The sequence below is a fragment of the Hordeum vulgare genome, chromosome 7H (assembly GCF_904849725.1).
Source record: "Hordeum vulgare subsp. vulgare chromosome 7H, MorexV3_pseudomolecules_assembly, whole genome shotgun sequence".
Taxonomy (NCBI): domain Eukaryota; kingdom Viridiplantae; phylum Streptophyta; class Magnoliopsida; order Poales; family Poaceae; genus Hordeum; species Hordeum vulgare.
In genome coordinates, this window is record NC_058524.1 from 150506805 (window position 1) to 150578183 (window position 71379).

Genomic DNA, 71379 nt, shown 5'->3' on the forward strand with positions numbered 1-71379 from the left:
GTCGTTCCTGTCCCAGTGTTCGGGCGAGCCACTCATCCTGTATATAGTGGCGGAAGGAAGTGGGTGATTTGGTCTCCGAACAATCAAAAATCTATTTTTTCTTCATGCGGAATCTGTTCCAGAATTGTCGGGAGGACTCCTCGAGCTTCTGGATTATGTGGCTTAAGTCATAGGACCCAGGTGGCCAAATGTAAATGCCTTGAAAGTTGTCTCGAAAGGCATCTTCAAGGTCCTCCCAGCTCACGACAGAGTTTTCGTGGAGGCTGTTCAGCCAGTGCCTTGCTGGGACTTTGAGTTTAAGAGGTAAGTACTTGATGGCGTGGAGATCATCTCCACGGGCCATATGGATATTTAGGAGGAAATCCTCGATCCAGACAGCCGGATCTGTCGTACCATCATAATGTTCTATGTTAACGGGTTTAAACCCTTCGGGGAACTGATGTCGCATTACCTCGTCCGTGAAGCACATTGGGTGAGCGGCTTCCCTTATCTGAGTTGTATCATGCTGGATATTGGTTGAGGTCCTACCGCGCTGAACGTCTCGAATACCATCGTTCTAGTTGGGACGAGCTTGCTATCTGTTTGGTCTTGCGGGAGTGCGACTTCCGGATCCATAAATAGATCTGGTTTGATCTACTTTAGAATTAATTTTCTACCACGGGTCATACCGGTCCTTGGTCTCGACTGACTCTTTTTGCTTATCCCGTCCTTCAGGAGGACGGTCTGGTTGATCATCTTGTGCAAACGGGGTGGTGCAGGCTCCAAGGCATTGTCCTCAAATTTCGGTAGCAGGCGCCAACATGGGTAGCTCTTGGTTGGACCATGTTGCTCCTGGCCGTACCCTTCTTCCGCAACCAAGACTTTGGTCCACCTTTCATTAATGGAGTCTTGTTCGGCTTTGAGCTTTCTCTCCTTTAGCTTAAGGCTCCGAGCAGTGGCGATGAGCTGTTGCCTGAACACTTCTTGATCCAGCGGGTCTTCGGGGACAATAAAGTCTTCGGCTCCGAGGCTTTCGTCCTCGTCGATCGGAGGAATGTAGTTGCTGTCTTTGGAGTCGTTAGGATCCTTAGGCTAGTTTGTACCCATGTAGCCTGGTAAATAAGGATTATATGCAGGTTTTGTGGATTCGGCGAGATTTTCCGTCCTTGTGTGTGTATTGATTTCCTTGCCCTTACGAGCTTTAGGTTTTTTGCTCTGGCGACAGTGTTTAACAGGCTCATCGCCTTTGTTTTTGGCTGGGGTGTCATCATCGCTTTTTCCCGTATCACCTTCGTCCCTGGGAGTGTCCACCATGTAGACATCGTAAGTGGAGGTGGCAGTCCGTCGTCCAGTGACGGGAGGGTCTGGTGATTGAATAGTCATGTCCATATCTTCGGCTTCTTTCAAACAGAAGTCTAACAGATCAGTCAGGTCTTCAATGGTGGCAAAAAACTGGGTGGTGGGCGAGGAATAAAGTTCCCTACACCTAGTTCTAGGACCGGAAAGGTTGTGAGTTGGAGACCTCTCGTTCGAATAGTTACCAGTTCGTGCTTGGGTCTTAGTCTCATTTGACCATGAGAGATCGGTCGGACGGGCGATCGTAGCCCTGATAGGACTGTGTTCCGAAGCTCCGACGTATGAAGTGTATTCGGGCGAGATGACTTTCCTGCCTTTGACTTCCGTAGACGGATCTTGGCTCGAGGCCGAATTGAGGTTAAAACCAATTCCATACTCGAAGTCTAGAGTAAGGTTTGAAGTTAAAGCTGTGGAGTCCCCGGGGTTTTCGAGCGTAGTCGGTCCCTTGGAAAAGGTCAGATCGCCCCTGGTGTTGGCGACGAATTCCAACTTACCGAACTTAAATTTCTGCCCCGGAGTTATCCCATTGATCCGATGATGAGTCGCCTTGATGTGCGAGGTGCTACATCAAGCATAGGTTTGGTCGGAGACAAAGATATCTTCCAACTCAATGCCATCGTTTGTGACCAAACAAGCCATCGATCCTTCTCGTGATCCTGCAGCGGAGCTCTCAATGAAAGCACCAATGTCAATGTCAAAACCGGACGATCTTGAGTAGGGGGTCCGAACTGTGGATCAAGAGTTGACGGGTAACAAGAGACGATGGGGACAATGTTTTATCCAGTTTGGGCCCTCTTGATGGAGGTAAAACCCTACGTACTGCTCTTGCTCTTATTGATGAGATAGTACAAAGTACAAGGTTGATCTACTGCGAGATCGATGTTGTGGTCTAAACCCTAATCGTAATGAGCTTGATCTCTCCTGCGAGCTATGACCCCGAGGCTTATATAGACGCCAGAGGCGTCAAGATTTACACAAGGCCAGTTACAACAGAAAAGGAATATGTCAATGCCTATATATTCTTGGATTGCACGCCAAGTATTCGGGAGATTCCATCTAGAATACAACACTCTTGTCAAGGGTCGAGCTACTGAGAAAAGCCCGGCCGATACGGATAGGTAAGCGTCCCAAGGACCCCCTAGTCCCAGACTCCCTTAGTCGTGTTGTCCACGATCTCATCTAAATCTCCTCTCTCACTTGCTAGATCAAGATGGAGGATACGTCACTGAGTTGTACATGTAGTAAACTCGGAGGTGCCGCTCATGTGGTGCTTGGATAAGATTGGATTGCGACACGAGTACGACTACGCCAACCACGGTCTCTAGATTGTTAACGCCTTCGATCTACAAGGGTATGTAGACACTTCCCTCTCTTGTTGCTAGCATCGCCATAGAATAGAGCTTGGGTGTTCGTAGATTTTTTTTGTTTTCCATGCAACGGTCCCCAACACTTTGCAGGTCACCAGTTACATAGCTCATCAATAACCAGGTCAACGAGGATATGAACACGAGGTTGTGTGCGGACTTCTCGAACAAAGAAATATTTGATGCTCTGCTTCAAATTGGGCCATTGAAAATGCTAGGTCCTGATGGCTTTGCTGCAATGATATTCCAAAGAAACTAGTCTATTATTAAAGAACAAGTTATAAATGTAGTGAAGTAATTTTTTCACACCGGTATCATGCTTGAGGGAGTCAATAACACCTCGATTGTGTTAATTCTGAAGGTGGATAACCCATTGAAGCTTGTGGATTTCCGCCATATCATCCTATGTAATGTTATATATGAAGTGGTTGCCAAATGTTTAGCCAATCGCCTCCGGCCCATATTGGATGAAATTATCTCCCCTGCACAGAGTGCCTTTTCCCCTGGGCGGCTCATCGCAAATAATGCATTGCTAGCCTTTGAATGTATACATCATACCCAATGCATACACATTGGATCTCTCCAAGGATTATGACCGGTTTAACAAGACCTTCTTGAAGGAAATGATGCAAAAGATGGTTTTTGCTCAGCGATGGGTGGACTCAACTATGACTTGTGTCACATCAGTGAGATACTTAGTGAAATTTAATGGAACCCACTTGGGTTCATTTGCACTATTGCGTGGTCTTCAGCAAGGTGATCCCTTCTCCCCATTTTTGTTCTTGTTTATTGTTGACGGTCTACCGGCTTATTTAAGGATGGTGAAGACAAACAGAGCTTCACTACGGTTAAAGTATGCCATTGCGCTCCTCGGTTGTCACACATGTCATTCGCGGATGACACGCTTCTCTTCTTCAAGGCGGATAACACCCATGCTAATCATGTGGGTGATATTATAGATACATATGACACAGCCACATACCATTTCATTAACCCAACAAAGTGTAGTATCATGTTTGGGAAGTCATGCCCAGAGGAAGTCCAGGAAGATACCCGTACAACCCTTCAGGTTCAAACTTCACGCTTTGAGGCAAAATATGTCGTGCTTCCAACGTCAAAGTTGAGGATGACTAAGGGGAAATTCGAGAACCTGCATGCTACAATTACACAATGGATCATGTTATGGGGTTACATTCTCTCGGGAAAGAGAATATGGTCAAAGCGATGTTGCAAGCAATAACAACATATGTAATGGGGTCTTTAAGCTCCCCCTCGGTGTGTGCTGATCTGAACAAGCTTGTGCAGAATTTTTGGTGGGGAGCAGCTCAAGGAAGACGGAAGAAGCACTGGCAGACATGACCTCAAATTCTGAAAAGAAAGTCACATGGCGGCATGAGATTGCGAGACTTCCATCTCTTCAACCAGGCCCTCCTCACATGATAAATGTGGAGCTTATTAACTAATCCAGACAGTTTGTGTACGCAAATCTTGAAAGCTCGCTATTACCCGAATGACCGTCTCAAGGACACAATCTTCATAGGTAATGTCTCTTCTACCTGGCAAGCTATCCAACATGGACTTGACCTCCTAAAGAAGAGCCTCATATGCCACGTTGGCAATGGTGAATAGATTTGTATATGGTGTGATTGATGGCTGCCCCAAATGCACTCAGGGATGTTGATCTCACGTCAAGGCACACGCGGGCTTAGGAGGGTGTCCGAGTTGCTCGATGATCAAGGCTCGTGGCGCATGGATCTCCTCTAGGAGTACTTCCACCCGACTGATGTGGAGTCTATTGCTAGCATTTGTGTCTTCCCCAGAGCCCCGGAGGACATCCTAGCGTGGGCTCATGAAAAATACAGGAACTTCACGGTGAAATCAGCCTACCAGCTTGCCATGGACGAGAGCAAGCGTCCATCGACACCATCCACGAGCAAGGCACCAGATGGTCATCGCGCCATCTGGAAGACCATATGGGGGTGCCCTTCTCCCCCGAAGGTATGGGTTTTTGCCTGGAAGCTGGCCTCAAACTCTTTGGCGACTTGGGATAATGAATTCTATTGGCATCTTGAACCCAATAATGTTTGCCATGTTTGTTGTATGGAATGGAAGCACACCTTCTATACATTTTGTAGGTGCCCCCATGCAAAGGAACTATGGTGTGCAATGGCTGAAGACTAGCCATTGGGGGATATTGATTCTGTTCACCACATTGGGCCCAAGTGGCTGCTGGATTTGCTACACCCACTACCCCAACAAAACTAGGATGGTTCTGCTCATGACACTTTGGAGGTCGTGGCATGTCCGTAACGAAATAATCCATGAAAAAAGGCTCCCCAATAGCGGCATCTCGTCGTTTCCTCCATAGCTACATCTCATCGCTATTGTGTATCGAGCATTATCCACATGGAGATATGGAGAAGGGGAAGATGATCATATCATTGCCGTAGATCCCGTTAGGCCAACCTCGCGTTATTTGACACTCACTTCAGAAGTGGTTGCTCCAAGGTGGTCTCCACCACCGAGTGGTTGGAAAAAATGAATACCGATGGGTCTTATGTGAAGGCGGATGAAAGTGCAGGGGAAGGAATGATCCTACATGATGAGTTTGGTACCATCATTTTCTCGGCCTGTCCGGAGTTGCGCACATGTGATAACGCCTTTCAAGCAGAACCAGAAGATTGCAGAGGTGCTCTTTTGGCGGTCCAATGAGTCGGCAAGCCGATCATTGTTGAGCTAGATTGTGTAGAGGCTGTTAAAATGATAGAGGAGAAGTCTTGTGACCGGTCTAGATATATATGTCGCTGATTGGGGAGATAAAGTCTTCGATAGCTGACGAGAGGGAGATTGTGATTTTTCTAATTAGACCTACACACAACATAACTAGCCATGAATTTGCACATTATGTTCGTGCTACGCCCCATAGTGTTGTTTGGTTGGACGCCAGTATGAAGACTGTTGTGAGTCTGTGTATGAACTATGTAACACCTACATGAGTAATATAAGATTCCCCTTTCCTGCAAAAATATATATTGACGGGGTTGGGGTAGGATTTGCATGCACGTGTTTACTTTTTTTGCCTCAGGCCGCCAACAACGTGATTGGGTGCTTTAAACGGGACAAATAACCCAATTTCGTTGGACCCAACACGGGTGACAAGTTCTAACTAAATTGCGGGTTGATTCAACAATTGCTAGGGATTACTTTTTTATAAAAATGCATGACAAATCAGAAATACCTAGTCTTTTAATACTAGGTATAGAAATCGATTGTGGCAAGTCTTAAAAGAAAGGCTATTTAGCCAAAAAAGAACTACCGAGCTACTCCAGCAAATGTGGTATCTTCGAGGTTGCTAAGATGTAGCTTGCATAATGTGCACCTGCTGAATGTTTGTGTTTCCAAAGTCTAAGGACCTCGATAATTTTTGAATGTTTGATTTTTAACCATGAAAAATTAAATGTTTATATGACAATTTTAATGACGCCAAGATGATGAATTTAATTGACAAGTATAATAAACTCATGTTTGACGTATTTTTATTAGAAAATTATAATACTTGTCAACTAAACTGCCTATCTTCGGGTCACTAAGGAGTAGTTTTTTTGAATGACATAAAAAAATAAGATCCATCTTCCCAATTTAAAAAATAAACCGTTCTTAAAATTTGTTGAGGCTTTTAAACTTATAATTTCATAACTAATTTAGAAGTCTTAATGAATAAGCACGACAACTTATGAAAAAAGCTGGAGAAGATGCGGTTTATTATTTAGGCCGAACTGGCACTAAATTACCATGAAACACTTGATTTGTCATGATCAAATATCGAACTTTCGCGATTTAACATTTCCGTAGTCCACAGTTAAAAAAAAAAACATTTCCGAAGTCCAAACGTATACGCGCCGACTGGTTTATTTTCTGGAAACACCGTCGAGTGTATTTAGGTTTGCCTGCACCGTGCAAGCATGGAGCGCGACACAGGCTGAGCTGAGCGGCGGCGGCCGAATGCCAGGCACAAATGCACGACCACCTGGCCGCCCTCCTCCGCGGCGGCCGTCACCCGCGCGCAGTCCACGGCGCCGCCGCAAAGCTCGGCTGCCTCGCCTCCACCTACCTCTGCAACAACCTCCTCCTCTCCTACATCAGCGGCAGCCTCCACGCGGAAGCGCGCCGCCTGTTCGACGAAATGCCCCACCGCAACGTCGTCTCCTGGTCAGTCCTCGTCTCCGGCGCCTCTCGCCTCGGCGCCCTCCGGGAGGCCTTTTTTCTCTTCTCCGACATGCTTCGTAGCGGAGAGCGCGGAGGCTGCGACCGCCCCAACTCGTTCGTGCTGGGCGCGCTGGTTGCCGGGTGCGCCCGTGCCAAAGACACCGTCGCGGGCGCGCAGGCGCATGCTTCCGCCCTCAAGTTTGGCGTGGATGAGGACGAGAGTGTCGCGGGGGCACTGGTGGATATGTACTCCAAGTGCGGGCGCGTGGACTTGTCCTGGCGGGCGTTTGCGCTCTCGCCACAGAGGTGCGTCGCCAGCTGGACGAGCATAATCAGTTGCCTTGTCAACCATGGATGCTCGGAGCACCGTGATGCAGCAATTGCCCTGTTGAAGAGGATGCTGCTCTTGAAGGTTTGGCCAACGAATGCAACGTTTTCTTGCATCCTGAAGGTTTTTGATGCACCTGAGTTGCTCCCTGGTGGGAAACAAATCCACGGCTGCTTATTGAAGATGGGAACTGAGGTTGATCCTGCTTTAGGAACCGCCCTTATAGCGATGTATGGTAGATGCGGTGGAGTGAATGAGATGGCTAGGTTGTCTTGCCGGATAAGGCATGATGCCTTCTCCAGGACCTCACTTCTTGTAGCTTTTGCGCGGAATGGATGCAACATGGAGGCAGTTTGGAACTTTCGTGAGATGGTCATGGAAAATATGGCAATTGATCAGTCAGCTGTAACTAGCCTACTGCAGGTTTGTTCATCATTAGGACAGCTGAGAGTGGCCAAGGAGGTCCACTGCTATGCTCTGAAGGCTTTCTTTAAGCTGGATACATTACTGCTCAATGCGACTATCACTGTTTATGGCAGATGTGGCGATGTCACGAGTTCAGAGATTATATTTGATCGTCTGGAAAACAAAGACATCATATCATGGACGGCATTACTAACTTGCTACGCGCAAAATGATCTTGCTCTGGAGACACTCTTGCTCTTCAGGGAAATGCTTAGGAAAGGCTTAGGATCTCCCGTCTTTTGCATTACCAGCGTGCTAAGGGCCTGTTCTAGCACCACAAATTATGCTGTTGGGTGGCAAATTCATTCGAGGGTGGTGAAGTTAGGAATTGATGATGCCAATTCGGTTGAGAATGCCCTTTTGACTATGTACGCTAAGTGCGGAAGTGTTCATGTTGCACTGAAGATTTTCAATTCAATGAGGAGTAGAGGCATTATCTCGTGGAATGCACTAATCACAAGTTTTTCACAGCATGGAAATGAAGAGGCAGCCATTCAGCTATTTGACCTGATGCAAGAAGAAGCAGTTTGTCCAGATGATTACACTTTTGTCGGGTTGTTATCATCTTGCAGCCGAATGGGCCTAGTTGCAGAGGGTTGTGGATATTTCAAACTGATGAACACCATGTATAATGTGAAGCCTAAGATGGAGCATTACACCTGCATGGTTGATCTTTTTGCCCGTGCTGGAAGATTTTCTGATGCACTTGAGTTTATTGATGCCATGCCTTGTCATCCGGACCAACTCGTGTGGGAAGCTTTGCTAGCTTCATGTAGGACTCATGGTAATGTGGAGTTGGGAAGGCTGGCAGCAAAGAAGATTCTTGAAATAAGACCAGATGATCCTTCACCATACATTACATTATCCAGCATTCACGCTTCAATTGACATGTGGGAAGAGAAGGCTTGGAATCGTACTGTGTTTGACGTCCAGCGAGTAAGAAAAGACGTGGGAAGTAGTTGGGTTGCTGGAGAAGAATTTTCAGATAATACATGTGATGTATTGCAAGTTGGAATAACATAAGATTGGCATGATGCGTTGATGCTTCGTTTTCTACACATCAGGTGGAGTTACACTTGATAGTTGTATTGAGACATAATGGACTCAACCGTGTGAGATTGACTGACTGCTCGCCGTGGTTGTCATGTCCGGGAATTGACCCCAATGTCATTTCTCCACTAGAAAGATGACTTGGTACGAAGGACAAGATTATTATCCTTTATATGCCATAGGACTTGGTTGCAATATGTTTGTTATCTCAAGGTGAGGCAGTCTGTTCTGTTACTAACACTGTTATAAACTGCAAACAGAGTTCTTACTACTATGTACATTCTTGTATATTGTCAGGTGAGTTTTGATGTTATTGGAAATTTAGAGGTGTAATCCCATTATTGGAAGCAAATGCAATGCCAGGCATTGATACCCTTTTTGCATTCAACCTGCAATGGAAGGTCAGTATGAGCATTGCCCAGCTCTTCTTATATATGCTCTCTGATTTGTAAATTAAGTTGTAATATGCTAATGTCAGGTTAACTGCAACATCAACAATCTGTATACCAGGATCTTGTATGTGCTTACTATTCACAATTCAAAACACTGGAGCTTCACTACTCAATATATGTCAGTATGTGATGATTCGTGCGATTTTGTTGAGCCTAGGGATGCAAAGTGGCGTCCCACGTCAGCCTGCTTCCTTCAGTTGATAAAAAGACCAAGTCTGGCCCCTATTTGCTGTAATCAGTGCATTTTATACTGGTAGCTTAGTTTAGTGGGCCTTAGCAGGATGCCACTTTGCATCCCTAGTTGAGCTTGTAATGTAAGTTGATTAGTCACTGCAAATTCTGCTAGTCATATTGATCCTTGGTTGATCTCTTTTGAGGTAATTTATGCATGACTGGACTGCCATTAACTAGATATAATCACATTTCCCAGATACCCAAATTACAAGATGGGTGGAACAGTCAAAAGAAGAACTGTAGAGCAACCATTTGTTGAGTACTTGGATTTCATGAAGTGATCTGACTTCAGTTTACATGATACCAGTACCAATTCTTACATGGAAAACTAGTTGGAACTTATGTGCTCTATGTATATACTGTCATTATTTGCATATCACTTCTCCTCTCCAAACGGTACATTTGAATGCCCTTTATTTGTCACACCAAAAAATGAATTGAATTACAGTAGTGTAGTGCATGCTTTCTAACATTAGTTGGTGTTACATCTGAACTGTTTGGGAGTTCTGCAATCCTAGAGCGTGCTGCAATGATGCCCCATGCTGTTAGTGCTCTTCGACTTCATGAAAAGGAAGTGGAACAACCTTCACAGCTCTGAACTTCCCTGCATTGTTTAGGTGTTCGTTCTCCAGCCTGACATAGAGGTTTTTCATAGTGTTCTTTTAGTGCAAATTCAGGTTTGTATATCCATTACAATGAAAAACATAAAATTCAAGAGTTAGGATTCATTTGCAAAAACTTTACCTGTAGAAGTTCCAGTGGCCTCGTCGAATCACCTCAAGAGCTGCTAAAAAGAATAGAGTTACTCTAGAATCCAGGCTTCCAATGTTAGGGTGGATGACAGTTTGAAGCCAAGCAAGCCTCAAAAGAAGGTTCAAACCCTGAAATGCCAGGCTCTCTGTAAGTACATGCAATTTATCTTTGCTTGCAATTTTTTGATGCAAACCTTAATTGTTGTAGAGAACATACCATGGATATGAAATAGATGTATTTTTGTTTAAGTATCAGATCATTACGAAGCCAAGGGTTCTTGGAGTTGAACTGTAGAAGACCCCAGTCCTTGACAAAGTCCCAGTACAGTTGGTAGATAGTGGCGATACTTGACACGATGACGACAAGTGACAGCCATCCAGCACTGTTATCATTCTCATATGCCACTTTTGTTCCTGCAGCAAGCATTGCTGACACGTACTTCCCAAGGTTGACAATGTGGTTTATGTCCCCTTCGTCAAACCATCTCCTTGCACACTGTCAGGACAAATCGTAAGAATAAGAAAGAGCATTACTACCTATAAGAAGTCTGAAGAACAGACATTGTGATGTGGTAAGTAATGTTCAATCTTGTATACCTGCATGGCTCTCCAGTAGTAGGGCAGGAAGGATACTGCATAAGCCAAATCTCTAAAATGTTTCACTCTTGTGCAGTATCCATAGTCTTGTGTCTTATAGCTGCTGGTTATGTAATAACATGCCAGGTATTCCAGGGTCCGAAGCACGGGTACCTATTTTCCAGCAAATCATTACTTTATTAGCCATTCCAAATTAAACATCGTCATTGCTTCTCTACATGCCACTGTAGTAATATGTACCACTCCCTCTGTCTCAAAATGTAAGATGTTTTTTGACTCTAGTGTCGAAAAATATCATACATTCTGAGACAGAGGGAATAGTAATAGTAACTCAAACAAACATTCATGTTGACAAAAGCAATTTTTGTTGGATGAATTTTTGCTGTAATCAGTTCATGTTGAAAACGGACCCTACTGAGCATTTTTGTTTAAGCTAGCACAACTGAATTTGACAAATATTTAGCTCCTATTATTTGATTACCTGGCTACAAAGCTGATCAGCCATGAAGAAATCAACCATGACAACCTGCATATAAACATGAATTTAGCAATTTGTTTTATTGTATGGAGTTTAATAGGACTCCGTCTACTCAACTGAAAAAAAAATGCTCTTCAGCTAAATACCTTGTAAAAGGGGGTTAGAATGATGTTTCTGATCACACTTAGGAAGTGATAACGACTTGATCGGTAGAGGATTTTGAAAGGGCAGACCAATACTAATAAGAACACCTGAATAAACAAAACATCAGCCTCATATTGGGTATAACAACATTGGACATTGCATTTGTAACGTTGAATATAGCATACCAGAAGAAGGCACCCTGGGATTGCTTGGACTGTACTTGAAGAATACCCTTTGACAATGAGTGTGAGGTGTGCAAACATGACACCAACAACAATCGTCATAGAGGTAGTGCAGATCAAGAACACATCACGATACTTGAGCTCTTTGGTAGGTGCAAATTCGAATATGAATGCGTAGTTTATGCGTGTCTTTCTCCACATGAAGATGTTGCATCCATAGAGGAAGAGGTGCAGAAAGAAGAGGCTGAACATGCTGCAGTTTGGGATCGTTTAATGTCAGTACGGCAGCATTGAGTTTTAACACCTTTTGTTTCTTATTAAGAGTATAGTAGCAATTGAATTGACATGTTGGGTGCTTACCTAAGGACAGGGTAGGATGTTGACATGTAGACCTTGTTTGACTGATGAGTGTACATCCCAGCTATGTGCGCCATGATACAATAACCGATAAATAGTGCAACAAAGCCACCAGTGAATAGTCCTGAAAATTTGACAGTAGTGCATAAGGATTCCGAAATTATCTTGATGGAGTTGGAAGGAACGCAAAGCTTATAAACAACTATTACCTATGAAAAATGTGGTAGCATGTGATTCTTCTTTCTGATTTGGCTTCAGATATTTCATTGCTTTCCTTTTGTCACCGCTTGTGAAATGTCTCACAAACAGCTCCTCGACATCGTCCATTAGCCTGATTGCCTGTTAACAGGAAGTTTTCAGTCAGAGCTCGCAACCTTCGGAGTTTTGGTAGAACGAAATCCTTCAGATCTTCTCAAGAGTGCTGTATGCTTGGAAAATACCTTATCAGAGCTATTAAAGTAGGAGCTCTCCGCTACTTTCAGGTAAATTGTCTGCACTTCCTTCGCTGTAACCTGCAACACGAAAAAATGTTTCGTTCTTTCAGCATTGCTTATATGTGATAACTTTCAGGCAATGCGGTAAGGAGAGAGGCGAACCTTGTCAAATTTCTTCAAAATCTTCACAAAAGCCAACATGTTCAAGCTCCTGCAACAAGAGTGCTTTCCTGTCAGTACCCACTCGGCGCACAAAGCAGAACAACATACCAAGTCATCAGCTACACCTACCGATACGTCTTGAGGTACCCCAAGCCCTTGTACAGCTCAACCAGGGCTCCTCTGATCATCTTCTCTGCCTGGTGCACCTTTTTCTTGTTGATGCTCAATTTCTCACCGCCATCGCCACCATTCCCCCCAGTCTTCCTTGACTGGCTTAGCATGTCATCGAACAGAAGTTCACGGATGGCGAACACCGTCCTCGACGGCGTGGTGACTGGAATGTTTATCCTCACGCTCCTGCCCTGGCAAGTGACCGCCCTCCCCGAGAATGTCCTCAGCTTGTTGGCAGCTTCGTCTCTTGGCTTCTCAGTCCTCCCCGAGTCACCCAGACCTTCGGAGATGGGAACATGGTCCTCCCCTTCATCGGTGTTTTTTGCAGCAGCATCGCCGGCGAGCTTTTCTTGACTTACATGTTCTTGCTCTGTAATGCCCCTGAGGGACTGGTCTCCTGTAATTTTGGTGGCAAGCCACAAATCAATTTCTATGCGACTTCGAAGCCCGAAGAACTCACTCATGGGGTGTATATGTGAATATGTGATGGGGAATGGGTGTCATCCACTCATCCTTTTCTGGGATGATTTGGTATGACAACATTCAATTCATTGCTTGCTCATAGAAAAGTAACAATGAGTAACTAGCTCCTGGCTGATGAAGAAGTACCTCGGCGATGAAACTAAATACGCCTTTCAACTGCACGCCAAACCCAACAACTGCTGGACTAATTTGGACATGCCAACCAGGATTGCCTCTCCCAATTCTCCCTTCCAACTGAATAAGACCACTGGAGTAGTAGTCTTATTATTTATGCATATGTCAAGATCAGCTAGGCAGCAGTAGCTGGCCTAGCTAATCAGCCTTTACCCTCAACTGGCTTAATTAACAAGCATATCTAGGACATATAGTGGCATGCATTTATGTATGTGTGTGTACACTCACCATGCAGGATAGAGCAAGACACGGATGGGTCCTCCGGGTCGGTGCTCCCAGCCGCCGTCGAGCCCCCGCGGCGCCGCGCCTCGACAACGGCGGCCTTGAGCTCGATGAGGATCTGCAGCTGCCGCCTGAGGCACTCGCCGCGCTCCAGGAACTCTCCCTCCTTCCTCTCGTAGAACCGGTTCACCTTGTTCAGCTGCTCGTCCAGCCTCTGGAAGAAGGCCCTGGCCGCCTCCGCTTCCACGCCGTCGAACCCTGCCGCGTCAAGAACCTCCGTCTCGTACACCTCTCCGGCCACCGCGCCGTCGTTGCCGCCGCTTGCCAGCTTCCTGTGCACCTGCATTACACACGTAGCAACGGAACATATATACGAACCTCATCTCAGTCGACCATCTCATATGGAAAATAGTCTGCACGAGGCTGTATATGTGCGCTGCATACCTGTATGGCGCCGTGCTCCTTGTGGTGGCCATGGGGGTTGAGGAACGGGAGCCTCATCACCCAGTGGCTGGCAGCCACGGGCGGCTGGCACTGTGCCGCCGGGGGCGCTGCCTCGGCGGCCTGCACCCTCTTGATGTCCTTCTTGAGCAGACAGTAGTCGACGAAGGCCTCCTTCCATTCCGGCACGAGCTGGCCCTCGAACTGCTTGGAGAACTTTACCATTGGCGGCCTCAGGGTGCAGCAGTGCAGCTCGCCGCAGCTGTGGTGGTGGCACCGGTGCGCGGTGGGTGTCTCAAAGGAAGCCATGGGGTAAGGCGCACTTATATGAGCTCCATGCGAGTGTGCGCCAGCAGCGTCCATTGGAGGAGAATATGGAACTAGAATCTACGAGAGGGAGGGCTGAAGGAGACGGGGGAATTAGCTGCTGCTCATGTGGGGGGTTTATGCTAGCTAGCTCCTGTCGATTTGCTGATCACCAGTTGGGCTTGTGTGTGTGTTTTGGCGCCTTGGGTTGGGTTGGGTTGGATGGATTCTCCGTCTCTGTTAGCTCCCCAGTTGAGAGAGGAGGGAGAGGGATGGTGGGAGGGACCTGTTTTATAGGATGAATGGATAGGTGTGTCACTCACTCCATTGGACCATCGGTGACGATGGTGGAGGCTGTTAGGGTCGTGCATGGCTCTAGTGCAGAGAAATGTGTCCCGCAGAGGATGAAGAAATGGGCCAACGGGAGAAAGAGCTTGCACATGCCACTCAGCTCACTGGCCATTTTGGCGCATCCTTTGTTCCCAGAATTCTGAAAATGTAGGAACATGGAAAATGTAGGACTGCAGCGGTGTGCTCATTTGAATCCTACGTGATTTTGGTTTGTTTGATTGCATCACAGGAAAAACGAAGTATTTTTTTCAAGGGATTTGAGTGGATGCTAAAATTCCTATTGAATGTAGTACAAAGGAATCCTTTGGGGAAAAAAAATCTGTAGGATTCAACACTGTGAATCAAACAACCATCGCAGGAAAAAATTCCTAAGATTTATAGTCTTTCAAAATTCTTATGGAAATCTTTTGAATCTAATTGCATGCAGCCACGAAAATAATCACTGACACTATAATTTGCCAATGTCCCAAGTCCCAACAAATAAGACACCGCTTTGCTACTACTAAGTTGATTAAGATTTTCTTATGCCGAAATCTGTTCCTGGCAAATGCAAACTCAGTTTTGTGAAAAGAGAAACTGAAATTGCATTTTTCAAAACTGACATAGAAATGAAAAAGAATCCTAATCAGCTTCGATGTAGATGTACCTTTCATATGATTCATGCATGTACTTTAGTGGCGATTACGACTGTATTTATCGTCTGTTCAATATTTTTTTGGGGGCGAATAGCTTACCAGGCTTGGCGTCTAGTCTTAGACCGTTCAATCTGTTTACTTCACAATCTATTTACTTCACAATCTAGTTGTCAACGTATATGAGCTACATTTTTTTCTAGATTCCTGTCTGTTTAGAAGGATTTTTATAGGAAATAGTTCAATCACGGTACAAAAGTTTCTTGCCTTCAAACGTGCAGGGGATCCCTTATTTTCAGCTCATGGGATGACTTACGGACCCAGAATGCCATAAGCTGAAAAGAGGCATAGCTTATGCACAACTGTGGAATTAAGACCCTCTATTGACTTTGTCGTCAATGTAGGTAAAAATTTACCCACCAGCATAATGCCAATCTTATCTATATTTGCTAAATATTTATAACTATTAGAAGGTCTATTACGATTTTACTGGACTAGTACACCTCATGTGACTATTCTTACAACATGACGTTGTACAGTTAGGTACCATGCTTCTACATTTCCTGAGAAGTTAGAACTCCATCAAACGCCCCACAATGCACTCCTTGGAAAGAAGTTAGAAGACAGCTATTTCAACGTCCCTCGCGTCGCCTCCTCCATGGATGGAGGTGGAGCTGTCTGGCGTCGTGATGGTGTTGACGGCAAGCCCGACAAGGTCATTTCATTGATGAGCGTAGGAGCGAGGTCAGGGAAAGCAACCCTGATCAGACCACCATTATCATCAAGCTTGTAGGTGGAGCGACTTTTGTCGCCTAGAAGGTGGATTCGGAAGGATCGATGTTGTCTTGTAAGGCATTATTGAATATTATAATAAAAATGTATTATTCTGAACATTGTTCAAGTCCACTCCAAATTATCTATACTACTATTAAACAATCCAACAAGAATTACACTACAGACACCCCATCAAACGCCCCACAAAAAAAACAACCAATCAATACCCCACGATTAATCCCACAGATCTTAATCTAACAGCCCTCGTTAATCCATCGTCTGCTGGGTGTACTTAGCAATTACAATTGGCTGAACATACTTCACCAACGAAACTTTCAATCACGCAAGAAAAAAAAGAGGAGAACATGCCCAGCAACGTCCCCTGTAATCACGGGACCATCCAGCCACAAGGATCACGGGCGACGTTGACATTGGAGATTGGCATGCCCCCTCCCCCTCCTCTTCCCCGCCGCCCCCCTTCCCGTCCTCCGCGCGGAGTCCTGACTCGGGGCGGCGCGATGGCGGCGACGGCCGGGGCGGCCGCGGAGATCGTGCGGGAGATCGCGACCGTGTGCGCCGCCGACCTGGCCGCCGCCGCGGAGCCGCTGCGGGCCGACTACCTCCGCCTCGCGTGCAAGGTGTCCCTGCTCACGCACCTCATCGCCGAGGTCGCCGAGGCGGCGGGGGAGGACGGCGCGGCCGAGCCCGAGGCGACGGCCTGGGTGACCGACCTGCTCCGGGCGCCGCTGCGGGTCGAGATGGGCACCCGCCGCCCCCTTGTCCTCCAGATGGTCCACGACCCCACCGCCCTCGATCCCCGCTGCCGCTTCCAGGTGCGTGACGCGCTTCACCTCTTCTAGGGTTCCCCCCCCCCTTCGTTCCCTCACAGATCGAGTCTGGTGCTCCTGGTAAACGCGTGCGAGCGGCTGATTAGCGTGGGTATCGCGAACATATTACTTGCCCATGCTGGAAGAGGTGGAAGCAGTGGGATGACTGAGGCAGTTGCTGAGATAGCACGCGCGGTTGCACGATCATGGCTTGCTCCTCTTACTGAAACTGCATGTGATCGGCTTGCATTTGTCCTGCAAAGCTTATTTGACCTTGCAATGGAGCGCAGCCACACTGATGATTCAAGATGTAAGACTTGGCATTTTTATTTTGCTGGGGTTCATCTTGCTTCTAGCCTTATTTAGTAGTCCAATTATTATTGTGTAGTACTTTTTCTATCGCAGGCTAGGATGACTTGGCTGCCGCGCGTGCTTGAATCAATTCCCTTTGAATCAATTCTTCTGTTGTTTGTTTATATTCAGAATCAATTGTACAGTATTATTGTTGATACAATTTATTCCGACAACTTTTTGTTAGTAGATGGGATAATAGTTTTATAGACTTCATATGATTTCTTCCATGGTTTGTCCTGAATAATTTGCCAACACGATGCAGGTTTATGTGATTAGCACCTGCTGGCAAAATCAAGTGCCACACAAAGTGCATAACTATTTTCAAATAATTGAGATTTTGGCACCTAGGCTAATCATCAGTATGTGTTCAAGGATAAAGAAAGGCATGAGCCTGAGCTTCTTATATTTCCATATACGTTTGACATTCAAGTTTAACCAGTTAGAAGATTTTTCAAAATCATGTGTAATAGATTTATTTTCTTGTTATATCTGTAGGCAAGATTTTCAAGTTGTTAGCCATGCAAAAGGGCAAGCTAGCTGATTGGTTGTGTGCAGTGGCGAATCTTGACAGAAAATAAAGGGAGGGCTCAATGTTAACCATGTGAAGAAAAAAACATTAACTATCAGTTTTTTAGTTTAGATAATGTTTTTTTATGATTAATACTAGCAATTTTGTTTTCTAATTTTTGGAGGGGCAGCTTAAGCCTGTTGAAGCACCCCCCCTTGGATTCGCCACTGGTTGTGTGCAGTACTCTGGTTTTCAGGTTTCTTCTTACATGGATTCTTTGTTGTATTTTAATAAGGATCCAGATCAATGATTTTGCAATGAACACATGTGTGAGTATGACTTTGACCCAACCTGCATCAGCCTTGGTGTGCCACCAGCATCTCTGTAGCACGTGTCTGATAATGTGATGCTAACTTCGAATATTGTTTTTTTACAGGTGGTGGAAGGGGCCTTGAGATTTCCATGTTGGGGAAGAAGTGGTCTTTTGCTGCAGGGAAGGGAAGGGCACCAGGTGATTCGTTTTTCTCTATCAATTTGTCATTGATTATATATATTTTTTGAGGAGTCGGTCACTTGTATGGAGAACTGGGTACATGCTGATCGGTAGGATGGAAAGAGATTGCACTGAGTATGCTCTATAGTTCATTGGCTGCCATTGAGGAAGTGAGATGAAGTGTTTAAAGTTTTTCTGAACCTTTTCCTAGAGTACAATCCTTTGGTGTCCTCAACAGACACTGCCAATTCACACTTCATCCTAGCTGGCACTGAATGTTTGCACGCAAGAGTTAATCTACCATAGTACTTCAAAATCTATATTATTTGCTACTGGCCAAGCTACCTGTGAGCGAGTTGTGAAAGATAAACATGTTCATCAATCCATTTAATTGCAAATTACAAGTGTCTTCCTTATGATTTTAGGATTTGGTTGTATAAGCACTGAATATTTGTAAGCATAGCCTTGTTTTAGCATAGACATGTGAGGGACAATCAAAATGCTGCTGGAAAAGGAACAAAAGTATACTTGTATATATACTGCAATCTTGAGACACATGCCTATTTTACCTGGACTATCAAAGCAAAAGATTATTTGCGAACCCAATTAATGATACTCTTCTAGGTTTCAGATTACCAACCGTCAGTGCCTTATTTTGAAGAGGATTATACAATCTTCATACTGGAGATGGCCAGTTGCAGTTTCATCTAAACAATGGGGTTTGAAACTTTTGCAGGGCCTAGATTTGAGAATGCTGGAGTGTGTAGACATTCCCAAACCATCATATTGGGGGTCTGTAGTCCGGTCTTATATTTCTTACCCTGAGCATTATGTATTATCTCACATGTTCACTTAAATTGTACCATCTTATTTGTTGTCTGATTTTTGTTTGTTTATAATAATACAGGAAGAGATAAGGAAGTACTAATTTGTTATGGCTTTATTTATGTCGCTCTGGTGGTACACTCGCTTTGCCTATCCACCGAGAGAGGAGGATGGTGGATTCAAAATTTCATAGTTTCTTGCGTATCTGAGTTCTCAATTTTATGTAAATGTTGTATAGTATTTGTGTTGATGCGTTTGTTCTTGTAGATGCATTCTCACACATATGATCCTTTATATTCACATTTATTGACACTTATTTTGATGTGTTATTATTTTCTCTCATTACTTTTGTGTTGCTTCCTAGACTTTCTTGAAGGACAAATATTAAATTCTGAATTCATTTGAGACCTTGCCATCTTTATAATGAATAATCTATAAGAGTGTTCATACCATGTGTCTCTTCACACTTACTTTGTGGGGTTTAGACTGTTTTAGGTCAATGAAGTGGTTATGATATGTTTGAGAACACAATTCAAATCTGAAATTTTGAGAACACAATTCTTAGAACTGTGGCATTACAAAATACGAGTAGTTGTTTCGATTGAGGATTAAAGTAGAGGCATTGCTAAAATTTTAATATAAAAAGCAATTTATAAATTATTCGGTTAGTCGTGCGTTGCACGTGCATGCTAACTAGTATGATAAATGACAAATTTTCCACATCATATGCGTGCATAAAATGTTTGTAAAGTTATCCAAAATAAAATTTGGTTAACCGGTTATCCAACTAAACAATTGGTACTTAATATGCTTAATTTAATCTGTGTTATTTTTCTAAATTTTTTGACCGTTAAGTCTCGATGATGGGGTCTTCGGCGGATGGCTCTGCTCCCACCCTCGCTCCGCTCCCACCCCTCCCTAGCCTAGGTTAGCCCACCCCTTCCACGCCGCCGTCGATTCCCGCCAGCAGCGCTCCTCCAAGCCCCACCCCACCTCCATGGCGTCTCCCAGTGCCTCCCCTTCCCGTTCCGGCCACCGCGTCTCCTGCGGCGAGCGCCGCTAGGCCGAGACCGTTGGGGAGTCCTCCTCGGCGCGCTCGTACTGCGAGGTCGCGCGCACGCCGGCGGCCCCGCTGCGCCTTGCTGCCGCCGAGCCGGAGGCGGCCGGCCCCGCGGCGGCCACGGCGACGGCTGCGGGCAAGCTCCCCGCCAAGGACCGCCTGGGACCCCGCTCCGAGGTGCACCGCGTCGGACGCGAGGTCGCTATGGACGCGGACGGGTTCCAGCACCCCCGGCGCGAACACCACCGCCGGCCTCGACGTACGCCTGCGCCGAGCCCCCACGCCCGCGCAGCCCCTCCCCGGAGGAGGTTGCCGGCCTGTGCTTCTGTTGCCTAGACCGCTGCCACAGGGTGCGGGACTGCACCAATGATGTCAGGTGCCGGCGGTGCCTCATCTCCGGCCACGTTTCCCACGACTGCGAGACCCACCTGCGCGCCAGGCCTGCGCCTCTGCCCGCCGCCGCGCCGCGTGCTGCACCCGCACGCCAAGCTGCAGCCCCACCCCCTCCGGCCCCAACTCCGGCAACACCGATAGCCGCTGGCCCTGTGCCAGCGCGCATCATCATGGCTCGCTCCGTCGAGATGGAGGAGGCGGAGGTGGTGTTGTCCCGCGCCCTGGTGGCCACCATCGCTGGAACCAGGCCGTGCGTGACCCCGGAGGACGTCGCCGGCGAGATGTACCGCTCGTTCCAGCTCGAGGAGGGGGACTTCACGGTCCACTCCCACCACCCCGAGGATTTCCTCATCATCTTCGGCTCCCAGCATTCCATGGACCGACTCCGCGGCGAACACATTGTGGGAGGACTACACTTCACCCTCACGCTTCATTCCTGGAGCAAGCTCGCTCATGCCGGCTGCGGCGCGTTCGAGTACCGCGTTGAGCTCGAGCTCCGCGGTATTCCCGCCCATGCCTCGCACCTCGCAAGGGCGGAGCATATCCTCGGACCTAGCGTGTGGATCGAGCGCCTCCACCCACGCACGCGTTCTCGCGCAGACCTCGTTGTGTTCTGCCTCTCTGGCCGCGCCCACGACCCCAGCCTCATTCGCCGCTCCGGCGAGCTCGAGATCGTTGAGCTCATCCCTTCCGGCTCGACCTCCGTCGCGCCCTCCGTCTGCACGCTCATCTACCCCTTCACGGTCGCGCTCTCTCGCTCCGAGGTGGACAGAGCGGTAGCCCGTAGCGCGGGGGGTAGCGCAGACCCTGGCGACGGCAGCGGAGGGGCTGGAACCGGCAACGACCCGGCCACTGGCCCAGGGCCTGGTCGCGCCCGCCGTCGCGGCCGCAAGCGCCACCGCAACGATGCGCCGCCGGTCGGCCGTGCAGATGGCATGGCAATCGACACCCTCGGCTGGCACACGGCAGGCCGTGCGCTTCGAGCCGACGGGGTGGCCGTCTCTAACTGGCCATCTACTCGCTCGGCAGCGCCGCCGTCCGTACGCTACGCGGGGAACAAGATGGACGGCTGGCCCGGTCAGCGTGGCGGGGCCCAGCACCCTCGTCGCTTTTACAAAAGGGGAAAGCGGGTTTTTGCAGCCAAAGGGGCCACCCCCTGTGGCCGCTCCTGCGAAAGCTGCGGTGCCAACAGCGGCCTGCCCGACAGGATCAGAGGCACCGCCAGCGGGCGAACACCCATTGGGCCAGAACCCACCCACGACTGCGGCCCGGACCAACGACGATTCAAAACGCATGTCGCCTAGCGTGGGGTCGTATGGACCCATTGGACCCAGCAATGCTGCGACCAACCAGGGCGCACCTCGGGATCAGGAGGACCCCCCTCCCTGCAGCGAGGTACCAGACACGCAGCCAGCGGGGCCCATCTGCGCCCCTGGCATTGATCCTTTGTCGGGGAAAAGCGGCGATTCGCCTGGGTCACGCCCTACTCCTGGTTTGGAGTCTTCTGCAGATTGGCCCACACGCAGCCTGGCGCGGGAGGATGAGACTAACGGTGCCTCCACCGCCACACCGGCCGGTATTGACCCCGACGAGGACGGCCCATGCGAAGGCCGAGACGCAGCAACCCCGTGTGCAGGCCCAACTCCGCTGGGGTCCCTTGCACTACTGGGCCAGGAGCCCAGCTTTGTGGCCGAGACGCCATGCGCGCCCCAGCTGATCGACGACGAACCAACACCCGTGTCGGCTACCCCAACGCCTCGCAAGTTCGCTTCGCCTCCTGTCACGATGCGTCGCACAGGAGTGCGGAAGACGAAGCCTCGCGCGCTCACGCTGGGGGAATTCCTCATGGCCGCCACCAAGCACCTCAACGCTGCTCTCCCCGCACCCGAGAGATGCCCACGACATCGCCCATTGAACTTCTCCCCCACCCAGCACCGCGGCAGATCAGCCACCAAAGCTGCACAGTCAGCCGCTCCTCCGACCGCAGAGAGAAGGGCACAGGTCCAAGTGCTGCGCACACTCGGCATCATCGGGCTAAACCAGAAGATCACGCAGCCCGAGATGCGTGCCTATGATGGGGTCTTCGCCACGCCCATCCCCTTGACTGTGCTCGCAGCCATCACTGCTTTGGTGGACCGGGAGATTCCATCTAGCCTTGAGGAAGCGTCGAGTCCCTCCGACCCCATCGTTGCCACTGTCGCGACTTAGCCATGTCGCACCGCAAGGCCCGTCGATCTCGTGTCTATGGATCACGGCCTTCAGATAGTTGTGGCAAATGTGCGAGGCATGAACGCCCGCGCGCGCAGGTCAAGCATTAGGCTGCTCCTTGGCACAACGAATGCATCGGTTGTATGTCTGCAAGAAACAAAGATGGCATTGATTTGCTCGTCGACCGTCCTCGTGGCGTTGGGATCAGAGTTCGATGATTACACGTACTTACCCGCTGATGGGTCGAGAGGAGGCATCCTCCTAGCGTGGAAAAGCAAAGTGGTGTCCATCACAGACCCTTTGTTCACCACAAACGCTGTCTCCGCCAAGCTCTCTACCGTGACAGGGACACCAGGGTGGATCACTATGGTATATGGACCACAGGACGACGCGACAAAAATAGCGTTCATGCAAGAGCTCCATGATGTCGTGCAGACTGCACCGGCCCATGGATGGTGTGTGGGGATTTTAACTTCATATACAAAGACGAGGACAAGAACAATGGGAATCTTGACAGGCGCATGATGGGCCGCTTCCGACGCCTCATAAACGACCTGGCGCTCAAGGAGATCTACCTAAACGGGCGGCGGTATACCTGGTCCAGCGGGCAGTCACCGCCCACCCTGGTCCACTTGGACCGAGTGCTGTGCACATCCGACTGGGAGGACATGCACGGAGAATGCCACCTACGCTGCCTTGCGTCCGTTATATCGGACCACAGCCCGCTGCTCCTGGATTGCTCGCCACTTCCAAAAGGACGCCCACAGTTCCATTTTCAAGATTTCTGGCTACGCCTCGACGGCTTCCAGGAAACGGTGCAAGCTGCATGGCACTTTCTTCACGACGATGACCCATTCCGGCGCCTTGCGCTTCGCCTCCAAGCCACTGCGCGCAGCCTGACTAGCTAGAGTGCGTGCTCCGTCGAGAATGTGAAACACAAGCTTGCGATAGCCAGGGAGCTGTGCCTGCGCTTCGATGGTGCGCAAGAGACCCGGATCCTCACCCCCAGCGAGCAATGGCTGCACAAGCAGCGGAGGCTGGTCCACCTCGGCCTGGCCTCCCTGGAGTGCTCCATCGCATGCCAACGGTCGCGCATCACCATGCTCCAGGACGGAGACGCCAACACCTCGTTCTTCCATCAGCAATGCACCTACCGCAGGCAGAAGAACATGATCCATACCCTAAACATTCATGATCGGATTCTTACGGACCAGAGGGATATGGTGGAGGCGGCGTTCAAGCACTTTGACGCGCTGTTGGGCACGCCGGTGGAGCGTGACTCCGCGCTAGACCTGCAGCAGCTCATCGAGCCTCGCGACCTGCTCGACCTCGACGCGCCCTTTGGGACCGACGAGATCTGGAACACCGTGAAGCGACTGCCGGCCCGGAAGGCGCCTGGCCCGAATGGATTCACCGCTGAGTTCATCCATGCCTGCTGGGATATTGTCCAGCACGACTACGTCGCCGTGTTCCAGCAGCTCTACGAGATGCGAGGGCGAGGGTTTGGCCAGCTCAACCAGGCCCTCCTCACGTTGATTCCGAAGCAACCCGACGCGAGCAGCCTGGGCGACTATCGCCCAATAAGCTTGTCGTGGCAAAAATCTTCGCCAAGGTTCTGTCCTTGCGACTTGCGCCAAAGCTGAATGACCTGGTGAGCCGCAACCAGAACGCGTTCATCCCCGGCCGCAGCCTCCACGACAACTTTGTCCTCGTGTGGCAATCAGCCCGGATGCTGCACCAACTGGGAGCGCCACGAGTGCTGCTCAAACTCGACCTAGCGCGCGCCTTCGACTCCATAGCATGGCCATTCTTGTTCGAGGTGCTGCACCGGTTCGGGTTTGGAGACAGATTCCTTGAGTGGCTAGCAATCTTGCTATCCTCGTCAAGCACTAGGGTGCTCGTCAACGGGGAGCCTAGCCCTCCCATATGGCACCGGCGCGGGCTTCGCCAAGGTGACCCGCTATCGCCGCAGCTGTTCATCCTCGTCGTTGACGTGCTGGGAAGGCTGGTCAAACACGCTGTCGATCTTGGTATCCTAGAACAGCTACATCCACATCGCGCCATCCCAGCGTTGTCCCTCTACGCGGACGACGTAATGCTATTCTGCCACCCCGTGCACAGCGACATTACTGCAGTCAAGGAGATGTTGCTACTGTTTGGGCGAGTGTCAGGACTGCACGTCAACTTTGGTAAGAGCTCTGCAACACTCTTACGCTGCAACCAAGAGGAGGCTGAACCGATCGTTCTTCACCTGGGATTCCCAATCGTGGAACTGCCCATCACATATCTCGGCATACCGCTCACGGTGCGATGACCCACCGCGGCGCAGCTGCAACCGGTCGTGAGCCGGACTGCCGATGCACTGCCGGCATGGAAGGCGCACCTCACAAACCGCGCCGGCCGCTTCGCGTTGGTAAAGTCAGTCCTTGCCGCGATCCCCATCCACCAGCTCCTTGTGCTCGCCCCGCCCAAGCGAGTCATCAAGCAGCTCGAGAAGATACAGAGAGGATTCCTATGGGCTGGAAGAGCCGAAGCTAAGGGAGGGCACTGCCATGTCAATTGGCGACGCGTATGCCGGCCTATCTCCCTTGGAGGCTTAGGCGTACGCGACCTTGAGCGTGCTGGGCTTGCATTAAGGCTGAGATGGTTATGGTTTTCACAAACAGACATAGATCACGCATGGGCTGGGCTCGACCTTCAGCTCTCAGCCACCGAGCGTGCGCTGTTTTTTGCCTCCACGACCATGGAGCTGGAAAACGGGCAGATGGCCCTGGTCTGGGAGGATCGCTGGATCCAGGGGCGATCAATCAGCGAGATCGCGCCGCTGGTATACGCCTGCTGCCCCAAGCGACGGCGGAAGCAGAGGACGGTGGCACAAGGTCAACATGGAAATAGCTGGACCCGCGACATCCAGGGCATGTTTGGCATACACGAGATGGGGCAGTTTCTCCAGCTCTGGCAGATGATCGCGGACACCATCCTCACCGAGGAGCCCGACCGCCTGATATGGAAATGGACTTCCACGGGCACATACTCAGCATGGTCTGCCTACCTCGCCACGTTCCATGGGTCAATAACCTGCCCTGCTTGGAAGATGATATGGAAAGCATGGACGCCGCTAAAGGTTAGGTTCTTCCTCTGGCTTGCGCAGCAGGACAGATGCTGGACTGCAGACCGACTCGCCCGTCGCGGCCTGCAGCACCATCCACTATGCCTTCTATGCGACCAGGCCTTTGAGACTATCCACCACATCATCATCGAATGCCCATTCACCCAACAGATTTGGCACGAGGTCCTCGCGTGGTTTCGATTGCTAGTAGGATGCCCCAACCAGGAGGACTCGCTGCTGGACTAGTGGAACCGCGCGCGACACAACACCCCCCACCCACAGAGAAAAGGGCTGGCATCCATCACCCTGCTCCTAACCTGGATGGTATGGAAGCACCGCAACGATTGCGTGTTTGATAGGGCACAACCCTCCATTGCTGCACTAATGTCAAAAATCAAGGAGGAGGCTACCTTATGGGCACGGCTGGAGCCAAAGGGCTTCGGGTTATCCTACCGCAGACATGGGATGTACACTAAGTAGCATTAGAATGCTTGTATCCTGCCTCCTAGAAGGAATGTAACAAACTCTATCTTTTCAATATAATGAAACGCAAAGGTCCTTTGCGCTTTCTCGAAAAAAAAAGTCTCGATGATGGAAAATTTTATTAATCTTATCACAGCAGTCAAATGCATACGTATTTTGTTCTTGATTTGTGCAGGTTATTCCTAGGCATGGGCCATGTTAATCTTGTTTGTCTCATTCCAGTTTTATTAGATTTTCGAGAAGGGACTCAAATGCACAGCTCAGCTGTCAGGATGTCCTCTCCTAAGATGCACCCTAAGCGAATTATAAAATTAAGCACACACACAACTTTACTTTTAGTTGAAAATGAAGGATCGGAATCGTTTTAACCAAATTATTTATTCATAATGGAATTTTAAAGTGCATCCCAAAAAGAAGATGATAACGCTGCTTTGCAACTTTTAAAATGATATCCTGCTATTTCGACAAAGCCGGCAAGCAGGATGGTCGTCAGAGATTGGACAACAAAGGCAAAATCCTCTGTGTTAATTAAGCAACAACGGCTTCTAATTTCTCCAACAGAAGATTGTGTCTATCTCTCCTGGAATTTCGCTGATATACCTTTTATATCTTTATATATCTTGTTCATGATCAGCCGCCTTTTCCCACCCAGATTCCGGAGGAAATGACAAATTTGGTAAGCAGCCAAATATTAGGCAGGCCATAAATTTTGCCGATCAGGGTATGTTTCAAAGCTGATGCTCGTGTGAAGAACACATGAGCATATAAAATCCGTGTGGTTCATGCTTTACTGATTCAGCTTGTTTACTTACTTGGACTGCAGTTAGGAACAATAATGCTAAGAGTGACTGGTTGGCAATGTAACTGTGTTAGGAAAGAGGGATAAATAAAGGGGTTTGGACAAAGAGCTTCATAAAGGATGTTTGACAAAAGCATTTGGACTGTCATCTTAACCGAGAGCAAATGTGAGTGCCCTATAGGCCTTAGGACTAGGATGGCTTAATCCTGTCAGCATCAAGATGTCAGTAAAAGAAAAACAGTGCAAATCTTAGGGTCCATAGACCACACAGAGAGAGGGAGAGGGTCTTTCAACTTTTCAGCAGGGTGACTTTTCACCTGGGGGAATATGTGATTGGATATTCTCATGCACCAGGAAGGGCTGCCCTCACAACCAATAGAGGTGTTCCTCAATGGTTAGCAACGTGGTCATCATGAAAGCCATCCTGCATTGACAAATATATCCCAACTGCAATTTGTAAAGAGGGTCTAGCTTGGCGTGAATTCGATACGGAGTTTTCCTGCTCGATTTATTTCAAGGAAAAATAACACTGACTTGAGAGCACTTGTCGGGTGTAACAAGGGAATTGCATTTTCTAGCGGTTCTGCTCCACTTCACAACACTTTTCTCGAATAAAGTTTTCTAAGACGATGGAATATGTTCCGCCTTAGAAAACAAACTCTCAGTTATGGCTCAACCAGCCCAAATTGTTCTATTAAACCATTATCTGTGAATCGTAACAAGTGTGTGTACATGTAGATAACATGAATAGGTTTAGAAGGTTTTTTGCTGCTGTGTATACATGTGGATAACATGCGGTGGGTCAGAAATGCTTTCTAATAAAGTACATCATTTATACATAACTATGCTGACTAACATAGTGCGTCTGTGCTCACCAAGATGTGATCTCTTCTTTGTTTCACAACCCTAGTATCCATGTTTCAAATCCTATATATAACTAAATAGGTGATCTCCAGTAACTTATTTCCTTTCTATTATAACATGCAAACACGGATATGATTGTTAGGAAAGCAACTTGTCTATTATTGAAGGCCCAAGGGACATATATATATTACGCATGACTTGAGGTGCAAGGAAAGTAAACAAAGACTAATAAGGACTCGTAGACTAATACTAGTAGACTAATAAGGACTCCTAATACTAATACTTCCTAACACCCCCCCTCAAATGCAAAGTGTCGTGGGTATAAGTCTGACAGTAGATGTGTAGGGTACGAAAGGATGGGCAGAGCCTTAGCTACGGCAAGGTTGTATGAGTTCAGACCCCTCTACGGTGGAGATAAAAACCCTACGTCTCAGTGCTCTTGGGAGCTTAGTGTCGAGTGGAATATAGGATTACAGTAAATGCCAACCCTTGCACCAGTGGGGAAGGGCGGCTTATATAGAGTGCGCTGCCCTTCACAACGGCCCGATGGACAGGGGTGGAATAGTGGCGAATAAATGTCTACGTTACAGGTAACGTATGTCTTAAATGCTAATAATGGTGTATGAAAATGTCTGACCGTTGCCCTCCTGGGAGGTTACGATGTACAGAGTGGAATTCAGTCGGTACGTTAAATACGCTCCGAATGCTCGTCACCGACTCGATGATGGGGGAGTCCTTAGTTCAGTCGGAACTGTCTAAGGGCCTTGTCCTCTATGAAGGGTAGTCCTTGGGTAGGACCTATAGGGCAGGCCTATGACCCTACCCTGGGACTATAACTCCATCACAAAGCGTATGCAATAGCATTGCATTTGAAGAAGTGTAATACTAAAAACAATGATAATCCAAATCCGCGTCTTGAGAGTGTTGTCGTAGCATGAAGAGTCTTCAAAACTTGTCGAGTCGCCGAAGGAGATAACGAAGAGATGGCACATCAGAGGTAGACACCGCATCACATGAAGATACAACAAAAGTATCAGGAGAAAATGGGTTGTCAAAAGAAGATGTCACATCGAGAGGAATAAAGCATTGTGCAGAAATTCATAGTCCACGACAACCGTCGACGAAGGAAGCTCGGCAGATAAGGCACGATGGACGTAGATCGACAATGCAAAAGAAGTCTAGAAAATCCTATAGAAAACAACAATGGCAAATAGGCCACAAAAGTTGCATAGAAAGGATCAGGACCGGAGAAAGGCTCACGGACTAAGTTATGGTGGACTCGCATGGCATGAGAAAACACAAAATATCAACAGATTTGGTGGACGCAGCGGAAAACAAAGAAAACTAGAAAACACACACTAGATTAGAGATGATGGAAGCGGAAGAGAAAAAATGTATCATGGCGGCGAAGGCCAATTCCAACCAGAGTGTGCGTGAGACGGTCCTGACTGTGTAGAAGGTAGTTTCTCAGTGTGGGAAGCCTGAGTCACAATACCAGCAGTATCCGTCGAGGAATAACCTGAAGCAGCGAGCAGTCGCTTAAGTCTCAGAATATCCTGCTCAGTCAAAGCGATGGCTGAAGCAGTCGAGGTAGATGACGAAGTCTCTGTAGATGATGATTGCGCCTGGCGCAAGTGGTTGTTCTTCGTGTAGCAGTGGGACTCAATATGACCATCATTTTTGCAGTAGTCACAATGTGGATGGGGGCGACCTGAGCCTCCAGAGGGAGTGGGCAACAGCGGCGGAGCACTCGAGCGAGAAGTGGTCGGTGCAGCAGGTGGCGTAGAAGTAGTCCGCGCAACGAGCACCGAGGGAACCTCCAGCAAACCAGCACCACGTAAGCGAGTCTCCTCAGCACGAATCTCAGAAAGCGCCTCCATGAGAGAAATGTGGCCACGAGCAAACAACTGAGCACGCCGGGGCTCAAACTCCTTACGGAGCCGAGAAAGGAACTCATAGACGCGATGAAACTCCAAGTTAGCCTGGACAGCCTGGCAACAGGGGCAAGTACGACAGCCAGCAGTGCGAAGAGAATCTAGCTGGCGCGAGATGGCAGAACTATGTGCGTAGAAGTCATCAACAGTAGAGTCACCCTGCTGAGATCATGCTCCTGACGAATCACAGATAGGTATAAGACGTCACCAGAGGGCTTATAGCGCTGACGAAGGCGGGTCCACATCTCAGATGCAGTCGGAAGGCCCGTAAACTCAGAAGCAAACTGAGGCAGAACACTAGCAGTGAGAACGGCTGCAGCACGAGCATCATCATCCAGCCACTGGGTGTAAACAGTCAGAGCAGCACGATACACCTTAAGAGCCTCCTCATAAGCCACGACCTTCACATCATATGCATGCACAGAGGCGTCATCAGCAAGCTTAGCCGCATCCTTCGAAGCCTGAGGAGCATCCGCAGCAAGAGCCGGTGGGGTCGTCGGAGTGGGAGCCACAGGATGAACCGGGCATGGCGGACAACAGACCTCGCCAGAAAGAAAACCCCATAGGCGAAGGCCATGCATGTGAATGCGCATGAATCCAGTGAACTCGGTGTAGTTAGTGCCATCAAAGATAACCGAACAGCGAGGAACAACAATGTAGCCCGATACTGATGATGAAGACATTTTTTTTTACTTTTTTTTAGATCACGAGCAGCCTGCCTGAATCAGCATGAGATTGGAGGAACTGATCCAGAGGGAACCGAGCGGGCCTTGCGATCGGGAGAGGCGTGGCGGTGAGATCGACAGGAGCCTAAGGAGCGGCCTCCAGATCAGCCTGCGGGAGCGGCCTCCTGCAGGTGGGCCGGGAGCTGTGGGCCTGTGTGGCTGAAGATGGAGAAGCGGGGCGGCCAGGAGCAGCGGGCCTGAGGGCGGCGAGATCGACATGATTGGAGAGGTTGGATCGGATCAGGTGCCTCGACTTGGATGGGAGGAAACGTCTTGATCTCGCTGATGGAAGGAATCAGCCACGAGAGGAAACGTCTTGATCTGGCTGATGGAAGGAATCAACCACGGGAGGAAACGTCTTGATCTGCGCGGGAGGAGCTGGGTTCCAGCGGGAGGAGCTGCAGGAGCAATCTGGTCCAGCAGGAGGAGCTGGGTTCCAGCGGGAGGAGCTGCAACAACAATCTGGTCCAGCGGGAGGAGCTGCAGCAGCGATCTGGTCCAGCGGGAGGAGCGGGTCCAGCGGGAGAAGCAGCGGGAGGGATCAGGAGGACGAGTTGCGGCGCCCGAAAGAAAATAACCTAAGCTCTAATACCATGTTAGGAAAGCAACTTGTCTATTATTGAAGGCCCAAGGGGCATATATATTACACATGACTTGAGGTGCAAGGAAAGTAAACATAGACTAATAAGGACTCCTAGACTAATACTAGTAGACTAATAAGGACTCCTAATACTAATACTTCCTAACAATGATAAGATCAAATGGAGGGTGTGGTGGTCCTGCATGAAACGCTGCATGAAATTCACTCGAAGAAACTAGATGGGGTTATCTTCAAGGTGGATTTCGAGAAGGCATATGATAAGGTCAAATGACCATTCCTACAACAGACATTACATATGAAGGGGTTCGACGAAATATGGAGGAATCATGTTGAATCATTCGTACAAAAAGGGAGTGTTGGAATTAAAGTCAATGATGACATTGGACATTTTTTCCAAACTTTCAAAGGTCTCAGGCAGGGAGATCCAATGTCACCAATCCTCTTCAACATAGTTGCAGACATGTTGGCAATTCTAATCGGAAGGGCTAAACAAGGAGGCCAGGTAGGTGGACTGGTGCCGCATCTGGTGGATGGTGGTGTGTCTATCCTGCAATATGCTGATGATAATATCCTGTTTATGGAACATGATTTAGTAAAAGCCAGAAATATGAAGCTTATACTCTGTCTCTTCGAACAATTGTTAGGCTTGAAAATCAATTTTCATAAGAGTGAGCTGTTTTGTTTTGGGAAAGACAAAGACAAAACACTTACAAACAATTGTTCGGCTGTGAATTGGGGAGCCTACCGTTCAGTTATCTAGGCATAACTATTCACCATCGGAAGCTTTCCAATAGTGAGTGGAAAAGCATCGAGGATCGATTTGAGAAAAAGCTAAGCTGCTGGAAGGGCAAGCTGCTCTCATATGGGGGAAGATTAATTCTGATAAACTCGGTACTTACGAGTATGCCGATGTTCCTTCTATCCTTCTTTGAGATACCCGTAGGGGTACGCAAAAGGTTGGATTTTTATCAATCTAGATTCTTTTGGCAGAGTGATGATGAGAGGAAGAAATACAGATTAGCTAAATGGGATATTATTTGTAGGCCCAAAGACCAAGGAGGTCTGGGAATTGAGAATTTAGAGGTAAAGAATAGATGCCTGCTAAGTAAGTGGTTGTCCAGACTTTCGGTAGAGACAGAAGGCATGTGGGTACAAATTTTGCGTAATAAATACCTACATTCTAAGACCTTATCTCAGGTAAAAGTTAGACCCAATGATTCATCATACTGGAAGGGATTGATGAGAGTAAGGTCAACCTTCTTCCATAGAACTAAATTTATTATTGGAAATGGTGAGGGTACGAGATTCTGGCAGGATTCGTGGTTGGGGAAGACGCCTCTGGCCGTTCAATATCCAGCTCTCTATAATATTGTGCAATGCAAGAACGCGTGCGTAGCCAGAATACTTCAGTCAAATCCTTTAAATATCCAATTCAGATGGTCATTGATAGGTCATCATTGGGCGGATTGGCTCCACCTTTTCAGAAGACTAATGGATGTCCAGTTATCAGAGGAACCTGATAGGGTGCATTGGAAGCTTACGAATATCGGAATATTTACGGTCAAATCGATGTATCTGAATCTTATTAATACAACTAATATCCCAAAATCCATTAATATTTGGAGAGTCAAGGTACCCTTAAGGATCAAGGTCTTCATGTGGTTTGTGCACAAGATGGTGATCCTAACTAAGGATAATTCGACTAAACATAATTGGGGGGGGGGGAAGTACTTAATGTAGCTTCTGTGATAATGACGAGAACATTAAACACCTCTTTCTCCAATGTCCACTTGCGAGAGTTCTATGGCAGATAGTTCGTATAGCCTTTAATACTGTACCTCCGGATAGCATCGACACGTTATTTGGAACGTGGCTAGATGGAGTTGATATGATTATTGCTAGACACATACGTATTGGAGTCTGTGCACTTCTTTGGGCTATATGGAACTGTAGGAATGATGTGGTTTTTGACAGGCATACGCATATACATTTTTTGCAGGTACTACACAGAGCTGCGGCATGGATCCGTACATGGTCATTACTCACTCCTGCGAAAACCAGGGAGCCTTTGGTTACTGGGTCTATCCGATGGGAGATGGTAGCGCGGGATATCTTCAACTGGTTTGGATGGTAGTCCAGTAATAGGATAGATGGTTAGGCATCTAGGCCTATTTTGCCGGTTGTGGCACTTTTTGCTTTACTTTTACTTCTATACTGCTGTGTCGGAGACTATGTTGAACCGCGTTTCGTTTGTTTATTTCTTAATAAAGGGGCCGTATGCATCGTGTTGATGCATAGGCCGGAGGTAATCCTCCTTTTCAAAAAAAAAACATGCAAACACGGAAGGGAAAAAATCCTCAGTAGTTTCCATTCTATAATGCTATTATATTCAATAAAAATATAACTATACAATAATCAGATACAATAAATCACATATATATTCTCAGTTGCAGTTATCATGTTATTGATCTAAATATCCATGTTTCATTCAACTAAATCTTATCGAAATATGTTGTAACCAATTCCGATAGCAGCGTGCTGAGTATCATCTAACATTGTTGGTAACAAGATTGTATATCTGAGGCCAAGGTTAGGCAAAGAACTTTAGCAATGACTTCAAAGAGGAGTCAGACACCCACTTTCGGCACCAGGTGGGAGAGGGGGGTAAACCACTATTCGTACCAACCTAGCAGCGATCGGCGCCTCAGGATGTGGTTTATCATGAAAAGTGACTTCTTTTCTAACAGAATGATGTCAAAGCCTTTCCTCCACACCTCAGTAAATTTAATGATAGAAAATTCTGGGGATTTAAGATAGCAATTTTAGCCATGTTCTCTTAGTGTGCGAGAGTCGCAATCATATGCACCATACATATGTCACTTGGTTGTGAACTTGTGATGGAAGGCATATAACGACAACAACAGAGCATTATTACCCTGGAGCTGTTTTATCAAAGGATTCATAACAACCAAAAGGCTTGGGGAAGGAAATTCTACCACATAATATAAAATGGGATGACAATGCATCCCCTGAGACAGATTTGAGTGACATGATCCAATCAGTCTCTTGAGCCATCTAGTACAATGCAATCCTGATTTGTGCTATTGCTGGTCTGAGTCTTATGGCATTTTCTTTTTTCCTCTCCCCACTATCAGTGCAAAAGAACACATCATGGATATGGTTGCTACCTCCTCTTTATACCCTGAAGATACTCTTGTCTACGGCATGTGCAAGTCTACTTTTTGTGCAGCAATTTCTTGTCCCTCTGATGAAGATCGGAGGGCTAGAAAGTATATGTCTCAACTACTACCTTTTTTTAGTTCCAACATGGCATCATGGTGATGATGGTGAAATCTTTTACTTACATGAGAGCCGTCTGATCTCCAGGCTTCTAACACGTTTCACTCTATCTCTCTTGTTGTGTTTATTGAATGTGATAGCCTCTGACATCCTTGTAGTGTTTCAAGTGAGCGAAACCGCTGTTTAAGACGTGCGTATGGGGTTGGAGCGGGTGGCCAGCGAGGTTTTTACTCAACATGCGTGGCAGCATAATCTCCAGATCGATCCACCGCCACCTTCGACATAGGCATAGCCTATATGTCAGGTTCTTTTTAATCTTCTGTCAGATTGTTAGTTTTTGACTTTGTGCATCTTAATTACGCAGAGGCCAGGCTTTGCTCATCATGCTTTGTATCGGTTTGATGCTATATTTTGAGTTAATAAAAGTGCCCTTTATCGAAAAAGTGCGTGAAAACCTCCATGAAACACTGACATTCCAACAAGTAGCCGCTAGACCTACCAAGTTCTTGAGACATTTTGGAGGCAATGTATGACATCACTGACTTGTTGATTTGAAGCCTCTTTTACTTTCCACAAAGCATTCGATTGGCACAGTCCAGCTCAAGAGATGGTAAACGACGCGGCGCATCGTCGCCTTTCTCAACTTTAGATCAGATTTTTTTTTTCTGTTAACTGGGAGATCGATCTTCATGCATGCATGCAGAACTCGTATATCGTTTGAGTGGGCTGACAGAATTTGGCATCTGATGCCAAGGAAATGAAATGAGGATGTACTAGTAGTAAAGAAGTATTCTCAAGAGAAACAAAGCTACCTTACTAATTAAAGACCTGTTTTGAATGACACCCCCTGAGAATACTAATTACAGGACTAATCACCCTTTACCTAATTATTTTGGGAGGGCGAAAAGGCTAAGCTCTGAAGCAAAATAAACAAAATTCAGATGGAAAAAGTAGGCAGCAGATTGGTCCATGCTTTGGCTAGTGTTGTCCCAATAGGCAGCATATCTGAATCTGTTCTTCAGGAAATGCCACTTTACCTAATGCAAATCGACATGCCTGCTTGTGGGTATCAAACTCAGTCCGCAACATGTTCCTCGGCTTCCTTCGCCGATTGACACGCCGAACTCTGTGGCTAATCTAATTATGACCCAACACCACATATATACATGGACAGCATGAATTCATCATCCTGCCTTCAGCAGTATAGGATTCCCAAATCGTTTCAGATTCCTAACATTGGCTGGCACTGACAAGAAACAGCAATAGTACTACTTGTAGAAGCCAGGAAAGTAACTTTCATATTCCTCTCCTTATCTCATCCTAATCTCCATCCCATAGGCTTGTACGATTATTCATAGGCATGGACATGAAGTTAATTAATACTGGAAGGCACATTCTTATGGGGGTACCAATTTCATGCAAGATTTTGTTCCTCCCAAGCAGCAAGATATCGATCATGTCTATGCTTTGCAAGATTATACCTCACCTCACCATTGCACGTCTGCACTGCTGATAGTTGGATACACATCAACTGCATTTCTGGGATGCTGTTAGATGAAGAACCTAGCAGTGGTATCAAGTACTACATCTATTCTTGTGGGAACCGGAGCTTCGTGCCACGAATAACATTTGCTACTGGCAGGCGCTGCAGGCTCGCAGCACTCCACGTTAGCCACACCGGTGGTTCTCCTTGCCGCTTTGGTTCCATACTGAAGATGCTAATAGGTCGATAACAAGGTCAGTTGTAATATATATACCGAGTATAAACGGATTGTTTTGGTTCTCTACGCATTTCAGTTTTGAAGATGGTGAATGGGAACAGATCCTTTTTGACATGACGACATGCCGTACTATTATTGGGATGCTGTTTTTCTCGTGAATTAGGATTGGTGATGAATTCTATTTGAACAAGTTAACGTAATAGTTTGAGTACCACAGTGGCTATAATATGCCAAGGAATACGCCATGTTTTTGCCTTCTCCAACTTTATATCCATATTGTACACTCTGTTGACTATTGAGTGTAAATTCTCTAGTTTCGGTTTTTGAATGTAAGTTTTTTTATTTTATTTTACTTTGAAAAAAGTACCTATAGTTAGATCTTGAAATACTTCACATGAATCTTTGAATTATTTTGAGGACTCGAGCCTTACAACATGACATAAAGGAGATTTGCTTTTGAAGTCCCTAGCATTCCATGCCCACTCTTACAGCAATAACAGATGAAATATGCCGCGAATAGGCCCAAATTTGTTCTTACTGTCAAATCAATAATTGTGAGATTTCTTATCTTTGGATTGTATATAGGTTCCAAGCCATTTCCATCACGCGGACAGAAGACAGCATATATTACCGCATTTCTGAAAGGCATAAATTATCAGCATTTGGATATCTAGTTCTGTAATGCAGCAGAATATATTCCTTTTTTCACTTTTTGCATGGTTCTCATTACCGAATACTGCAATCTGATAAAAACAAGCAGCAACTGAAGGAGATATACCAGGAATAAACCTAAAAATAACTCTGTACTTTCCGTAATTTGATACTCACCGCATTCATGGCCAACCTAAATTATATTCTCATCCCATTTCATGGCTTGTATTTTTCATGAAGTCATTCTGGATGCATTTCACGTGGCCTCTAGACTGTACTGCAGCAAAATTATTTTGTTTGGTCAGCTGCCAACTGAAACCTGGTTCTGCACTTCTGCAGTGCTGATACCTGCAGGCTTCTGCACACGGTTTTATCAATAAGCACCCGAATTTCAACCAAGAAACTATTATCATTGATACAATCTCTCTTTGTCAAGCTCACAATACATGCCGTTTTGGATGCACGATCTTCAAGGTCACTCACCTGAATTACTGTATGTTCCTCTAAATAAAAAAAGAGTATTGCATCATGAAAGTTTATTTTGAATGGAACTATAGGATCATCAATTTTCTGCTGTAGATGGTAGTAAACTTTTCAGAACTGCTGGTGAAACCTTATTTTTTTTTGTTGCGGGGGTATGAAACCTTAAAATTTGAACGACACATATTCTAAAGTGATATATGTAGTGACATGGAGGGTGTAATGATTAAGAGAAAACTTACATCGGACCAACAAATTTTATCTGTGGCCATGGGTGAACATTTGAAGAGTTGAGGATTGCTTGAATACTACATAGTGACATGTTAATCGATCATCACCATGCTTAGTTATTTATACATATATTTTTTGTGACCAACTTTTACACATATATTCGAATATTTTCATCATTCTTTTGTTTCTTAATAGTAGTAGATTCTGTTGGGTTTAGTCCCACATCGGTTGTGGGAGGAGACATAACACGACTTATAAGGATGAAGGTGTCCCCTCCTAACAGGCTAGTCTTTTGGGGGAGAGGGCCCAAGGCCTGTCATAAGTCGGTGTTGCTCTCCGGTTGGGCCCGTTGACGCATGTGGGTCGGAAACGCTGGTGTTAGCGGACCCGGGATTGCGTAACAGATTCCTCCGTGTCATTAGAAATATACCAAAGAATGAACCATTTTTATTATATTCTTGATAACAATGAAGAACCATTTACTAGTATTTAGGAAAAGTAATGATTTTTTCCTCCCACCCAGGAAATTATGGTCTTGCCATGAAAGTGGAAGGAAAGGTAAGAGCAGGCAAGCATGGCATAAATCTGCTCGGATTCTGAAAATACCGAAACGATAAGTTATTCTGGAACAATGTACACCAATTTGCAGTATATGTCACCTTTTTTATTGATCCAGTGAGTTTAAACCCCTTTGTTGTTTGCAGAATCTTGCAAATTGTTTCGGGTTTCAGATATGTTGTTGCAGACATTACCATTTTTCCACCGTGGAGGCATGGACGAACTGTGATACTAGCACCTGACCATGTGGCCCAAAGTCTTTAGAGTTTGACATACTTGCGACATGCTGGCACAAGGCATATCCAATTATGTTCACGTGTGTCTCATCTTAAACCAGGTGGTGGTGTCACACATCTCCAATATACGGATGATACCAAGAATATGGCGGAGGGTTTGCACCCTGATATAAATAAACTCAAGTTCCTCCTTCTATGCTTTGCGGTCATGTCCGGTCTTAAGATCAACTTCGACAAGGGTTAAGTTGTGATTCTAGGGTACTCAGAGGAGGAATAACAGCTGATTGCAGAGACCTTGAATTGCAATCTTTTTTTTTTCCATTACTTACTTAGGGATGTTGTTGTTTGACTCGAAGGGACCCGTGAGTGAGTTTGACTCACTTATGGGCCGGGTCACGTCTAGGGCGGAGCCATGGTGTGGTCAGTTTACATCCAAAAGAAGACCGTCCTTGTTGACTCCTCCTTGCCCGACATTATTGGAAAAAGACTCATAGGTGAACTCATGAGTGGGTGTGCATCTAATTTGCTTGCTCATGAAGACCTCGGGCATTTGTGGAAACTCGTCATCGAAATATACAAGACAAATTTTATAATGAAAAGTTCTCACTAGCATATGAAAGTGACAAAACATGAGACTCTCTATGTGAAAAACATGGTACTATTTTAAAGCACAAGTGTGGGAAAAAAGGTAGTAGCACTGTCCCTTCTCTCTTTTCTCTCATTTAGTTTTTTTTCTTTCTGTTTTCTTTTCTTTCTTTTTTCTCTCTTTTCCTTCTTTTTTCCCATCCGGAGTCTCATCCCGACTTGTGGGGGTGTCATTGTCTCCATCATCCTTTCTTCAATGAGACAGTGCCCTGATAATGAATAACACCACACTTCCATTTACTTACAACTCGATATGAAAAACTGCTATACAATATTGAATGCCTCTAGCAGTGTACCAGGATGTGCAATGATCTAGTGTACACTACTAGGGAAAAGCCTAGTGGTAGCGCGGGTTTAGTGCCTACTAGTAGCACGGGTTACCGCGCTACTAGTAAGGCGCTACATCTATTACTTACCAGCAGCGCGTGTAAGACGCACTACTGCTAAGACATATAGCTGTAGCGCGTATCATACCAGCGCTACTGATAAGACAATTATTAGTAGCGTTCTTGCAAACCCGCGCTACTAGTAATCTGTTTTTCATTATTTTTGATTTTTAGTGTATTTATACGCTGTTATACAAATTTTGATACAGTACCAATTAATAGGTTGTTATATCATTATGTTCATGATGAATTATTATATCATTGTGAGGAAGAAACATGGATTTTATTCATCCAAATGAATCAAAACTGATCAAAAGTTGAATTAGTAGGACACTTTTGATCCATCCACATGAATCTAATCCGTTTTCCTTCCCCCAATGATATAATAACTAATCATGATCATAATAACAAATCATCATGATAATCATGATCAACATCATCATATTAATATAAAAACTCTTGCATCATATCATCACCAATAACACTATAGCTAATAATCATCTTAGTCATTACCACCAACACTATTTAATCATCATTTTCGTCAATGAGACATCACATAACAAGTTGGTCGCTAGTCATAATCACAACTCCTCCTCATCATCATCAACTCGAACACATTGTAGCACATAATAACACATTGTACTTAGGACCTACTTCTCTCTCATAGGACCTACTCTACCCTCTCTTAGGTACAATATCATAAAACAAGATAGGCCCTGACTCTCCATTATGGAGAATGGAGATCATCCTATCTCCAATTCTTGGCCTACGCACAATGTTGCTTCCAAGTAGCTCTCTACGATTGACCATACATTTTTTCCAATCTTTGATTGTCATTTCATCAGTTTTAGAAATCCGGTATGGACATGAGTGATGCGTAGGCTGAACTGGCCGTGCTGACTATAAGCTCATAAGATCAACGTGACCTCTCGGAAACATCAGATAAGGCACACAATCCTTCAGGATTTTCTGTTGAAAAACATAGTAATAACTTTGTAGTTAGCAATGTAGTTTAGTTTTAGAAGAATTTATGCAAAAGATGCACGAATGTCGTAATAGTAGAAAATCTTACCATGCAATCTCCATGGATGTTACTCGAGTTCACTAGGTGCACTAGTGGCACGTATTGACCATAATGTGGAGGAGTTTGGTAATAGCTATTGTAATTCTCAAGATCATTAATAAATGCAATAAGATGATCTTTCTCCTTATAAGTTAATTCTGCTTCATCATTGTAGTAGTAGGTTTTGTCTACCATCTTCCGTACATTTTTTGAAGAATGAAAATAAGCTGTCAAGGGAAATAAGTTGTCAACTATTTTTAAATAAACAATATAAATTACTTAATAAATATGGTTGAGAAACTCACATAATGGTAGAACTGGAGGCGTGTGCACATCGACCCAGATGTCGATATTACCTTCAATTTCATCTTCCAGACGTATATCAAAGGTGATAAGTATATTAGGATCAAATCTATAAGACTTGCATAGTGCTCTCCAACTTTTGCATTCAAAATAGGAGTAGGTGTCTGCATTGTATAATTTTACGACAAAAGTATAACCATGCTCGGTCCTCAAGTGAACTCTCTTTACCTCCATACTCTTTTTAGTATTGAAACCAATCTTATCCAAGACATAAATTATTGCATGGCAGGGGATACGCTAGTAGAATAGTAACAAATTAAAATTATAAGTTGAAGAAAAAGAAGCAGAAGTCATGCTTAATTACGAAAAAAGACTTGTCGTTGTGACTTACTGTATCCACTTTGAAGGTCTCATCCAGCATGATGCTGAAGCGCCTACCATCAATTAGGTAAGGCTTGTTGCACAGGCTGCGCTCGTCTTCGCAGGATTCGCACATAACGAATTTTCTTTTGTCGTCAGACATTTCCTTCCTAAAACTGATCAACACATAGATCACTATTACTCAATATGCAACGGGTTGACTTTAGGTCTGTCGAGTCTTTCCTTCCTAAACACACAGATCACAAGAACACCAAGACATCCTCTATATTCAGAATGCATCATCATCAACATCAATAACATGGCGACTAGCACTAGCATTTTCATCATCGACATTTACAACACATTATCATCTATATCAACAACATGAGGATTTGGCTTTTCTCACCTAGAGGTCTTAGGATGCAAATTAACAAATTTAGTATATGGATGAACACCAACTATTTCTAAATATAGAATGCAAATTACTTAACAAATATGGTTGAGGAACTCACATGGAGGTAAAACAGGAAGCATATCGACAACCACCCAAATGTCGATGTTACCTACCAGAAAATATTCACACTCCCAAATATAGAATGCAAATATTCACACTCCTAATAATCATCATCAAACATTTCGTGTGTTCGTGATTCAAAAATTCGGAAAGATCATTATTCAAATAAGAGAAATTGAGTACGTGAAATTTGCCGAAACGGAAATGAATCAACATACCGGCAAAACATACGCACTAGGAGGTGTTCCGTGCAATAACATACGCACATCAAATAAATGACATATAACTCATCATCATCTTACTCATTTAACAACTCATGAAAGTCATACAAGGAGCAACGACAAACCGAAAGAGAACCGATATTATCACTAATACATCTCGAATATTATCATACAATATCACTAATAAAAATCTAGTTGACGTCTCACGGTACAGGTGGTGGCAACCCAAAGATAAGGAACCATCACCGGATCATAGCTCGGGTGATGTCCGTGGAGAACCTGCCAGGTATTGGAGAACCTGTCATCCAACGCAGCCATGTAGTGACAAACATGCTCGTCCTCCTCCCTGACACAACGACGTACTACCTTCGTGGGGGCCAGCTCCCTCGGCACCGATAATGGCCCATGCGATCACCACCAAAGAAGCTCCGGGTCAATGATGAGACCCATATTCCTCACCAAGGTGCGCCCCCCGGAAGGTAGCACCTCCCAGTGCCAGCCCGGCGGAGCCCAGTCCCGGACATGGCGCTTATCAAGCAGGCTCTCGCCTACCACTCGACGATGAGGATGTGGGCCGGGCATCATCGACGTCGAGACAAATTCCTCTAAGAAATTTTTCTTATTGTTTAATGTTTTACTTTCTAGTTATCATTTATACAACAATCATCTCATTTGAATTTAGCTAGCGCCCACTACCTATTTTTCTCAACATGCAAGTATGACACCAAATATACAATAATAAAACACAATATATATATATATATATATATATATATATATATATATATATATATATATATATATATATATATATATATATATTGCAAATATTTCCGCAACAACATTTGGGGCTTGAGAAAATATTTTGCAAATTTACAAGAATCCTAGCAAGAATCCTAGGCATGGGGATGTCTCACCAGAGGTTTGGGTCGGTGTCGGGGTCGGGGCAGGGGTCAAGGTCGCTGGGGTCGAGGTCGGGGTTGGGGCCGGGGTCGAGGTCGTCGGGGTCGAGGTCGGGGTCGGGGCAGGTGGCGAGGTTACCGGGGAGGACCTACGACAGTGGCGACGCAGAGTAGAGAGGAGAGTGTGAGGAGGGGGAGAGGGAGGGAGTGAAGGCCGCGGCGACGATGCAGAGTGGAGAGGGAGAGAGTGAAGAGGGGGAGAGGAAGGGAGTGAGGGGCGGGGCGGTAGCGTAGACTCGAGAGGGAGTGAGGGGCGGCAGCGCCGGCGCAGAGTGTGGAGAGGGAGAGAGTGAGAGAGAGGGGCGTGCGGGGGCGACGAAGACGATAAGTGCACGCCCCAATTAGCAGTAGCGCGTGTCGAAAATAAGCGCTCCAACTATTCTGTTAGCAGTAGGACCAGTATCTGGGGTGTGCTACTACTAAATCTAGCCCGTCGGCAACGGTGGGGTAATATTAGTAGTACCGTGTTTCCTAAAGACACGCTACTGCTAAGAAGTTAGCAGTAGCGCCTATACTAGAAGCGCGCTACTCATATGTAGCAGTAGCGCCGCCTTTTTGTTGGAAATATGCCCTAGAGGCATTAATAAATTAGTTATTATTATATTTCTTTGTTCATGATAATCGTTTATTATCCATGCTATAATTGTATTGATTGGAAACACAATACTTGTGTGGATACATAGACAAAACACTATCCCTAGTAAGCCTCTAGTTGACTACCACGTTGATCAAAGATGGTCAAGGTTTCCTGACCATAGGCAAGTGTTGTCACTTGATAACGGGATCACATTATTAGGAGAATCATGTGATGGGCTAGACCCAAACTAATGAACGTAGCATGTTGATCATGTCATTTTGTTGCTACTGTTTTTCTGCGTGTCAAGTATTTATTCCTATGACCATGAGATCATATAACTCACTGACACCGGAGGAATGCCTTGTGTGTATCAAATGTCACAACGTAACTGGGTGACTATAAAGATGCTCTACAGGTATCTCCGAAGGTGTCCGTTGAGTTAGTATGGATCAAGACTAGGATTTGTCATTCCGTGTAACGGAGAGGTATCTCGGGACCCACTCGGTAATACAACATCACACACAAGCCTTGCAAGCAATGTGACTTAGTGTAAGTCACGGATCTTGTATTATGGAACGAGTAAAGAGACTTGCCGGTAAACGAGATTGAAATAGGTATGCGGATACTAACGATCGAATCTCGGGCAAGTAACATACCGAAGGACAAAGGGAATGACATACGGGATTATATGAATCCTTGGCAGTGAGGTTCAAACGATAAGATCTTCGTAGAATATGTAGGATCCAATATGGGCATCCAGGTCCCGCTATTGGATATTGACCAAGGAGTCCCTCGGGTCATGTCTACATAGTTCTCGTACCCGCAGGGTCTGCACACTTAAGGTTTGGCATTGTTTTATGCGTATTTGAGTTATATGGTTGGTTACCGAATATTGTTCGGAGTCCCGGATGAGATCACAGACATCACGAGGGTTTCTGGAATGGTCCGGAGACGAAGATTGATATATAGGATGACCTCATTTGATTACCGGAAAGTTTTCGGCATTACCGGGAATGTACCGGGAGTGACGAATGGGTTCCGGATGTTCATCGGGGGGGGGGGGGGGGGGGAGCCCACCCCGGGGAAGCCCATAGGACTTAGGGGTGCCGCACCAGCCCTTAGTGGGCTGGTGGGCAAGCCCAAGAAGGCCCCTGCGCAGGAGAGAAAGAAAATCAAAGAGAAAAGGAAAAAAGGGGAAGTGGGAAAATAGAGAAGGACTCCACCTTCCAATCCTAGTTGGACTAGGATTGGAGGAGGAATCCTCCTCCCCCCACTTCGGCCGACCCCTTGGGGCTCCTTGAGCCTCAAGGCAAGGTCCCTCCCCTCTCTCCTATATATACTGAGGTATTAGGGCTGATTTGAGAAAACTTTGCCACTGCAGCCCGACCACATACCTCCACGGGTTTTTCCTCTAGATCGTATTTCTCCAGAGCTCGGGCGGAGCCCTGCTGAGATAGATCACCACCAACCTCCGGAGCACTGTCACGCTGCCGGAGAACTCATCTACCTCTCCGTATCTCTTGCTGGATCAAGAAGGCCGAGATCATTGTCGAGCTATACGTGTGCTGAACGCGGAGGTGTCGTCTGTTCGGCACTAGATCGGAACGGATCGTGAGATGGATCGCAAAACGGTTCGTGCAATGGATCGTGAGATGGTTCGTGGGACGGATCGCGGGACGGATCATGGGACGGATCGCGGGACGGTTCGTGGGACGGTTCGCGGGGCGGATCGAGGGACGTGAGGACGTTCCACTACATCAACCGCGTTTCTTAACGCTTCTGCTGTGCGATCTACAGGGGTACGTAGATCGGAAATCTCCTCTCGTAGATGAACATCACCATGATAGGTATTGCGTGTGCGTAGGAAATTTTTTGTTTCCCATGTGACTTTCCCCAACACTACAGGAATTAGCTTCTTTGCCGTCTGCCATCACAGACGGCAAAGAGTAAATCCCGGACGGTGAAGAGAATATCACAGACGGCAAAGAATCTCACAGCCGGCAAAATTTCTGCGTCAGCCTACGACAACATCGTAGCTTCTTTGTCGTATGTCTCCCCAAAGCGGATGGCAAAGAGCTTTGCCGTCAGCTTTTCATAGGAGCAGTCGGCAAAGTGATCGAGACGACAGCCGACAGGCGTTGCATCTGTTAGGGGCTAACGGAGGCTTTGCCGTCTGCCTCCCCGTCTTCTTTGTCGTCAGCCTCCCCCCTCTTCTTTGCCGTCTGCCTCCCCCCTCTTCTTTGCCATCCACCTCCTCCTCCTCCCCCTCCACTCTTTGCCGTCTGCCTACCCCTCCCCCCTCCTCTGTGCCCTCTTCTTTGCCGTCTGCCCCCCTGGAAGCAGACGACAAAGATACTATATGGCCAGCTGCTACTGCCCAGGTTGCACAGCTGGGCACCACGTGGCACCTTTGCCATCGGCCAGCTGACGGCAAAGGCCTTTGCCATGAGCTGGCAGACGGCAAATAGCCTATATTGTCACATTTTTGTTTATTTTTTCTATTTCACAGCACATATACATATAATTCATAGCACATATATGATAAATAGGTCACAACACATATATGATATACATATAAAGCTCATCAATGCCATTTGTTCATCAACGTACATCCCATATATCAAAAGAACCAACACATACAAAGTTTCATCCATATATACATACATATAGTTGCACATATCTTGTTCATCCATATATACATATACATATAGTTCCACATTGTTCATCAACTCAAATAAAAACGGAAACTAAAGCACTCCAATGCCAGCTTCCATGCATGTAGTACATCCAATCTGCAAAATGGGAATAAGAAAGTCAGAAGAAGAAGAAGAAGAACAACATATATATGACAAATAAGCTAAATTGAAGAAGAAAGAGAAGAAGGAAGAAGAGAACAAGGAGAATAAAAACAAGAAGGAGGAGGAGGAGGAGGAGGAGGAGGGGAAGGGGAAGGAGAAGGATAAGGAGGAGGAGAAGAAGAAAAAAGAAGAGAAGGAGAAGGATAAGAAGGAGGAGAAGAAGGAGGAGAAGAAGGAGGAGATAAGAAGAAGGAGAAGAAGGAGGGCTCCTTCTCCTCCTTCTCCTTCTTCTTCTCTTCTTCTCCTCCTCCTCCTTCTTGTTCTCCTTCTCCTTCTCCTTCTCTTCTTCTCTTCTTCTTCTTCTTGCTTCTTTTCATTTCTCCTCTTCGCCTCTTCTTGGAGATAAATTAGCTAACTATGTCTTTTTGGAGCTAAATGGGCTAATTATGTCATTATAGAGGAAAACAAGCTAAGTATATAATATTAATGAGCTAACCAAGGTTCTTATGCCATTTTGAGCTTATAATGTCTTTTAGGAGCTAAATTGGCTAATTATATCATTTTTGGGGAAATTAAGGCAAGGAGAATATGAAAGAGGAGAAGAAAGAGGAGGAGGAGGAGAAGAAGAATAAATAAAGAAGAAGGAGGAGGAGGAGGAGAAGGACTAGAAGGTCCTTGGCCTTCTCCTCCTCCTCCTTCTTCTCTTCTTCTTTTTCTTCTTTATTTTCATTTTTCCTTTTCATTTCTCCTCTTCTCCTCTTCTTGGAGCTAAATTAGCTAACTATGTCTTTTTGGAGCTAAATGGGCTAGTTATCCCATTTTAGAGGAAAACAAGCGAAGTATATAATATTAATAAGCTAACCAAGGTTCTTATGCCATTTTGAGGTTATTATGGCATTTTGGAGCTAAATGGGCTAATTATGTCATTGTTGGGGAAATTAAGGCAAGGAGAATATGAAATAGGAGAAGAAAGAGGAGGAGAAGAAGAAGAAGAAGAAATAAAGAAGAAGGAGGAGAAGGAGGAGGAGGAGGAGAAGGACTAGAAGGTCCTTGGCCTTCTCCTCCTTCTCCTCCTCCTCCTCCTCCTTCTCCTTCTTCTCTTCTTCTTCTTCTTCTTCTTTCTTTTCATTTTTCCTATTTCTTCTCCTCTTCTCCTCTTCTTGGAGCTAAATTAGCTAACTATGTCTTTTTGGAGCTAAATGGGCTAATTATCTCATTTTAGAGGAAAACAAGCTAAGTATATAATATTAATGAGCTAACCAAGGTTCTTATGCCATTTTGAGCTTATTATGGCATTTTGGAGCTAAATGGGCTAATTATGTCATTGTTGGGGGAAATTAAGGCAAGGAGAATATGAAAGAGTAGAAGAAAGAGGAGGAGGAGGAGAAGAAGAAGAAATAAAGAAGAAGGAGGAGAAGGAGGAGGAGGAGGAGAAGGACTAGAAGGTCCTTGGCCTTGTCCTCCTTCTCCTCCTCCTCCTCCTTCTCCTTATTCTCCTCCTCCTTCTACTCCTTCTCCTTCTCTTCTCTTTCTCTTCTACTTTTTGTTCTTCCTTTTCATTTCTCCTCTTCTCCTCTTCTTGGAGCTAAATTAGCTAACTATGTCTTTTTGGAGCTAGATGGGCTAATTATCCCATTTTAGAGGAAAACAAGCTAAGTATATAATATTAATGAGCTAACCAAGGTTCTTATGCCATTTTGAGGTTATTATGGCATTTTGGAGCTAAATGGGCTAATTATGTCATTGTTGGGGAAATTAAGGCAAGGAGAATATGAAATAGGAGAAGAAAGAGGAGGAGGAGGAGAAGAAGAAGAAATAAAGAAGAAGGAGGAGAAGGAGGAGGAGGAGGAGAAGGACTAGAAGGTCCTTGGCCTTCTCCTCCTCCTCCTCCTCCTTCTCCTACTTCTTCTTCTTCTTCTCTTCTTCTTCTTCTTCTTTCTTTTCATTTTTCCTATTTCTTCTCCTCTTCTCCTCTTCTTGGAGCTGAATTAGCTAACTATGTCTTTTTGGAGCTAAATGGGCTAATTATCTCATTTTAGAGGAAAACAAGCTAAGTATATAATATTAATGAGCTAACCAAGGTTCTTATGCCATTTTGAGCTTATTATGGCATTTTGGAGCTAAATGGGCTAATTATGTCATTGTTGGGGAAATTAAGGCAAGGAGAATATGAAAGAGGAGAAGAAAGAGGAGGAGGAGAAGAAGAAGAAATAAAGAAGGAGGAGAAGGAGGAGGAGGAGGAGAAGGACTGGAAGGTCCTTGGCCTTCTCCTCCTCCTCCTCCTCCTACTTCTTCTCTTCTTCTTCTTCTTCTTCTTCTTCTTCTTCTTTCTTTTCATTTTTCCTATTTCTTCTCCTCTTCTTGGAGCTAAATTAGCTAACTATGTCTTTTTTGAGCTAAATGGGCTAATTATGTCATTGTTGGGGAAATTAAGGCAAGGAGAATATGAAAGAGGAGAAGAGTAACTTACCATAGTGGTCATCAAGGAGGAGAAACACCTGGAGAAGGGTCGTGCGATGCCTCTCGGGAGTTATTCTGCAGAATAGATATTTTGCAATGTCTCAGTTAGCATGATGACACTCAATTATTAATACTAGTTTATAATGAAACTCACCATGCCAATCGAAGAGAAGACGAGCATCGGCGGAGGGACTTGACCGCTCTTCTCGCACACACCCTGAAGAGTTGGTCGTATTAGTTAGTAATGAAACATACATTACACACATGATTTGGCTAATGTGAAAAAAAACTTACCACAAAAAGCTCGTACAGGACCCGTTGACCCACCTCATTCCGGGACCTCTCCTCCTCAATCAATCGTGCCATGGTCTGGTCCCTCTCATCAAGAGCAGCCTGACTTGCCAATCTCTCTTTCTCAAGAGCAGCCTCAGAGCAGCCTGGCTTGCCAATCTCTCTTTCTCAAGAGCTGCCTGGTTTTCCAATCTCTCTTTGTGAAGAGCAGCCTGAAACACCATTCCTCGTTTCCACATTAATGATCTATGAGGACACACATAATGAAATGGATGAAAGTGTTCTTAGTCCGTACAACTAACCTCGATGGCAAGATCGACTGGCCGTGGACGATGCATTATCTAAGGACAGCTGCTCGACTGGCGCGCCTTGATCTCCGGGAGAGTGAGTGGATAGCGTATTATCCCATCTCCAATGGCTATTGAGCCATGGGGCCTCCCGCCACCAGATATCATCACCAGCTCTGGATCCAAAGGTTCCTGGCTAGGGTTAAAGTCACCCCCTTTCGTACCCTTCCCCGCGTCCCTGTATGCCACGAGCTTCTGGTGGGATGATATGTTGGTGAAGTTATTGGGATCATCCAGGTCAGACTCAGAGAATGCCTTCGCCTTCTTGTACGAGGCAGTATGGGCCATGCCATAAAGGTCGTACAAGTGTGGCATCTCCGTCTTATTGTGATGCGCCTAAAAGAGAGGAACAAAATATTAGCATGAAGAATGAATTGCATGAATCATGAAGCAAATCACATACCCAGTTTCGTCCGAACTGAAGTAAGTTGGCGCTGCCTTGATGGTGTGGCACACCAACCATTTGGCTACGCCGATCCTTCGCATTCTCATGGACGGCTCGCCAGCTGCCTATGAACCACTCATCAACCAACACCTCCCAACAATCCATCTTATGTGCACACCATCTCAGGGGCACCTGTAAGTTATTAGAAAGAATTTTGAGCGCTACGCCTATGAATGAAATCAAGAAAACTACGTAGAAGGACTTAAGAATAGGTAATTACCTTCATGTATTGCTCCTTCTTCAGAAACTTTCCGCGGCAATCCTTCTTCTGCTTCTTAATACCACGCGTGGCGTAGTAATCTCGAATAGCCTGCGGCCGAGCCTCGTGGCGTAAGTTCTGTAGTAACCGCCTACACTCGGCCTCGAGAACCCTGGCCGCCTCCTCCTCATATCCATCCTCACACCTATAGAAGGTCTGCAATCAAACGTGAAAACACCGATTAGTACAACAATTAGCTATATTGTTAATTTTAGATTCTGTAAAAGGATAATTTACCCAAAAGCTCTTGATCACCATCTCGGCCCTCGTGTGGCACAAGACACCATCTATAATCTCCTCTGACGGGGCCTGCGCAGCCTGGTAGTGCTCCCAAGAAAATCCTAGTGTAGGAACCTGACCCTCACCAGGCAACGTGACAAACCCCGGGAAATTTGTCCGGCAAAGCACACCAAGGATGGAGTTCGGCCTGTGGACTCCAAGAGGGTGTACCCATCCCCTGCAATATGATAAGGTCAACACATTAGATATTTGAACAAACTTGAAGGCAAAAGCTAAAAAAAGAGTAAATTACTTACCTATCTCCTTCAGGTTTAATCACCGGCCTCTGCTCGCGGTTAGACGGCACGACCGGGAGACGTGTACTACCACGCTTGTACACGGTGGCCCCGTCCACCTGCACATCACCCTCACTATCTGTAAGCTCATCCCCGCCATCCCCGCCCCCTGAGCCGCCTGGACCTTCGGTCTAATCCGACAACTCGGTCCGATCCGGCCAGGTCTCCCATCCGGGCCTCTCCACGTCGGGTGAAGCCTCCGGAACCATAGTCTCGTGGGCCGAATGCACCTCGAACCGAGGCTGCTCCTGGACCGGAGTCTCATGGGACGAATGCCCGTCAACACCAGGCTCCTCGAATGGAGTCCCCGTAGCCTCCTTCGCAAATAGGTCGACCATAGTAGTCCTATGCTCGGGTCAATGAGCTGGTGGTGGTGGCGAGGACGGCTCAACAGTCCTCCTGGATCTTCCGTAGCCACCACCTCTCCCTGTACCCTTCCCCTTCTTCCCTACCCGACCAGCACCTCTCCCAGTGGGCAATGCCGCCGACGAAGAAGAACCCACGGGTGGTGTCGACAGACTATATGCCAAGGCTCTACAGAGAGATAGGGGTGGAAGGGAAGTACCACCCCTCGTGCGGGGCGCCTGGGAAGAACCCGTCGAGCGATCTGGACTAGCGCCCACCATCTTTCCACACCTGGTGACCTGCCAAGATAAAGATTAAAAGAAATTAGTACAACATAAAAAAATTGAATAACTCACATGACTAATAATATGTACATGAATAATAAAGATTAAAATATATATAATTTAAGTTGTGAATCTTACAAACTAATAATCATCATCAATAAATGCATCATCATCATCATTATCACGCATGTCTTCATGAATGACGTGCTCGTCGGGTTCAACGGCGTGAAGTTGTGAAAGGCCTTCCTTTAATCGTTGAAGCATTGACACGTCATCCGCATCAGTAACCTCTACGAGTTCCAGGTCTTCTGGTTCCGGCTCAGGGCTGGAGTCGGATTCATTGTCGCTGTCTACTTCCATGTTCTTGGGTGAAGCACGACGGTTCTTGAAACATTTCTTGGAAAGACATGTTTCTTGGAAGAATTCTCCATCATATGTATCTGGGTTAATGTGAGGTCCATAATCCTGTTCATTTGGGAGAGGTGGTCTGACATGTGGCGGCACTTCATAAACAACATACCAACCTTCCAGATTCTTATCCGTTTGGCATGCCCACAGTAGATAGAAAACTTGGGTCGCCTGTTGAGCCGTAATATAGACATCAGGAACATCTAAATGGGTGTTTGGATTGATTTCGACTAGTCCTATATGTTCATGAGTCCTTCTAGTCTTCTTCGGCTGGAACCAATAACATTTGAAGACTACGACGTTCGGTTGGTTTTCACCATAGAATTGAAGTTCATAAATTGCTTCAACTCTTCCATGATACTCGATAACACCTTTGCCGATAGCAGAGACACCACAATGTGTAGATTTCCGGTCGGGCATAGATAGATCTTTGCCAAAGGTACGGAAGAGATACCCGTTGATGTTGTATTTCTCAAATGAACGGACCTTATAGTCAAAACCATTAGCGACTTGTCTCAATTCGGCGTCCATAGACTCTGAATTAGCCTAGAAGTTTAATACGAAATGATTGTTGCATTAGCCGCAAGTTAGACCAAGAAATGAAATGGTCCATTATTGATAATTACCGTTTGTTTGAACCAAGAGATAAACCGGGATAGCCGCCTCTATCTTTGACAGAAGCTCATACTCTTCGACGGAATCATTTTCGATCACCGCTCCATCCGAGAATTTGAGTACATAACGGCTGTTTGAAATATCCGGGAATAGGAGCAGTTCAAATGAATTAGAAGTTACGGGAAAATGTGCCGAGAACTCACTCGATGTACGGCCGCACTTCTGTTAGGTTGTTGAAGATATACAACGAAATGTTCCGCCATTCTTCGACATCCAACGTTATTGGTTTCGAAGCACCGGCTGGTGCGAGCTTCCCTTTGAATAGGCTGAGGTTGGACCCACCTTTTTGAGGGTCTGCATCATTGTGACGAGGCTTCTGATTATGCAAATGATGATTTTTGGCTTCGTAGTGTGCTGTCACAAAGTTTGCCACCTCCTCAGTAATGAATGCCTCAGCCATCGATGCTTCAAATCTACGCTTATTTTTACATTTAGCTCAAAGGGTCTTCTGCATCCTCTCAGTTGCATAGCACCAACGATCTTGCACGGGCCCACCCAATCTTGCCTCGGTCGGTAGATGTAAAATCAAATGCTACATTGGATTAAAGAAGCCTGGTGGAAAGATCTTCTCTAACTTGCACAACAACTCCGGTGCAAACTCCTCCATGTCTTGTACCATGCCAGGCGACAATTCTTTTGCACAAAGAACACGGAAGAAATAGCTCAGCTCCGCCAGTACTAGCCATTCATCCTCAGGAATAAAGCCACGTAACATCACCGGCATTACCCGCTCTAGCCATATGTACCAATCATGACTCTTGAGACCATAGATTTTTAATTTTTCAAGACTCGCTCCCCTCTTTAGATTCACTGCATACCCATCGGGGAACATCAAGTGCATTTTGGCCCACAAGATAATTTCCCTCATAGCTGGCCTTCCAAGATTGAACCAGGCCTTTGGCTTGGACCACTTCTGCTTTCCTTTGCCTTCTCGCATGTTTTATAACGGTCTATGACATAGTGTCTCTTGATCAACTCTAGCCTTAGTATTATCCTTTGTCTTCCCATCTATGTCGAACAATGTACCAAAAATAGCCTCTCCGATATTCTTTTCAGTGTGCATCATGTCGATATTGTGTGGAAGAAGGAGGTCTTTGAAGTAAGGCAGATCCCAGAAGCATGGCTTGTGAGTCCACGCGTGTTTTGAATTATACCCCTTGAAATACCCTGGACGCTCTGGATCAGGCTCAAGGGCGTTTAACTGATCCAGGATCTGTTGGCCTGTGAATGCAGGTGGTGCCAAGTGTTTGACAACTTTACCTTTGGTAAAGTTCTTCTTGTCTTTTCTGAACTGATGGTCAGGATCCAGGAACTGTCTATGCAAGTCAAAGCAAGAATACTTCCGACCCTCCTGCAACCAATGAAACTAAAGAGCTGCCTTGTATTGGGGGCACGGGAACCTTCCATGCACACACCATCCAGAGAATAGCGCATACGCTGGCAAGTCATGCATAGAGTACATGTACCACACATGCATTTTGAAGTTTTCTTTTCTAGCGGCATCGTATGTCTTGACCCAATTATCCCAAGCTTCTTCCAATGCATCCTTAAGCGGTTGCAGGTACACATTCATATTCTTCCCCGGATAATTGGGCCCTAGAATTATCAACGTCAGAAATATGTTCTTTCTTTGCATAATCTGCCCGGGGGGGGGGGGGGATTGAGTGGAATGACAAATACAGGCCAACAACTGTATTGGGTTGCCGTCATGCCGAAGGGATTAAAACCATCCGTGGCGGCGCAGACTCGAGGATTCCTTGGATCTGCTGCTTTATCCTGATGCAATCCATCGAATTGTTTCCACGCTTCCCCGATGTGAGTACCATCATCTTATTCCCATCCGCATCTAGTTCGGTTCTTTTGCCCAATTTGTGCCATGTCATCTGTCTGGCTGTCTCTTCGTCGATGAAAAGACGTTGAAGTCTTGGTATGATTGGCATATACCGAAGAACACTAACTGCGATTTTGCTCTGCCTCTTCTCACCCATACCGTTGTCTACCACAAGATACCTGCAAGACTCGCAATTGGGACAATAGTCCAAGTGTGCATACTCCTTCCTAAATAAGACACATCCTTTCTCACATGCATCTATCTTCTCATAGGGCATCTTAAGTACACAAAGTATTTTGTCCGATTGGTACAGGTTTGCAGGCATGACATGGCCTTTGGGTAGGAAGCGTCCAAATAGTGTCATCATCGCGTCGTAGCATTCTCTTCCCAAGTTGAACTGAGCCTTCAGAGCCATTACTTGTGCAATTGAATCGAGCTGACAGAGCTCAGTGTACTCATGGAAAGGACGTTTTGAAGACTCCAACATTTCATAAAAGGCCTTTGCAGATTCCTCCATCTCATCCTTCGAATCCCAATCATCATCAAAGTCTTGCACCATGTCTTCGATCCCGGTACCATGCTCGTCCGTGCGACGACGGACCACCTCAGCTCTTGTGCGTTGTATAGACTCACCATGAAATGCCCACACCGTATAATTAGGCTTAAAACCCCTCCCCTGCAGGTGTTTAATCATTACAACCTCTGTCGTCTTTTTATAGTTGTCGCATCCAGGACAGGGGCAATAGTTTCTTTCCTGGCCATTTGCGAACGCGACTTTCACAAATTCCTTTGTTTTTACAAACCATTCTTTCGTCATCTCTTTCTGACTAGGGTGACCGGTATACATCCACGCACGACCACTCATCTTGCGTAGCTTCTAAAGATAGAAGAAATATATTTATATATAATTTAGCATTTATATTCATCGGTTAATCAGGTTCGCCATTTTTATTACGTCCAGGCAACCTACACGCTAATAGGTAAAGATAGGTCCTAATCCCACCCGAGTATGTGTAGATTGGGTTCGTTTTCCCATGCTCTGCTCCGGATCCAACGCGAAATTTCGGCAGCACCTCCCCGCTGTTCTCCCGATGCACGTCTCCGCAATAAACAGAGAGGATGTGCATCCGGAGAACAACAGGGAGGCACTGACGAAATTCTGCATCGGATCCAGAGCACATACGGGAAAACGAACCCAATCTACACATACTCGGGTTGTCCACGGATAATGTTGGACAATTCGAAAGGATGGCGGTTATAAATATGCAAAGACATGCATATTTATAGATGTCGCCCTTTCGAACAAGAGACACATACTGGTCACGCATACTGATAAATTAATTTAATTACCTAAATCTAGAAAGTTTCATCCGGAAACCGAGCCACAGTAAATGAAGGGGCGGGGAGGAGATGAAATTTGTACTGACCCACGAATGCAGGGGCGGAGCTCGTACAACGCACGGGCAGGTCTTCACACAGCAGACCTCACAGCGACGAGACAACTATCACATGTAAATCCACCCGATCAACACAAATATTCTAATTATGTCATTTTAGAGGAAAACAAGTTAAGAATATAATATTCATGAGCTAACCAAGGTTTTTATGCCATTTTGTAGCTAAATGGGCTAATTACCTCATTGTTGGGGAAAATAAGGTCAGGAGAATAAGATAGAGGAGAAGAAAGAGGAGGAGGAGAAGAACATGAAGAAATCAAGAAGAAGGAGAAGGAGGAGGAGGAGAAGAAGGAGGAGGAGAAGGTATTTTTTCTTCTCTTCTTCTTCTTCTTCTTCTTCTTCTCTTCTTTTCTTCTTCTTTTCTTCTTCTCCTTCTTATTTTTGTCTTCTCCTCCTCCTCCTCTTCTTCTTCTTCTTCTTCTTCTTCTTCTTCTTCTTCTTCTTCTTCTTCTTCTCCTCCTCCTCCTCCTCCTCCTCTTCTCCTCTTCTCCTCCTCCTCCTCTTCTTCTTCTTCCTATTATTTCTATTAAGCTAACTAACTAACTAACCTAACTAACCAAGCTAGCTAAACCTATCGCTAAACCTAGATAGCACTAAACAGCAAAAAAAAAAGAATCTAGCTACCACTAATTAACAAAACAAAATCTACCACTAAACTACCTACTAAATCTACTAATTAACTAACTATATCTACCAAATAACTAAACTACCACTAAAACTACTAATTAACTAACCTACCAACTAAAATATATATGCCACTAAGGCCCCGTTAGATTGCAAAGTATTTTCTAAGTATTTTATGAATACTGCAGTTTCTTTAGATACCACGGTTTTATTTACTACGACCTGTTTGACTAAGTTAAAAACTGTGTTATTAAAATTAGAGTATTTATAAAACTGCGGTAATTTCTCTGCATAGTAAAAAGAACCCGGAACCTCTATTTTTAAAACAGAGCAAGCTAAAGAAATGAGTCCGTCGCTAAATATACTCAACAAACTCATCTCGTCTGGTCATAGAAAGGATCCGATGAAATCCATAGCTATCCTTTATAGATCAATCAAGGTTGGGAGCCTCTCTTAAGGACTACTAATCACTGAACCCAAAACCTTTACAATTTTGAGGAGAAAATGAAGAGCCGTGTTGTGGATGGCCTTTTTCATAACGTACAATCTGGAGTTGTTCGTGCATGTTGTTGTTCTATGCACGCTGATGGCAAGGTCTAACCAGCTACCTAGCTGGATAAATGAAGCAAAAATAGAGTTTGCACCACAAAAAGCAATAGTTAACTAGCTAATGCATGCACGGCCAAATGCTAGCTAGTAAATTTTACAACATTTTGTGGCCTAACCAAACATGTCCTTTGCATTGTGAATACTCCAAATAACATTGTTATATTAAAACCATGGTATTTTGTACCTATTGGTAAAATAATTGTAGTTTTCAATACTTTAGTTTTTTTAGTACTTTGCTATCAAACATGGCCTAAATCTGTTAATTAGAAAAAAAAGAAAAAAAGGACTCACCGGAGGGGGCGGCCGGGGAGGAGGAGGGTCCGGCGATGGAGGAGAGGGCGGTGGTGGCGGTGGTGGAGAAGGGGCGAGCTCCGACGACGGTGGTGGAGGAGGAGGTCCCGGGGAGGAGGAGGGGCGTGGTGGAGGAGGGGGCGCAGGGAGGCCGGAGGGAGGCTGGAGGCCAGAGGAGGGAGGAGGAGGGGGCGGCAGCGCAGGGAGGCCGGAGGTCGCAGGAGGAGGGGCGCAGGGAGGCCGAAGGAGGAGGGGGCGCAGGGAGGACGGAGGAGGAGGGGCGGCGGCGCAGGGAGGCCGGAGGAGGGCGCGGCGGCGGTGGTGGTGTCGGGGGTGAGAGAGAGGGGTGTGGGGTGGCTGTTAGGGGTGAGAGAGAGGCGCGTGGGCGTGGGGCTAACGGCCGTTAGGGCGCACCCTCTTTGCCGTCCGCCTCCCGACGGCATAGAGGAGAAAAGCGGACGGCAAAGAGAGAGGTCGTTAGGGGGGAGAGAGGGCGTGCGGGGTGGGCCAGCCGAGCGCTTTGCCGTCTGCCTAAGTGATATTTGCCGTGTAGCGACCCGACTCAACGAGTCAAGCCTCTGGTGTTTCTGTACCATCCCAAGATCATGCTGGTACACACACAGTACATAATGTATATATTCAAGAGTGCAATCACACAGCTTTATTAATCGAAATCTCATAAAGAGTACTTTATTACAATAATGGAGTACCATAAAGTGGCTGAAGGCCAAACTCATGAGATTATCTAACGAAGACTAAGCGGAAGCATCAGGTAGACGAGTCCATCCGACTCCAAGGGCATGTCGCTGAGCGTAGAACCGTAGCCTCACTCCTGGTCGGAAAAGTACTCTGCAACATGATACGTTGCAGCCGTGTAGGTCAGCATATTGAATATGCTGGCAAATCATCAAGAGAGGGAGTAAAATAATCATCATCTATCTCTACATGCATATTTGGCCGGTGGAGCTAGGTTTTGCATAAAGCTAGTTTTATCCTACAACAAAAGGGTTTGAAAGCAAAATATTACTACATAGTTTGTTGTTAACGAGATGGTTCCGCCAACCAATTCTCGTACCCGAATAGTTTTTAACACCCACATCATTATTAAGTTGTGTCGAGAGTTCAGGGGAAATTCAATGCCTTCGGCTCAAGTTGTCCATGACCGTGGACACGGCTAATCGATTAGGTTGAGTACTCTGCAGAGTTTTGCACACGTTCCCCACAAGATTTGATCGCCTCCGGGTTTGTCCTCGCACTTCAGGGTGTTTGAAGACCGGATGATCAAAACATGGTCTTTCAACGGGTCCCTCTGAATCCCTGTCGGTGCCCATCCATTCCTACCGTTCGTCTACATCTGCTAGCACCGCCTGTCCAGAGTCGCCGCGTTGTCCAACCAAGCCAGAGCCCATAATGACTCGTGGCTGTGCAGGTAAGCCTTGAGTCTTGAAGTCTCCGTCCGTCCCTTTGAGCCTGGGTGAAGCTTTCCGCAGGATGACATGGCCTCTCCAGCATCCCGGGCATCCACTGGGTTTTCCAGGGAGCCGATAAACCGTCCTTCACCCAGTGTTGCATTGCGTCCGAGGTCTTGAAAATCTTGTCTTAGTCCGGTCTTGATTATTATATCAACCTCGCATCACTCGTGGAATACACTCAACCGATAACCCGTCTACTAGAGCATAGCATATATAACATTGTCGTCCCGGGGCCAAGTATCGGGGTGTTGGTGTTCCTACCACATGATACTACACCTATGACTAAAGTTTCCAAGTACCTAGGCAGCATGCAAATAGGGCAAAGAAGGTGATCTACTATGCATTTAAAACATAGGTAAAATAACATGATCAAAGATGACTTGCCTTGATGATAGTTGTCCTGCTCGAGCGTCTCTAAGTAACACGCTTCGCACTCCGGATGATCTACCGATACAAACATAAAGCACACCATAAGCAATTCAATCATTCCACGAGAAAAAAAAATAACATCACATGCAAAGATTGGCAAACGACTACGAAAAGAATTTTATCGCGCGTCGGTAGGACAGAAACTTGTTTCTGTTGAAAACACTAGTAAAAATACTTGGAAAATTCTGAAAATTCTACTACAGTAAGGTTTTATCACTAGAAAACAGTATCAAAAAGAATCAACTCAATATCATTTTTCAAACTCCTGGAATAGGCAAAACAGTGTTTAAACTAAATCTGCTCTAACTTATATTTAAAAATTCCAAACACAGAAAAATTATATATTTTTAAAAACTACAGGAAATTTGTGAGCTACTGGAAAAAGAATCAATATCATTGGACGTAGGGATAAAAAGTTGTGATCAAAACAAGATTGAAAGTTTCTGTTTTCGAAATCTGGACAGAAATTACGAAACTGCTAGTGTTAATGAGAGGCACACGTGGCAAGCTTCTAATGGCTGAGATGGAGTGCACGAAATAGAGAGAGAGAGGTTGCTACCTGCTGCTGGAGGTGTTGCACTGGCAAGAAAGGAGATGGCCGGCGAGGAAGGAGGGAGTAGCTCCGGGCGGTGGGGCGTCGGGCGGCGGCGGTGAGGTTCCTCCTCCGCGGGGAAGAGGCGGCGGTGGAGAGAGAGTTCGGGGAGGGCTCCTCCTCCGCGGCGAGGCCGAGGTGCAACAGCTTTAGGGCTGCTTCCGCTGCTCGCGGTGGCGGCTAGGGCGGCGGTGGGGTGAGGCGCCGGCGGCGGCTTGTGGAGGCGGCGGTGGAGACGGCGGCTAGGGTTGGGGAGAGGTGGAGGTGGGGGGGGTTTATATAGGCTTAGGGGAGGAGAGTAAAAGGAAGGAGAGGGAGAACTTTGGGAAGGAGATCACGGGAGAGAAAATAGGAAAGAGAGGGAGAAGAAAGAAGGAAAGAGAGAAATAAGGAAAGGGGAAGGAGGACTCACATGGGGAAGAGAGGAGAGAGAGAACTAAGGAAAGAGAGGGAAACGTGGGGAGGGAGAGACGTGGAGAGGGGCTTGGGGCTGCATGCAAGGCTTGCATGCGTGCATGCATGGGGGCTGGCAGTTTTGTTTTTTTTTTTGAAAAGAAAACAAACAAACAGCAGCAACAAAAAGAAATAAAAAAAAACAAAACAAAACAGAAAAAATATATTTTCCTAGCTAACAAAATATTAGGAAAAAAAGTACTAATATACATATATGCGCTAGAATACTTAGGAAAACAAAATACATATACAACTAATACATATATAATATATATAGGAACCCTAGTTCCACCTAATGCAACAAAAAAAAAGTTTTATGCACTAGGATCACACAACACGATCGAAAAAAAAAACTCGACTAAAATAATTCGGAGTTTGGAAAAATTTGCAAAAATCAAAAATGACGACTTTAACTCACAGGGGAGAAGTCATATTATCTCCGCTCCGATAAATTGCCTGCAGTCACATAACGATAAAATTTTTCAGAGGAACACAATGATGCATAAAATGTGGGATGCAAATGAATGATCTATTAACATCCGAATTTACGAAAATTGGGATGTTACAAACCTACCCACCTTAAGATGAATCTCGCCCTCGAGATTCGGGTTGACTAGAAAATAGGTGCGGCTGGTCTCGACGAAGATCCTCTTCTCGTTCCCAGGTGGCTTCTTCCTCGGTGTGGTGGCTCCACAACACCTTGCAGAACTTGATGATCTTGCTGCGGGTAACTCTGTGGGCGGTCTCGAGAATCCGGACGGGTTTCTCCTCATACGTCAGATCGCTGTCAAGCTGTATGGCCTCTAGGGGCACTGTATCTCTCAACGGAACATCGGCCATCTCAGCGTGGCATTTCTTCAACTGGGAAACATGGAAGACATCATGAACTCCGGACAATCCTTCCGGCAGTTCCAGTTTGTATGCAACTTCGCCTCTACGTTCAAGAATTTTGTGGGGGCCAATGAAACGTGGTGCTAGTTTTCCTTTCACACCGAATCTCTTGATTCCTCGAAGTGGAGACACCCGAAGGTATGCTCGGTCTCCCACTTCGTATGTTACTTCCTTGCGTTTGCTGTCGGCATAACTCTTCTGCCTGGACTGAGCTATCTTGAGTCGGTCACGAATAAGCTTGACCTTCTCTTCAGAATCTCGGATGAGGTCGGGACCAAAAAGTTGTCGGTCGCCAACTCCATCCCACGTCAATGGTGTTCTGCACCTCCTTCCGTATAGAGCTTCGAAAGGGGCCATCTTCAGACTGGTCTGGTAGCTGTTGTTGTATGAGAACTCGGCATGCGGTAAATTGTCATCCCAACTAGACCCATAGTCTAGTGCGCAAGCTCTCAACATGTCTTCCAGAATTTGATTAACTCTCTCGGTCTGTCCATCTGTCTGCGGGTGAAATGCTGTGCTGAACTCCAATCTCGTTCCCAAGGTTTCATGCAGTTGGTGCCAAAATTTTGATGTGAACTGAGTCCCTCTATCAGACACAATGCTCTTTGGTACTCCGTGCAGACATACGATCCTCGTCATATAAATCTTGGCCAGCTTGGCACTCGTGTAGGTAGTCTTCACCGGAATGAAGTGAGCTACCTTGGTCAAACGATCGACCACAACCCAAATAGAATCATAGCCAGAACGGGTCCTGGGTAATCCTGTGATGAAGTCCATACCAAGCTTTTCCCATTTCCATTCGGGTATCGGCAGAGGTTGGAGCAAACCTGCTGGCTTCTGATGCTCGGCTTTTACTCGCTGACAAACATCGCATATAGCTACGTACTCGGCAATGTCTTTCTTCAATCCTGTCCACCAGAAACTTTCTTTCAGATCCAGATACATCTTGGTGTTACCGGGGTGTATCGAGTACGGGGAATCATGAGCCTCCTGAAGTATCAACTTCCTGAGTTCGGGATCATTGGGCACATAGATGCGATCCTCAAACCATAAAGTTCCGTGTTCATCCTCACGAAAACCTTTAGCTTTCCCGTCTTCCATTTTCTGCTTAATCTCAGCTATCTCTTTGTCAGCTTTCTGTGCTTCACGGATCTTTTCCGTCAAAGTAGACTGAATTTCCAAAGTGGCAACAAATCCTCTTGGAACTATCTCCAATTTGAGATCTCGGAGATCATCGACTAACTCCTGGGGTAATCCTCCCGCTGTGAGCGTGCTCACATAACTGTTGCGGCTCAACGCACGGCTACAACATTTGCCTTGCCTGGGTGATAATGCAATCTCATGTCGTAGTCCTTGATCAACTCTAGCCATCGCCTCTGTCTGAGGTTCAACTCCTTCTGCGTGAAGATATATTTCAGGCTCTTGTGATCAGTGTAAACATCACAACTATTTCCGATCAGGAAATGTCTCCAGGTCTTGAGAGCGTGCACTACGGCAGCTAGTTCCAAGTCATGTGTGGCATAATTCAACTCATGAGGTCTGAGCTGTCTGGATGCATAGGCTACAACTTTGCCTTCTTGCATGAGCACTCCTCCAAGTCCTTGACGAGAAGCATCACAGTAAACCTGGAAATCCTTCTGAATGTTCGGCAATATCAGCACTGGGGCTGTCACAAGACGTTTCTTCAGCTCTTGAAAACTGGTTTCACAATCCTCAGTCCAAACATACTTGGATTCCTTCTTCAATAACTCTGTCATGGGCTTGGAAATCTTTGAGAAATTCTCAATGAACCTCCGGTAATATCCGGCAAGTCCGAGGAAACTGCGGATCTCCTTGACTGAAGTGGGTGCTACCCATTCGGTGACTGCTGCGACCTTGGCAGGGTCCACTGCTATTCCTTCTCCTGAGATGACGTGTCCGAGAAATCCGACTTCCTTCAACCAAAACTCACATTTGCTGAACTTTGCATATAGCTTATGCTCTCGAAGCTTCTCCAGAACTAGACGCAGATGTTCCTTGTGTTCCACTTCGTTCTTGGAGAATATCAGTATGTCATCGATGAACACCACGACAAACTTGTCCAAGTACTCCATAAATACCTTGTTCATCAGATTCATAAAATATGCCGGAGCATTAGTCAGTCCAAATGACATGACCGTGTACTCATACAAGCCGTACCGAGTGGTAAAGGCTGTCTTGGGTATATCCTGTTCACGAATCTTCAACTGATGATACCCGGATCGAAGATCGATCTTTGAGAATATGCGAGCTCCAACTAACTGATCAAACAGATCGTTGATCATCGGCAAGGGGTACTTGTTCTTGATGGTCACATCGTTCAATGCACGATAATCGACAACCATTCTTAAGGACTTGTCCTTCTTTTCAACTAAGAGCACTGGGGCTCCCCAAGGTGAAGAACTTGGGCGAATATACCCTTTGTCCAACAACTCCTTAATTTGCTTCTTGATTTCTATCAAGTCATTTGCGGGCATCCGATAAGGTCTCTTGGATATCGGTGCTGTTCCGGGTAATAGCTCAATCAAGAAATCAATCTCTCTATCGGGTGGCATGCCCGGCAATTCCTCCGGAAATACATCTGGATACTCCTGTACGATTGGTACCTCCTCCTGGACTACTCCCGTGAGAGAGTTTACTCGCTTACTCCGTGTCGGGCGCTGAGACACGTACTTAATCCGCTTCTGCTCGGGGGTGGTGAGCAAAATAGACTTAAGGGCACAATCGATATTACCTTCATACTTGGCCATCCAATCCATGCCTAGGATTACATCCAATCCCTGGGATTCTAATACGATGAGGTCGGTGGGGAAATTATGGTTCCCGATGTTGAGACTCAAAGCATGGCATCCTATCCCGGCTGTCATCATGCCTCCTGGGGAACTGACCTTAATAGGTTGGCTGAGGGTTCTAGTTGGCAAACTATACTTTTCCACAACTACCCTTGATATGAATGAATGCGTTGCACCAGAATCAAAAAGTACCAATACTGGATGTGAATTTAGCAAAAACTTACCAACCACAGTATCGGGGTGATCATAGACCTCTTCCACATCAATGTGGTTCACCTGAGCTCGAGGAAAAGGATTAGGCTTCTTTGCTGCAGAGTTGCCGTTGCCGTTGCCGTTGCCGTTTCCATTTCCCTGCTTGTTCTGGGGACAATCAGTGGCATAGTGTCCCTTCTTCTGACACTTGAAGCAAGTGATGTGAGTCAGACCCTTCTGAGCTGGAGTTGAATTCTGCTGAGTGCCAGTACCGCCATTCTTGAAGTTGTTGTTGTTGCGGTGATTCCCATTTCCTCCATGGTTGTGGCCTCCATGGTTGTGCACAGGGTGGTTATGCTGAACATGTCCACCAAACTTACCGGATCCAGTCCCGGTATTCCCTGAGTAGGGGGTGTAGCGAGGCTTCTGCTGAGTGCCGGAGTTGAACTTTCCAACCCCATACTTTCGCTTGCGGTTCTCCATCTGCTGATGTTTCCCCTCCAAGATGAGGGCCTTATCAACCAGCTCCTGGTAGTTGTTGAAAGTGGCTACCATCAACTGAATGCTCAGCTCATCATTCAGTCCTTCCAAGAACTTCTCCTGCTTGGCCGCATCATCGGCCACATCTCCGGGTGCATAACGGGCAAGCATGCTGAAATCATCAACGTACTGGGCCACAGTGCGACTCCCCTGGCGTAAGTTGCGAAACTCACGCTTCTTCAGACTCATTGCACCAGCTGAGACATGCGCGGTGCGGAAGGCTTGCTTGAATTGCTCCCAAGTGACTCCAGCAATGGGATAAGTGGTGGTGTAGTTCTCCCACCAAGCAGCTGCAGGGCCTTCAAGTTGATGCGCGGCAAAACGCACCTTCTCAGCTTCAGAACAACCAGCGGTGACGAGCTCACGCTCCATCTTGCGAAGCCAATCATCTGCCACAATGGGCTCAATGCTGCTGGAGAAAGTTGGAGGGTTCAACCTCAGAAAACGGGTAAGGTTGTCGGCCTGGGGTGGATGATGGTTGTTGTTGTTCTGGTTCTGGATGATCAGTTGCATCAGGGTGTTTTGTTGCTGGATCAACTGGGTGAGTTCCGGCGGAAAGTTGGAGGTAGGGGCGCGTCTTGGAGGCATCTGATGTTTGTAGAGGGGTGAGATTAGCATAGAACAATGGTCTAGAGGAATTACACTACCCATATGAATGCAACACACAAATATCACACCACACATTTTATTCAAACATCACAAAGGTTCACACGAGGATACAAAATCGATAATCCTAAACATCGGCCTAAAACGTAAAACGATAAAGTAAAAATTGGTGGTCTAGTCTAAGTGTCCTCCTCAAAATAGCATAGTGTCGGGTCCTTCGGTGGAGCTTTCTTCATAGTCCTCGTCGTTGCTGATCACGGGGGCTACGTCTCCTTCGGGATGAAGGTTCTCGCCCATGTCCAGTTCCTCCTCCAGGTATGCAACTCGAGTCTTCAGCTTCTCGATCCGCTCCAGAAAGTCCTTCACTTCCAGCTCATGCTCATAGTGGGCTTCCTGGGCTGCATCTTCAAGCTCAAGCTCGCGGAGTGACAGTTGCTTGATCTTCTTGGCGTCCTTGATCGCGTGATACTCTAGAGTTACGCTGTGCTTCTCCAAGGTCTGGGCATAAGATAAGAGAGCGTCGTTGGTCTTGCTTGAGATGATGTCTCCGTCTTCATTTCTCCAGGATACAACGAATAGGCCTGGAGAAATAGGGCAGCCTTTGTATTTATCCTTGATACGTCCGAGTGCACAATGGATCGCCATGTCCCTTCCGAGAATCCAGCTGGGTGCGATGAACTTGAAATCCATCGGCTCAGTGCGCGGCTCGAATGTCCTTCCGGGAATATGCACCTCGATCCTGTAGCATGAATCCTCCGGGTAAGATGAAGTTGGCTTCCCTGTGATAGTCGGCACAGCAATCCTCAAGTCTTTGGTGATCTGCACCAGCTCTTTTCCGAACGGCATAGTGGTGTCGGGCTGGCAAAACTCCGTGAACATAACAGGGATGAAGGTGGCCATCTAAACATTGGAAAATCAGAGAGAAGTCAGAAATGATCAGAAGAGGAAATAGAAGATTTTAGAGAAAATAGTTTTCTTCCTAAGGCTTTTCCATTCCTAGAGGTTACGTCCTAAGGTCAGCGTGTGCTCTGAATACCATTTCTGTAGCGACCCGACTCAACGAGTCAAGCCTCTGGTGTTTCTGTACCATCCCAAGATCATGCTGGTACACACACAATACATAATGTATATATTCAAGAGTGCAATCACACAGCTTTATTAATCGAAATCTCATAAAGAGTACTTTATTACAATAATGGAGTACCATAAAGTGGCTGAAGGCCAAACTCATGAGATTATCTAACGAAGACTAAGCGGAAGCATCAGGTAGACGAGTCCATCCGACTCCAAGGGCATGTCGCTGAGCGTAGAACCGTAGCCTCACTCCTGGTCGGAAAAGTACTCTGCAACATGATACGTTGCAGCCGTGTAGGTCAGCATATTGAATATGCTGGCAAATCATCAAGAGAGGGAGTAAAATAATCATCATCTATCTCTACATGCATATTTGGCCGGTGGAGCTAGGTTTTGCATAAAGCTAGTTTTATCCTACAACAAAAGGGTTTGAAAGCAAAATATTACTACATAGTTTGTTGTTAACGAGATGGTTCCGCCAACCAATTCTCGTACCCGAATAGTTGTTAACACCCACATCATTATTAAGTTGTGTCGAGAGTTCAGGGGAAATTCAATGCCTTCGGCTCAAGTTGTCCATGACCGTGGACACGGCTAATCGATTAGGTTGAGTACTCTGCAGAGTTTTGCACACGTTCCCCACAAGATTTGATCGCCTCCGGGTTTGTCCTCGCACTTCAGGGTGTTTGAAGACCGGATGATCAAAACATGGTCTTTCAACGGGTCCCTCTGAATCCCTGTCGGTGCCCATCCATTCCTACCGTTCGTCTACATCTGCTAGCACCGCCTGTCCAGAGTCGCCGCGTTATCCAACCAAGCCAGAGCCCATAATGACTCGTGGCTGTGCAGGTAAGCCTTGAGTCTTGAAGTCTCCGTCCGTCCCTTTGAGCCTGGGTGAAGCTTTCCACAGGATGACATGGCCTCTCCAGCATCCCGGGCATCCACTGGGTTTTCCAGGGAGCCGATCAACCGTCCTTCACCCAGTGTTGCATTGCGTCCGAGGTCTTGAAAATCTTGTCTTAGTCCGGTCTTGATTATTATATCAACCTCGCATCACTCGTGGAATACACTCAACCGATAACCCGTCTACTAGAGCATAGCATATATAACATTGTCGTCCCGGGGCCAAGTATCGGGGTGTTGGTGTTCCTACCACATGATACTACACCTATGACTAAAGTTTCCAAGTACCTAGGCAGCATGCAAATAGGGCAAAGAAGGTGATCTACTATGCATTTAAAACATAGGTAAAATAACATGATCAAAGATGACTTGCCTTGATGATAGTTGTCCTGCTCGAGCGTCTTTAAGTAACACGCTTCGCACTCCGGATGATCTACCGATACAAACATAAAGCACACCATAAGCAATTCAATCATTCCACGAGAAAAAAAAATAACATCACATGCAAAGATTGGCAAACGACTACGCAAAAGAATTTTATCGCGCGTCGGTAGGACAGAAACTTGTTTCTTTTGAAAACACTAGTAAAAATACTTGGAAAATTCTGAAAATTCTACTACAGTAAGGTTTTATCACTAGAAAACAGTAGCAAAAAGAATCAACTCAATATCATTTTTCAAACTCCTGGAATAGGCAAAACAGTGTTTAAACTAAATCTGCTCTAACTTATATTTAAAAATTCCAAACACAGAAACATTATATATTTTTAAAACATACAGGAAATTTGTGAGCTACTGGAAAAAGAATCAATGTCATTGGACGTAGGGATAAAAAGTTGTGATCAAAACAAGATTGAAAGTTTCTGTTTTCGAAATCTGGACAGAAATTACGAAACTGCTAGTGTTAATGAGAGGCACACGTGGCAAGCTTCTAATGGCTGAGATGGAGTGCACGAAATAGAGAGAGAGAGGTTGCTACCTGCTGCTGGAGGTGTTGCACTGGCAAGAAAGGAGATGGCCGGCGAGGAAGGAGGGAGTAGCTCCGGGCGGTGGGGCGTCGGGCGGCGGCGGTGAGGTTCCTCCTCCGCGGGGAAGAGGCGGCGGTGGAGAGAGAGTTCGGGGAGGGCTCCTCCTCCGCGGCGAGGCCGAGGTGCAGCAGCTTTAGGGCTGCTTCCGCTGCTCGCGGTGGCGGCTAGGGCGGCGGTGGGGTGAGGCGCCGGCGGCGGCTTGTGGAGGCGGCGGTGGAGACGGCGGCTAGGGTTGGGGAGAGGTGGAGGTGGGGGGGGTTTATATAGGCTTAGGGGAGGAGAGTAAAAGGAAGGAGAGGGAGAACTTTGGGAAGGAGATCACGGGAGAGAAAATAGGAAAGAGAGGGAGAAGAAAGAAGGAAAGAGAGAAATAAGGAAAGGGGAAGGAGGACTCACATGGGGAAGAGAGGAGAGAGAGAACTAAGGAAAGAGAGGGAAACGTGGGGAGGGAGAGACGTGGAGAGGGGCTTGGGGCTGCATGCAAGGCTTGCATGCGTGCATGCATGGGGGCTGGCAGTTTTGTTTTTTTTTTTGAAAAGAAAACAAACAAACAGCAGCAACAAAAAGAAATAAAAAAAAACAAAACAAAACAGAAAAAATATATTTTCCTAGCTAACAAAATACTAGGAAAAAAAGTACCAATATACATATATGCGCTAGAATACTTAGGAAAACAAAATACATATACAACTAATACATATATAATATATATAGGAACCCTAGTTCCACCTAATGCAACAAAAAAAAAGTTTTATGCACTAGGATCACACAACGCGATCGAAAAAAAAACTCGACTAAAATAATTCGGAGTTTGGAAAAATTTGCAAAAATCAAAAATGATGACTTTAACTCACAGGGGAGAAGTCATATTATCTCCGCTCCGATAAATTGCCTGCAGTCACATAACGATAAAATTTTTCAGAGGAACACAATGATGCATAAAATGTGGGATGCAAATGAATGATCTATTAACATCCGAATTTACGAAAATTGGGATGTTACATGCCGTGAGCCCAGCTCTTTGCCGTCAGCCTGAGTGGTTTTTGCCGTGAGCCAGCAGACGACAAAGAAGCAGCAGATGGCAAAGACCCTCTCTGCCATCAGCCTCCTCTTTGCCGTCTGGTTTCTGGTAGCTGATGGCAAAGAGGGTCTTTGCCATCAGCCAGCAGACGGCAAAGAAGCAGCAGATGGCAAAAAACTGTTTTCCAGTAGTGCAACAGTGGCATCATGAGCTAGGTTCATGCGTAGATGTTATATCGAGTAGAACACAAAAGTTTTTGTGGGCGGTGATGTGCGCTTTGCTACCCTCCTTAGTCTTTTCTTGATTCCGCGGTATTGTTGGATCGAAGCGGCTCGGACTGACATTACTCGTACGCTTACGAGAGACTGGTTTCATCGCTACGAGCAACCCCGTTGCTCAAAGATGACTGGCGATTGTCGGTTTCTCCAACTTTAGTTGAATCGGATTTGACCGAGGAGGTCCTTGGAGAGAGGTTAAATAGCAATTCATACATCTCCGTTGTTGTGTTTGCGTAAGTAAGATGCTATCCTACTAGATACCCAAGGCAACCACGTAAAATATGCAACAACAATTAGAGGACGTCTAACTTGTTTTTGCAGGGTATGCTTGTGATGTGATATGGCCAACGACGTGATGTGATATATTGGATGTATGAGATAATCATGTTGTAATAGTTAATATCGACTTGCACGTCGATGGTACGGCAACCGGCAGGAGCCATAGGGTTGTCTTTAAACTAACGTTTGTGCTTGCACATGTGTTTACTATATTGCTAGGACGTAGCTTTAATAGTAATGGCATGAGTAGCACGACGACCCTGATGGCGACACGTTGATGGAGATCATAGTGTGACACTGGTGACAAGAAGGTCGTGCCGGTGCTTTGGTGATGGAGATCAAGAAGCACATGATGATGGCCATATCATGTCACTTATGAATTGCATGTGATGTTAATCCTTTATGCACCTTATTTTGCTTAGAACGACGGTAGCATTATGAGGTGATCTCTCACTAAAATTTCAAGACGAAATTGTGTTCTCCCCGACTGTGCACCGTTGCTACAGTTCGTCGTTTTGACACACCACATGATGATCGGGTGTGATAGACTCAACGTTCACATACAACGGATGCAAAACAGTTGCGCACGCGGAACACTCGGGTTAAACTTGACGAGCCTAGCATGTGCAGACATGGCCTCGGAACACAAGAGACCAAAAGGTCGAGCATGAATCGTATAGTTGATATGATTAGCATAGAGATGCTTACCACTGAAACTATTCTCGACTCACATGATGATCGGACTTGAGATACTGGATTTGGATCATGTACCACTCAAATGACTAGAGAGATGTACTTTTTGAGTGGGAGTTCTTAAGTAATATGATTAATTGAACTAATTATCATGAACATAGTCTAATGGTCTTTGCGAATTACGATGTAGCTTGCGCTATAGCTCTACTGTTTTTTATATGTTCCTAGAGAAAATTTAGCTGAAAGTTGATAGTAGCAACTTTGCGGACTGAGTCTGTAAAACTGAGGATTGTCCTCGTTGCTACGCAGAAGGCTTATGTCCTTAATGCACCACTCGGTGTGCTGCACCTCGAGCGTCGTCTGTGGATGTTGTGAAACATCCGTCATACACGTTTCTGATGACTACGCGATAGTTCAGTGCAAAATACTTAATGGCTTAGAAGCAAGGTGCTGAAGACGTTTTGAAACGTCACGGAATATAAGAGATGTCCTAAAGAGATGAAATTGTGATTTCATGCTTGTGCCCTTGTTAAGAGGTATGAGACCTCTGACAAGATTCTTTGTCCACAAAGTAAAGGAGAAAAGCTCAATAGTTGAGCGTGTGCTCAGATTGTGTGAGTACGACAATCGCTTGAATCAAGTGGGAGTTGATCTTCCAGATGAGATAGTGATGGTTCTCCAAAGTCACTGCCACCAAGCGGTGAGAGCTTCGTGATGAACTATAATATATCAAGGATAGATGCAATGATCCTTGAGCGATTGACAATGTTTTGACACTGCGAAAGTAGAAATCAAGAAGGAGCATCAATAGTTGATGGTTAGTAAAACCACTAAGTTTCAAGAAAGGCAAGGGCTAAAAGGGATACTTCGTGAAACGGCAAAACAGTTGCTGCACTAATGAAGAGACCCAAGATTAAACCCAAACCCGAGACTAA

At 46.1% G+C, this 71379-nt stretch overlaps 3 protein-coding genes and 1 long non-coding RNA gene across 8 annotated transcripts; 3 read left to right on the forward strand and 1 right to left on the reverse strand.

Moving 5' to 3' along the window:
* Positions 1–6656: 6656 nt before the first annotated feature.
* On the forward strand, positions 6657–16441 carry LOC123410363 (pentatricopeptide repeat-containing protein At4g13650-like). 4 transcript variants are annotated; one of them, XM_045103294.1, is made up of 8 exons: positions 6657–8961; positions 9046–9149; positions 10185–10334; positions 10607–10758; positions 12294–12426; positions 12515–12683; positions 15602–15724; positions 15860–16441. In XM_045103294.1, the coding sequence occupies exon 1, from the start codon at positions 6715–6717 to the stop codon at positions 8719–8721; it is 2007 nt and encodes a 668-aa protein (XP_044959229.1). In that variant the 5' UTR covers positions 6657–6714; the 3' UTR covers positions 8722–8961; positions 9046–9149; positions 10185–10334; positions 10607–10758; positions 12294–12426; positions 12515–12683; positions 15602–15724; positions 15860–16441. The 4 variants fall into 4 exon arrangements, with proteins under 4 accessions (XP_044959229.1, XP_044959232.1, XP_044959228.1 ...); XM_045103297.1 differs by lacking the exons at positions 10185–10334; positions 10607–10758; positions 12294–12426; ... (1 more) ...; positions 15602–15724; positions 15860–16441 and adding an exon at positions 9631–9693; XM_045103293.1 differs by lacking the exons at positions 10185–10334; positions 10607–10758; positions 12294–12426; ... (1 more) ...; positions 15602–15724; positions 15860–16441 and adding an exon at positions 9227–9614.
* On the reverse strand, positions 9673–14703 carry LOC123410362 (phosphate transporter PHO1-3). Of its 2 annotated transcripts, XM_045103292.1 has the most exons (14): positions 14035–14700; positions 13597–13930; positions 12670–13108; positions 12541–12589; positions 12385–12456; positions 12154–12283; positions 11948–12068; positions 11591–11840; positions 11408–11512; positions 11265–11309; positions 10784–10936; positions 10404–10682; positions 10179–10315; positions 9673–10067 (listed from the first exon to the last, which is right to left on the reverse strand). In XM_045103292.1, exons 1-14 carry the CDS (start codon positions 14392–14394, stop codon positions 9980–9982), a joined length of 2562 nt encoding a protein of 853 aa, XP_044959227.1. In that variant the 5' UTR covers positions 14395–14700; the 3' UTR covers positions 9673–9979. The 2 variants fall into 2 exon arrangements, with proteins under 2 accessions (XP_044959227.1, XP_044959226.1); XM_045103291.1 differs by having other exon boundaries at positions 11408–11840; positions 14035–14703.
* Positions 16442–16612: 171 nt separating the features above from the next.
* LOC123408522 lies at positions 16613–16954 on the forward strand. The gene has a single exon (XM_045101614.1). The coding sequence runs from the start codon at positions 16613–16615 to the stop codon at positions 16952–16954; it is 342 nt and encodes a 113-aa protein (XP_044957549.1).
* Positions 16955–17766: 812 nt separating this feature from the next.
* On the forward strand, positions 17767–19433 carry LOC123411419. Its single transcript, XR_006613262.1, has 4 exons — positions 17767–18112; positions 18220–18294; positions 19013–19068; positions 19184–19433. It is a non-coding gene; the product is annotated as an uncharacterized LOC123411419 (long non-coding RNA).
* Positions 19434–71379: the final 51946 nt, after the last annotated feature.

Excerpts from the sequence above, each read along its gene's own strand:
- LOC123408522 (XM_045101614.1), top strand. The coding sequence starts at position 16,613 with ATGGCGGCGACGGCCGGGGCGGCCGCGGAGATCGTGCGGGAGATCGCG.
- LOC123410363 (XM_045103294.1), top strand. The coding sequence starts at position 6,715 with ATGCACGACCACCTGGCCGCCCTCCTCCGCGGCGGCCGTCACCCGCGC.
- LOC123410362 (XM_045103291.1), bottom strand. The coding sequence starts at position 14,394 with ATGGACGCTGCTGGCGCACACTCGCATGGAGCTCATATAAGTGCGCCT. Across the intron at positions 12,590-12,669 it reads GGGTACCTCAAGACGTATCG|GAGCTTGAACATGTTGGCTT; the intron begins GTAGGTGTAGCT and ends CTCTTGTTGCAG. Across the intron at positions 10,937-11,264 it reads CTGATCAGCTTTGTAGCCAG|GTACCCGTGCTTCGGACCCT; the intron begins GTAATCAAATAA and ends GCTGGAAAATAG.